Source organism: Aotus nancymaae, unplaced genomic scaffold (genome assembly GCF_030222135.1).
Source record: "Aotus nancymaae isolate 86718 unplaced genomic scaffold, 86718_ANA_hifiasm-v0.15.2.pri h1tg000067l, whole genome shotgun sequence".
NCBI classification, from domain to species: domain Eukaryota; kingdom Metazoa; phylum Chordata; class Mammalia; order Primates; family Aotidae; genus Aotus; species Aotus nancymaae.
The window spans coordinates 18176932-18249020 of NW_026988482.1; positions in this window are offsets into that span (position 1 = coordinate 18176932).

Here is a 72089-nt window from a genome sequence, read left to right on the forward strand (position 1 = left end):
GTCATTGAGAGAAGTCACTTTATAAAAAGATAATGTGAGTTGAGAGATATTGCTGCACACATCTTAGGAAATACAGTCTGCCACAATATTCACTGAATATCTATTATGAGCTTAGCCCTGTTTCAAGGGCTATGAGGTCTTAAGATGGAGCCTTACTGTCTGAATACATGTTGGCCAAAGGGGGCTTCACAAACTCCAGTTAGGGCTGCTTCCTGGCTCACAGTGGCTCTACCTTCTCTGGGAACAGCCTTGAGATTTGTTGAGGATGGACAGCTGGTACAAGCAAGGTCCAAACAGTCCTTCGTGAATTTCTCTAGCTGGTTCTGAGAAAAGTGGGGCAGCTGTTTCTAGCCATGTGTAGGAGGCCAGCCTGCACTAGGCAAGAATTAAGGTGATACTCAGAAAGAAACAGAAATGAGAGAGAGAGAGAGGGTGAGAGAGCCTAACAGCCTTTAGATTTAGGCATCTCTGAGACCCATCAGTGCCCTTGCCTTTCCCATCTGTACACAAAATGTCCTAGATCCTTCCCAAATAGCCTCAAATAAAAAAAAAAAAAAAAAGCTTTTGAAGTTGAATGCCTGTCACTTGCAACCGAAAGTGTTCTGCCAAGCACAGGTATAATAAGATGGAGCATTGTCCACACGGACTGGCCCCAGAGTAAGCAAGAACAATGTCAGCCATCAGATTCAAGGGGCAAGAAAGATGCTGTCATCTAGTTGTGGGGTTAGATGTCAGGAGAGGACACCAAGAGCTGGTCAGGAAAAGAGAGCTCAGGAGGACAAAGGGAAGGTTTTGGAGTCACACAGACACAAATTCATATCCTGTCTCAGAGATTTGTTCTCTAAGCCTCAGTCTCTTAGTCTGTAAAATGGGACTAATGTCCATCTCATGGATTATTCAGAAGACTCAATGGCTACTCAGGATTTTGCACCAGAACAGCGACTTGGGAAACCATGATTCATTCATAGAGAAGTGCAAGATTCTGAATTGTTATTATTCTACTCAACTTCATTTTATCTGAACCTGATTATTCAGCTGGGACATCACGCTCATGTAGAAACTGCTGTGAGTGTCTCATCCCATAACTTCTTGGGCCACTTCTGAGTTTGCCTGCAGATGGGGAAGAGAGATCCCTGCATGCTGCTGGTCTTCCTCCCCAAGCACATATATTCTTTGCACTTCTGTCTTCATCATGGTGGGTGCTTGCTCTATCAAGGAATGCAGGGGAGATTATTCCCTGGGAAACTTCATCCAACAAGGAAGAGAATCAGTGGACAATTGCCGCATCTTCCCTGTCTTCCAGTGGGACAGTTTTGTTCTTCATGGTTTCTCAGGGGTCCACCATAGAACTGAGCCCCAGCTGCTCACAGTGGTTACTCACTCATGAGCATATCGTCTCCTGCTTTTTCTCCTTTTCCTGTCTCACTTCTCTACTTCCAAACTTGGGAGTCTTGTTACTCCCTGGGCTTTACTCAAGAATAGGGGTCCACATGCTCTCTGTCCCCAGATTCTCCCAAACCTGTCTTGTCATTGTCCCAGAACTCAGCCAGGGATGCAGGAGGCCAGATGCAGGACTCTCCAGCTCAAGGACCAAGCAGGTCTATAGAATCTTTTCTGCTCAGTCTGTCTTTCCTGCAGCCAGGGAAATCTCTAGTTTTAGAATCAGGATGATTTGCTCTTACATTATTACTCTTCCATATCTATTATCTTTGTCATATTCCTGCTGAGTTCTATCGGGTGTAAAACATTAAAAGTCAGGGAAAAAAATGTCCTTTTTCTCTAATCTACACTGCTTCCCTAAGGCAAAGAAACACAAAAATATGCAAAATGAAGCCTTGCTGATTAAATAGGAGTAAGGGTTGTGGAAAGGGCTGAGTATAGAAAAATATGATAAGAAAAACTCAATTCATATTTCAAAATATTAACCCACCTCATAGAGACAAGAATGTAAGGTACAAAGAGATTAAATGTCATGGTCAAGGCTCACACAGTTAATAAAAGAGCTGGGACCAGGCCCCAGTGATGTCCTACATATAGTCAAAAGTGTGGCTCTCAGAAAGTGTGTTGAAATCCAAGATCCCACATAGAATTAGGGTCCCCGAAGAGTAAGGTCTTCAGTGCCTGCTGCATTAAATCAAATTCTGTCTTGCAGAGACTAACATTGGCAGGAACCCAAGAAAAGCCTTTGCAGCCCAGGACTATCCATTGTGAAGAACGGCAACCACAGTCAGCAAGGCACTGTTCCTTTAGCCTGGAGACATTTTCCTTGTGGTACCTGGTATTGCACATTCGATCTATGTTCCATGCACAGCAGAGGCACTGAAAGTAACCAGCTCACTTAGAGATTTCACCAACAGGTCCAGAACCACCTCCAGCTGCAGCTTGCCTTGATTTAGCCTGCAGGATCTGTGCTTAGTCACTAAGCTGACCTTGGAAGTTGTGGATTGGGATATAAGGGTCATGGGGTCTGAATGCATACTGTATATTGGATTTTTCTTTGGCTTGCTAATGTATTCAGATCAGAAATGAATAATGATTCTGTGCACTAAGGTTACCAGTCCTTTCTATCTTTTCGAGCATTATGTTTATTCTTCACCTCTGAAGACAGCACAGAGAGGATGGGTTCAGAGGAATAAACATTCCCTACACTCCTGGGTGTGCTCCCGTGTTCAACCTTGTGGCCTACCCCGCTCTCCAGGTGTCAGATGTCCGTATTCACTGCAGCCCTGTGCAGCTGCGTGAAAACACTGGGTGACTTGCAAAAAATCCATGACACAGAATCCATAGACAAATAGCAATGTTAAATTTATGAGCTAGATTTCTTATGCATAGATTATTTCAAGCCACTAGGACCGTAAAATACTGCCTTCCCTGAAACGGCTCTAATACCCACTTGGCATGATCCCTCTGTTACAGCTTTTCTTGTAGGAAGAAAAGAAAGGAACAGTAGATGATGATGCTAACAAGCAGCAAGTGAGTCACTGTGTGACCTTGGGAGCGACTCAAGGTCTGAGCATCTTCAAGTGCTGCAGGATAAGGCCAACTGTGTGGGTGATGTCATGGGTGGGGGAGGTGTCAAGGGAAGCATCTCTTCTGGCTTGGCAGTTTTCTGCTGCATGGAGGCCTGACAAGGCTGTCCCTACAGTAACTCCTGGGCTCTGAGCCACTGCCCCAGATCCCAGCCTCTCTCATGGCCTTGCCAGCTGAGACCTTTTGAACAGGTCTGGACTAGGTTTCACTGTTTTCAGATTTCCATGGGGAGCTAGGAGTGTTTTGCAGCTTCACGAGGAGATCAGCCTCAGAAGGTCCATGAGGGACACATTTACATCTGGGGAAATCACACAAAGGAGGCCCTCTGCTGTCAGGAGACGATGGTTCTGGTAAAGCAGAGTCTCCCAGCTGACTACTCTAATGGATGGTGGTGATTGGGTGCACAAGCATTATAAATAAGCTTGTAAGCTAACGTTATTTACTTTTTACTTTGAAATCTGTGAGATGGAAGCAGGTTTGTTTCCTTAATGGTATTTATTTTAGAGGTAATCAAATGTATTTGAAATCTCTGATCCCATAGCAAAAAAGGTGTGGGGAGGCAGCCCTGAAACCTGATGGAGACCGTGATATCCATCAGCACTATTGTGCACACGGGATGTACTGCCCAGGTCCCCCTTCAGGAATCGAGGACTTTTTCCTGCAGCTGCAAAGAGCACTATCAGCAGCTCTTCCAGGGAAGCACTTCAGCTCAAGAAAACTGCCTTATCCAATGCCACACCTGCTTCCTGGGGCAATTAAGATGGGCCTCCTGGGTCAACCCAGAGGTATAAAGGCCTGGGTCTTCTGCTCCAATGTAGGGTTCTAAAACTTTAAAGCTGAGGTCTTTTTTGGGATTGCATTGCAGTTCAGTTCAACTTCTCTCTCTGCTCAATCCTGCCTGCATCCCCTTCCTTCCACAGGTGTTGGTCCAAAGAGCTCTCCCTAATAAACCTCCTGCAAATGATTCTCTGTCTCTGAATCTGTTGTGTTGCTCTCCGCCCGCCCCCTCAGCATCCATTCCTCCTGCCCACTAGCACTCCGAATTTCTTTGGGAGTTGCCTGTTCCACATTGCGACAGTCTTGGAGGGGCTGTAAACCAGTCCACTGTCAGCCCAGAGCCAACTGCATGGCCTGAGCCAGTCACACTTTCTCTGGGCCTTTGCGGCTTAGCTGAGTGACATAAGACAACGAATGGGGCTTGTCCATTCCAGGGACGCACCTAGACGGGACAGCCAACTTGTTTTCTCCTGTTCTCACATTCAATTATCTTACTTCCTAGGCACACTGAGAGATATCTTATATTCCTACAACAATTTCCCATTTTGCTTGACAGCCAGATTAGGTTTCTGTTGTTTTAACAGAATTAGGATCTGAACACAGACTTGGGTGAGGGCAGGAAGGGGAGAACAGCCAAAAAGAGGAGGCTCTAAAACTGGGCCCTGTGGTGGGAGAAGGAACTGGCAGGGGAAAGAAGGCTGAGGACCCTCCAGTGAGAAGAGCAGCATGTGCAGAGGCCTGGGAGTGACAGGAAGCCTGGCACAGTTTGAAAGTGCAGGCAGAGGATGAACAAAAAGTTTCCTGTGCTTCTGAATATGACCCCAGGGTCTGTTTGCTGAAACACCAGAGCACAAGTGTAGGCAGAGCATGGCATCCGTGGGTTTATCTAGACAGTCCCTTTGAGTTTCCAGAAAGAAGACATTATGAGCCAACAGCTGAGGACCAGCCCTGGCCCACACTCTTTAGAAGCTGTGACTGCAACTGTTCATTCTCAGGGAGGCACAGTCATTTGTGTTCTCATTACCATAGGGTGGAGGTGATGGTGGGGACAAGGGTGGAGAAAGCAAAGCTGAAACCGAGGGTATGAGGTGCTGGGGGGGCGGTATAGATGTGGGAGTAAATGCTGGGGCAGGCAGGAGGGCTGTGAGGCAGCACGTGGTCTTCAGTGCTGAAACAGGGAAAAGGCCTGAAGTCCGGGCAGCCCTGTAGTTAACAAGGATGGTGGGATCTGCAGGGATAGAGGGCCATCAAGTAACAGAGGGCACAGGGATGGGGGGAATGCCCCAGCCTACATTATGACAAGAGAAATGAAGAGGAGTCATGGTGGCCACAGCCCATCTTCTTCTGAAATCTTTCCCTGCCTCTGAGATGCTCCTCCCTGGAATTCCAGCAGCAGCGGCCATTTACTGCCTGCTGCCCTCACCTGGCATCTCAGGAAACTACCACCACTGCAACCACAGGCGTGTTCTTCAAAGGGTGAGTCAGCCATTGGCCAAGGCCGGAATTCAAAGGAAGGGTGTCAGCACTGGACGGAACCTCAGGAATCTTTTTTGTACAGCCACCCCATTATACAGATAAAGAAACTGAGACCCAGGAAGTGGTCTTAGGCCACAGTAGTGGACTTGAGCTTCCTAATCTACAATCACAGATCTCTGTGGCTCAAGTTACTTCCAAACCTAGGAAATAGGGGATACCCCTGAGAGCACACTCTTGTAGTTCAGGTGCAGGCATTACAGAAACATGTTCACAGTCAGTCACTAATGTAGCTGTTTATAATTCCAAACATGCTGAATTCCAAAGAAGAGCCCTTGAAGAAGAATTAAAAGACAAATAAATAGAGACTTGGTTCCTTATCTCTCAGGGCAAACCTCCAATCATTGATACTCCTAGATTCAAGATATGCAGAGAGAAGGGATGGAACAGAAGCTCCTGAATGTCTTGTTGCTGGGTTCCACATGCTTTCGGTAACCAGGCTAATGTCCAGAAGTACAAAGTCTGAAAGCCCACCTGGATCCGAGCAGCTACGGTTCTCTTCTATTCTCAGGCATGAGCCCAGGCTTTCTCTTTTGAAATCCCACCACACAAGGAAGTCTCTGACTCTCAAGAAGTGCCTGGATTGTCTTGCACATAAAATGAAGTATTCATCGTCTATGGGATACTGAAGGGAAACAGATCCTATTTCTAGCTAACCTCTTCTTTTGGAAGAATCAAAGTGCTGGACGTGCATCAGGCCAGTAAGAACATACCTTCTTTCTGAAAAGGTGATTATAAATTAGAGACAATGGCAACCACCCCAAAATGGCAGGTGTTGACAGGATTAAAAGGGGAGGAAATTAGAGCTGTCTGTATTTAGATGCTGAGTTGGGAGCTTTGGGTACTACCTACCATGTTGTAAAAATTCATAAGAGAAACTTTGAAACCACAAATATACCTCATTGCCCCCATTAAGTACCCACTATAGTAAGGTGTGTCCTCCAGGCTGAGATACAGCAGGAATCCAGGAACTGGTCCATGAGCATATGTGGGTAGTGTCAGGGAGCAGGGCAAGGGTGCCCACCAAGAGTGTGACTAGGGCAGGAGGAGGGGGTGACACACAGACAAAACCTGTGAAAGCCAGATGACTGAGGGAGTAGCTTCATGTCTCCACGAGGACAGCTATAAAATGCAGAAGTGACTGCTATAAAATGCAAAGCCTGGTTGCCCATCACTGAACCTTTTTCCTTCTCTTCTGGGGTCCAGGGCTAGACCGCATTTCCCAGCCTCCCTTGCAGATGGATGTGGTCATGTGACTGACTTCTAGCCAATGGAACAGGAGCAGCATCCCCATGAAAGTCTTCCATGGATGACCCTTTCTCTACTCCCCATCTGTCTGCTCAAGGTCAATGCCTAGGATGACCTTGGGTGACCTTGGAAGCAACATGATGAAGGCGGCAGAAATTCTCTCAGCCTGGGTCTCTGACTGACTTGGTTGAGCTAATATCCCCGTCTATTTTGTTCCCTTCCACAAGAACAACCTAGAAACATCTTTTTGTATTGTTACATGAGTAAAAATATATTCCTTTACTGTGTAAAGGCACTGAAATTTGGGGGTTATGTATCAGCACATAGCAACGCACTAATATGAAGAACAAGCCTCACAATCCCTTAAAATTGTTTTGAGAACTAATGGAGAATGATCATGGTAGCCTCATTAGCCATTTGCACAACCATCTGTAGTGAATCAGGGGCATCTTTAGTAAGAGTACAGGTAGAGGAGATGTCATTAGTCCTGGTTTCACAGAAAACCCTGTGAGAGCTCAAAGTTGAGGCTGCGGGATTTGCAGTCAGGCAGGTGTTAGCCCTGCCTCTGTGCTGTGTGCTCTTGGGTTCCTCACAGACCCTCTCTGAATTCGGACCCAAAAGACCATCCCAGGCTGAGGGAACAGCTAGCCAGGGCAAAGCCCCTATGGAAGAAACATGCTCAGGCTTTCAGGGAGCATTTGTGAAGGGGGTAATTACAGCGCTCCCTCCTAGGGCTGCATGACATCCTTGTGACCAACTGTACCTCCTGCTTCCCCTGGAGCCACCCATGGCCCCACACATGCTTGCAGCATCTGGAGGTCATGCGGCAAGCCCAGTGCTTCTCGGGACAGACGCACCTGGCCCTACCCAAGGGGCTGTGTCACCTCCAGGCAAGGCTCCCCACCCCTCTACAAGATGCAATGTTCCCTACTCTACTTTAATTCTCACTGTAACTGGTTTTGTCGGGGGAGAGAGGATGCTTTACAAAATGCTTATCTTTATGCTTTGATTTTACAAGCAGCAAAGAAATTCACCTTTGCACTCATCTTCCAAAGACAATCTTCCAAATTCTTGAGTGTATTTCATTATTGCCTTTTTTTATAATAAATATTTTTCCATGGTTGAGAAATCACATTTTTCCCCTCTTCTTACCAATTCGTTTATTTTCTTGGCCTGCCACTCACTATAAAAGGTACAACATATGGTAGAGGAATTTTCCTCCACCTGGGGTTTTGGAAATAATTCGGAATGGTTCTTTGGCCTTTGCTGGCTAGAATGTGTGTTTTCTTTTATGAAACCTGCTACTTACAATCAAGGGTCATAAAACTGAACATAATCTGGGGAAGACAGATTAATTTTTCTTATAATAAAAGCTGCTTTTCACAGAGGAACGCTGCAAGGTGGACACATGCTCCACCGGAACCCAGAATGTTCACAGTAATTATGCCTTGGTGTTTTTTCTTCCTTTTTTCCTTATTTGTAATTTTTTTCAGTCTTTCTTTCCTTTTTTTTTTTTGAGACAGTCTCACACTGTCGCCCAGGCTGGAGTGCAATGGCGTGATCTCGGCTCACTGCAACTCTGCCTCCCAGATTCAAGCGATTCTCTTGCCTCAGCCTCCTGAGTAGCTGGGATGACAGGTGTGATGGCGCACGCCATCGTGCCTGGCTAATTTTTTGTATTTTTTTTTTTTTAGTAGAGGTGGGGTTTCAGTATGTTGGCCAGGCTGGTCTCGAACCCCTGACCTTGTGATCCACCCACCTTGGCCTCCCAAAGTGCTGGGATTACAGACATGAGCCACCACACCCAGCCCAGTTTTTCTACAAGAAACATGTTATATTTGTAAAATAAAAATAGTTTAAAAATTCACTAAAATAAGGGTGGAAAATAAATAGAAGGCAAATCCTTTAAATGTACTATAATCTGGTATGTTACAGGATGATAATGGATGTTTTGCGAAGAACTAGTCCAGTGATGAAATAAGTTGGGAAACATTGAGCTAAACAAAGTTAATTGGATTTCTTCACTGCAGGACTTCTCAGAGCCTTTAATATGCTGGTGGGTCTTATGATCTTTAAGAGGGGGCTATACCTAGTGATGTTACCAGGCTTACTCATTTCTGAATCTCTATTCTGAGGGATAACTCTTCAGACTGATTATCCGTGGAATGCTTTGGAAAACTCTGTTGCCAAGCTCTGATCATGTGTAGAATCAGGGAAATGCTCAGGTCTCATCAGGCCAAGTTCTAATATGATCTACAGAGTTGAATGAAGCCTTGTTAGGTTGGGAAATCTGAGACCACATTAGCTATTAAACTAGAAACACTGCTGAGATCTCGCTGGCAGATTAAGACACGTGGCCAGGTCAATTAAGGATTTCCAATTAGAAGATTTGGGAAGGTAGAAAGACATTCTAGGGCATTTGGTTAGTAAGTGCACTGAGCTTTTGGTTCAGCACAGATGATAAGACTTGAATAAACAGAGGGAATTCCTTGAACTCCAAGGGAGTGAAACGTTGTATTAGTTCATTTTGGGTTGCTATAAAGGAATATCTGAGGCTGGGTAATTTATAAAGAAAAGAGGTTTATTTGACTCACAGTTCTGCAGGCTGTACAAAAAGCATGGAGCCCACATCTGCTTAGCTTCTGGTGAGGCGTCAAGAAGCTTTTGATCATAGCAGAAGGGAAGGGAAGGGAAGCCAGCATGTCACAGGGCGGGAGAGGGAGCAAGAGAGCGAGGGGGAGGTGCCAGTCTCCTTTAAACATGGAGTTCCAGCTCTCCATGGAACTAAGAGTGAGAACTCACTCATTACACTGGGGAGGGTACAAAGCCATTGATGAGGGATCCACCTCCATGACCCCAACACCTCCCACCAGGCCCCATTTCCAACACTGGGGATTATATTTCAACATGAGGTTTGGAGGACAAACATCCAAACCATATTAAATATACTTGCAAATAAAACAGTCCAAAGGAGCATAAAAGGGACAATGGAGAGTGGGTGCAGCAGACAGATCAGGACTCCCTGTATGCACTCGGGCCTCACCAGCATAAGGGCTGGATCTCCAACTGCCAAATCTGCCTCTCTTTGCCTGAGGGCTCCCTCTGACCTTTGGAGCCTGCAATGACCAGCAGGCCAGAAATGCATAAGAATTGAGGTGTGGCAGCTTGAAACCAACGACTGGTGGGAACTGACGAACAAACACCCCCGAGCTTCCCACCTTGTAGGCAGGATGGCCCTAATGTGCACTGGCTACAATGGCTCCCAGAATCCCTCAAAGGCTAAATCTCCAGGTGCCCACCGTGGCTCTGGTTCGGTAACACACCGTTGGTTGCCTGCCTTCCCGTCTCTGTCTTACTTTCCCTAGGAAACAAGGCAAGTTCTGCAGGAGTCTCTTCTCTGGCTAGAAAGCCTGGTTTCCTGGGTTCCCATGATTCTCCAAAGCAAGACTCGTTCCACTGTAGTGAGTTAAGAACAGTTCCATTTTATTTCTGACAGAGGGCAGCATTTCGTTTTCTTTCACAGAGAGTTGTATTCCTGGGCTTGCAAATGACTCTAGCTCAAAATAAAGAAAAACAAATTGAAATGAGGATTTTAATCACTGTGAAGGGAATGAAAGGCTGTGTCAGCGTTTCCATGGTAAGTGCCATCTTTCAGGGATTTATCATCCCAGCTGTAAAAATATGCTTTATGCTAGGATTTGGCAAAAGCAAGCCTCAGTCACTTAAAACCTATATATTATTAAAGGTTCTACTTTCAATCAAGTCAGAAACGTGACTCTGTAAAAATGGCACAGAATGCTCCTCTGCCCCTCGCTACTGCCAACTGCTGCCTGCCACGTTCCCTGCCAAACCAGCTCATCACTGAGAAGTGGCAGAGGCGCAGCATCTGGACCTCCCCGGAGGCTGCTTTGCGTTCTGGAAATGGTTCCTCCGCTGAAGAAGAGGGCCTGGTTCTTTGTGGAGGCTAAGTGCGGCCCTTGGGGGGGTCCTGCCTGCAGGTCTGAGCACTGGCTCACTTACTCCCTCTCCTGCGTCCCAGGTCCCAGGGCTGCTCAAGGGGAAGGGACGTGTCAGCACAGCCACACGGCATCACTGGCCCCTTGGCTCAGGGTGCCGCAGCCACTGCAGACAGCATAAGTGGAAGAAACTCATTAGACTTATGCTGGTTTTACCTGGCAACCCGAGCTCCCCGTGGTGTGAGGAAAAGGAAGGCAGCTAGGTCAAGTCAGCAGCCAAAAGAGAAAGCAAAACAGGGCTCAGTCTGAGTTTTTATGTCGCATCACATAAAAGCCATCTCTGCTTGGCTTTAAATAAGACCAAATTTGCAGAAACTTTGGTATGTTCTTTATTCCAAATAGGGTCGTGGGAGTGGAGGGGGCTCTTAATGATAAGAGAAAAGGTAAGAGCAGAATGTCACTTTTTATGACCCGAAATGAGTCCTTAGTGTGTGGTGCCAGTGGTGTTTATCAGGTCTCAGGCGTTAGCAATTTAATCTTTTCCCTAACACAGCAAGTGGTGCATACTGTGATTTCCATTTTAAAAATGAACAAATTGACACTCAGAGCATAGGGAATTCACCCTTATGAAGGTCTCATGGAGAGTCCATAAGGAGCAGGCCCTTAAAGGCAGATCTTTCTGACTCCAAGTCACGGGGCTCTGTATATCGCACTTGGGAGCAGGCACACATTTTCCCAGAAAACAGTGCAGGAGCAGAGTTCCAGGGTTCTATCAGCCCATCTCCTCACCCATTCCCGGGTGGTGGGCATCCTGGCACAGTGCTCAGTGTGCCCGAGCCCCAGCAGATTTCCTGCTGTTGAGTTAAACAATGGCTGCAGAGGGCAGGACTAGAAACAGTGGCTAACCTCTAAAGCATTTTGATTGCTAACATTTTTTGAATGCTTATCGTCTACCAGTCACAGTTGGAAGCACTGTGTATCTGTTACCTCTCTTAGAACCACTCCCAGCAACTGCCTGAGGTAGTTAATAGCATTGCCCCCATTTTACGGGTGAGGAAACTGAGGAACAGAGAGATTAAATAACTTGCCCAAAGTCACATACAAGCCAGTAGGAAGTGGAGGTGGGATTCAAGCTCAGGCAGCTTGACTCCCAAGACCAAACTGGTGATTGGTGTCCTGTGTGGGTAGCAGGGAGTGAGAGTTGAGGAGGGTACACTTCCCCAACCTCTGAATATTCACGCAGGGTCTAGGTGTTCATTGGTAACCCAATCATAAGTGGCTGGGCTGGACAGGACTTCAAGCTAGCCAGTCCCACCTCTCATCTTCCTGTTGACCGTGTTGATTCTGTAAGACGCAAGGGCTGCCTGAGGGTATCCTCCCACCTCTAGGATGGGACACTCTGGGCAGAGCCAAAGTAGGATCCTGAGTCTCCTAGGTCTCCTGCTCCTGCATGAAACAATATCTTCTGATGGGGTCTCCCATGAGCAGGGTAAGACAAGGTCCTTCTTGGAGGACTGTACGTTGTCTCCATGGTGACTCAGGTAAGATGACCCCTGAAAAGCTCTGACTGGGAGAGTTGCCTTTAGGATCTGGGCAAGGCTCCTGCAGGCTATCCTGTATCTCTCAGACAAGCCAGGTTTACTCCCCTCCACCATCTCTCAGTATGGAGAAAGAAAGAAAAATCAAATAGCTGGGGGTGAGATGGATATAATTAGTGGTTCTAGAGTGCATCATAAAGCAGAAAAACTGATTGCTGTTAGGATAAGAGTGTCATCCATGCCGCCCCAGGACACTGGGATCACACAAGCAATTGTACAAGGCAATAACAGCCCTGATGCTGAAGCTGTAGCATCTGTTACACCAAGACATTTTGTTTATGACTTCATCATGCATTTCTGGGTTGGTCTAAGATAGTTTTTCATTGGCAGTTAGATATATTGCCTTATAAGGCAATTAGTGGGATTGAACCTTTCAAAGAGTTCAGGCTTTTCATAGGGAATGTGATGGGGAGAATGGGGGAGATGGGAGGAGGAAGGAATAGAGAAAAGTTATAATATAAACAAAAGAAGAGCAAATAGTGGCAAATATTGGGAAAGATATATATTCTCACTAGTAATCAAGGACATGATAATTCAAACAAGAAATGATTCTTTTGCATATCAGACCAGCAAAGATAAAAGAAAATGATCAAATCCAATTCTGGAAAGGGGATGAGTACGTTATTGAAGGGATCACACTGTTATTACCTTGCTGGGATATAAAGGTTTTAAGCATTATCTAATTGATCCAGCATGAGAAATTTGTTTAAGAGTAATCAGACAGATGCTTAAAGGATATGTGTACAAGAATGTCTACAGTGGTACTGTTAGACTATCAAAAAAGTAAAAACTGCTGAATGTAAATTAATAGGGGAGAGTGAAAACCTTCATAAATCTGTTCCTCCATGAAAGTAATGAAAACACTGGCAAAAATTGTTAAAATTAACTTTTTCTAAACTCCAAAAATCAACCAAAGGCATGCAACAATACACATTTACTTAAGAAGTACAGAACCTCCATCAGAGTAGCAATTTATGGCTTTATTTTGTTTTAGTTTTTGAAAGACAGGATCTCACTCTGTCACCCAGGCTGGAGGGCAGTGGCACAATCATGGCTAACTGTAGCCTCAAACTCCTAGGCTCAAGCAATCCTCCCATCTCAGCCTCCCTGGTAGCTGAGACTACAGGCTCATGCCACCACGCTTGGCTAATTTTTTTAATTTAAAATTTTTTTATAGAGATGGGGTCTTGCTATATTGCCCAGGTTGGTCAGTTTATGGCTTTGTGATCTGAACTACTCCCAACAATCACTGCCTGACTCTACTGTAACTACAAAAACTGGCAGCCTTGCAGCTACCAGGTGAGATTTAGAGGATCTAAAAAAGTCCCATCCCTAAAGCATCCACACTAAAGAGAAGGTCAAAAATTTTTAAGAAAGATTTAGGAAATGAGATGTCCATACAAATTTTGAAAATTTTTGGCATATCGCTGGGGATCTAGAAAACCACATGCATATCCAGAACTATGCACATGCCTAGGAAAAAAAATGAAAGGGCCTCATCTCTCACCTCTGGCTCACCTAGAAGTTCTGCACAAGCAAAAAAGGAAAGCTAAGGCTGAGGAGTAAACTGCTTGTGTATTGAAAGCATGCCTCAACACACACAGTTCCCTGAAAGGGTGGAAAACTTATTAGTTCAAGGCATTTAAACTAATCTCCGACCAACTAAGCTACCAAATAGAAACTTTAGTGGCCACACACTACAAGGAATACAGACTTTAGAGAAGTAATCTAGGAAGGTCACTAAAAAAAAAAAAAGTAATAACATCAATAAGCCCTAGGAAGAGAATACATCTGATTTTCAGACCTGTCACATTATATTACCTAAAATGTCTAGTTTTCAACCAAAATTATGAGACATGAAAGGAACAAAAACATACAGTTAATATGCAGGGAAAACAGCAATTGACAGAAACTATTCATAAAGAAGGCCATATATTGGATCACTAAATGAAGATTTTCAATGAGACTGAATGAAGCTATTATAAACATGTTCAAAGGAAACCATGTCTAAAGGATTAAAGAAAAATATTACAATGTTCTGCATCAAATAAATAATTTCAATAAAGAGGCAAAAATTATAAAAAAAGAACCAGCTGGATATTCTGGCATCAAAAATTACAATAGCTGAAATGAAAAATTCACTAGAAATTCTAAACAGTAGGTTTTAGCTAGCAGAAGAATGAGTAAATCTGAAGGTAAGTCCATTGAGATTATCTATTCTGACCAAGAGACAGAAAAAAGAATAAAGAGAAATAAACAGAGTTTCAGAAACCTGTAGGATTCCATCAAGTGTACCAATACATGCATCATAGAATCCCAGAAGGAGAGTAGAGAAAAAGTGCAAAACACTATTTGAAGAAAACTCAGATTTAATAAAAAACATTTAATCTACACATCCAAGAAGCCTAATCAACTCCAAGCAAGACAAATTCAAGCCAATATACACCAAGACATATCACAGTCAAAATCGTGAAAACAGCAAAAAAGAAGAAAAAAGACTCACCACATAAAAGGGGTCCTTAATAAGACAAATAATGGACTTCTCATCAGAAATGAAGGTCAGAAGGCAGTGCAATGATGTATTCAAAATGCTGAAAGTAAAAGACTATCGATTAGGAATTCTATAATCATCAACACTATCTTTCAAAAATGAAGTCAAAATTAAGACATTCCAAATTAACAAAAAGTGGCAGAATTTGTCACTAGCAGACTTGCCCTATAGAAAATGAAATCATTCCTTGTTCATTTATTTCACTATTAATCTTGATATGGTTTGGATTTATGTCCCCATCCAAATCTCATGTCTAATTATAATCCCCAGCGTTGGAGGAGCGGCCTGGTGGGAGGTGATTGGATCATGAGGGTGGACATCCCCCTTGCTGTTCTTGTGATAGTGAGTGAATTCTCACAGGATCTGGTTGTTTAAAAGTGTGTAGCACCTCCCCCTTTGCTCTCTTCCTCCTGCTCTGACCATGTAAGATATGTCTGCTTCCTCTTTGCCTTCTGCCATGACTGTAATTTTCCTGAGGCCCCCCAGCCATGCTTACTGTTCAGTCTGTGGAATTGAGTCTATTAAACTTCTTTTCTTTATATATTACTCAGTCTTAGGTATTTCTTTATAGCAGTGCAAGAACAGACCAATACCAATCTTCTCAAATATGAAGAGAATTTGAGATCTACTGAGGACAATGGAGTGGGAATACATTTCCCAAGGGCTATGCCTTAACTTGCTCACAGCCGTCCTTCCCTGCTTTCCAGTCCAGCCCTGTGTAGGCCTTTCTGCTTTTGACCACTTTACCCATAGTACGTAGATGCTCTGAGAGCCCTCTGGGAATCTTAGGTAATGCTTTCCTATAGCGTCTTGATATATTGTACTTATACCTTGCAGAAACTTTAGCAACTACCTGGTTTGATGCCAACTTCCCCCTTCCTAGCCATGTGACCTTGAGCAAGTTACCTAATCTTTCTGTGCCTGTTTCCTATCTCACCAGCAAGAAGTAAGGAAATACTCAGCTCCCAGGTAGCACTCCTCTGTGCTAGCTGCACAGTCCTTCGGGGAGCAGAGGGAAAGGCCAACTGTGTGCAGATAGGGGCTAAAGGAATGGGGGACTAAAAGGTCTCTTTGGTGGATGAATCACTATTCTCCTTGAGGCATTCACCCACACCCTGCATCCTCCTTGCCTTCTCTTTGTTTAGCCTCTGCAAGGCACTTCCCGATGGCCCCACCTACCTCCATCTGGCCCCCTTCCAGTTCGTTGGCCACCAGCCCCACCGAGTGGAGCCAGGAAAGAGGAAAGAAGGAAGAGATCCCTACGGTGGTGGTTCTTACTGTGCAAAGCCAGGTGCTGGTCAAGTTCAAGCCCTGCACCTTGGTTTTTTGTTTTTAATTTTTACTGCTCACTAAAAATAAAACAAAACAAAAAGATAAAATAAAATATAAAATAAGATTCTTTAGGCCTTGTGGTTGCCCTATAACTTTCCTGTTATTTTTCCAAATGAGCTCTCCTCTTCCCTTCCCCTCCCAGCCTACTTTGCCTCATCCACTCTGCCAGAACCTTGCCTCAATGGCCTTTCATAGTGCTGGCCGTGGCTGACCATTGCACTGCATCTGTCTTAATTTGAGAAGCACACGCTTTCTCTCTGTCTCTCTTCCATTGAGCTGGTTTCTTTAAATATTCTCATCCTTACGCTTCCTGATACCCTGAGGTCATTGCACCCCAGGCCAGTGGCCTCAGAGTTTCCAGCGTGAGCTATATCCAGCCCTTCCTCTGGGCTGGGCATATAAGAAACACTCAGCTCCTGGCATCCTAAACTGGCATGTGGTGAAGGTTCAGACTGCCTCCCTGGGGCAGATTTGCAGGAGATTTCTTTTGAATAAGTTGTCAAATAGGAAAAGGAAGTTGTAAGAACAATACCCCAGCTGAGGAAGAAATTAAATTTCTGGAATTTGGCCAAGAATAAGACCAGACATTTTCTTCCACAGTAGTTTATACCTGACTGATCTCAGAGGGAGATTAGTAGTGACTCTGAGCTAGAGGCAGGGGCTCAGAACCCTTCATTAAAACACCCCCAAGGATGAACAAAGATTTTCTTCTGAGCATCTCTGGGGGCTTTATAAATAATAGTGACTCTTCACAGAGAGGCAGGGAGGAAGGGGGCTTCTTTCCTTGGAAATAGAGAAACCAAGCTGGGAAGTGATTTATCTGAGAGCATGAAATGCCAATGGCCATGAAAGGGAATGGCTTCCCAAGCACCTAATTGAATCCACAATTCTTTGACGCTGGCAAATCACTTATTTGAAAAAAACGCTGACTCACAGCATGTATCAAGCACCTTTATAGGCTGGATCCTGAGGAAGATGCTTGACACAATTTGTCCATACAGTACTCTTAAATGTTGATTCTATTACCATCCCCAATTCACCAATGAGGAGACTGAGGTTCAGAGAGGTTCCCTAACTCACTTAGGTTACACAACTGGCAAATGAAAGAACTAAGAACAAACCCAGCCATCTATCTCCCTGGCAAAGCCACCACCTTCCCTTTGTTTTACTACTCAGACTAGCAACCAGTTTGTAAATATGTATCAGCAACTTGAAGAATGTTCCTGCTTTTTGATCCAATAACCCTACTTCTGGCAACTGATTCTCACGAAGTAATTCTAAATGCAGAATAAGTGTTTTACACTTCAACATAGCTAAGGACACAATGATGTTTGCCTCTTTTCTTCCCCAAATCTCACTGAAATGACAGAATAAATACAGAAATAAAAATTGAGTCATAATTGTTGTGGACAGTCAGGAGGAGTAGGGTCAACGTCCAGGGAATTAAGGAACTTCTGGGAAACAAGAAAGAACAGACAGATGATGAAGTGAGACACAGGCTGTCATGCTGCAGAGCTGAATGCACAATCATCACAGAGTGAATCCTCCCTGCCCAGAATTCCAGACAGAAGCAATAAGCGCTAGGAGAAAGAGCAAGTTAGGGGTGGCCTGTAGGATGGTTGAGCTCTTTCCTTTCCGCTGTCCATAACGGTTCCCCTATACACACCCAGGAACCTCTCCTATATCAGAAGCTACATTCCCTGCCACAGCAATGGTATTCTCTTGTGGAGTAAGGAAATGTCCTCTAGCCACCAACACTCTTCAGTCTGTATGTTCATCTACAAACATCAACAGACAAGCAGGAATTGCCAGACATTTCAGAAAAGCCAGAGCCTGAAAGAAGCACCAAACACAAAAATAGAACTGACTCTAAGAAAATAGAATTTATACCTAAAACATAGAAACCTTTAAGTAACTAAAATGAATATCCCAGAGAGAGTTAAGAGAATAGCACATCCATTTAAAAGTAAATAAAGTCTCTATGAAAAAATACAATCAGAATCTTTGGAAATTTAAAACTAGGGCTACCATTTGAAAAAAAAACTCAAGAAATGAACTGACTAGACAGATGAAAACCAAATTATTAAATTGGAAGATCAAGCTAAAGGATTATTCCCAAATGCATTAGGAAAGAAAATAAAGAGATGCCATCTTGTTTAAAGTTAAGTAATATGAACTATAGAAGCAAATATTGATATATCTTTCTTATAGGATTTCCAGAGGAGAGAACACAGAGAATGAATAGAAGGAAATAAAAAGGATAAAAAGGATATGATCTAACGTGCTGAAGAACGATGTCAGAGAGAAAAGGACCCACTGAGAGCTGAGCAAGAATACAAAGCAAGTTTCTAAAACTAATTTTTTAAAGGCAATAAATCTAATAGAAAAATAGATAAGGAGCACAGAAAATTTACATAAGAGAATATGAGTATGTTTAACAAATAGGTGAAAAGAGCTCAGTCTTACACATTATTAGAGAAATGTAAATTATACTTTTCACCCATCAAATTGGCATGAAAGAAATGTGTCCTAAAATCCAGTGTTGCCTATGATGATAAATCAGCAATTTCACAAATGTCATTTGTTATAGCCTTCCAGTGGGCATCTTGGCAGCAGCTTTGAATAAAAAATTTAAATGCAATTAAGCATTAACATTTCTAGCGTTGGATGCAGTGGCTCACACCTGTAATCCCAGCACTTTGGGTGAATCACTTGAGGTCAGGAGTTCAAGACCAGCCTGGCCAACACGGTGAAACTCCATCTCTACAAAAATACAAAAAAATTAGCCAGGTATTGTGGTGTGTGCCTATGATCCCAGCTACTTGGGATGCTGAGGCAAGATTGTTGCTTGAACCCGGGAGGCAAAGGTTGGAGTGAGCCAAGATTGCACCACTGCACTCCAGCCTGGGCGACAGAGCAAGAGTCTATCTCAAAGGAAAAAAAAAACATTACTAGAAATCCCTTCTGCAGAAATATTCACCCATATCCACAAAGATGTGGCCAGGCACAATGGCTTATGACTATAATCCCAGCACTTTGGGAGGCCAAGACAGGTGCATCACTTGAGCCCAGGAATTCAAGACCAGCCTGGGCAACATGGCAAAACCCCAACTCTACTAAATATACAAAAATTAGCCAGGCGTAGTGGTGCAACACCTATAAACCCAGCTACTCAGGAGGCTGAGGCATGAGAATTGCTTAAGCCCAGGAGGCAGAAGTTACAGTGAGCCAAGATCATACCACTGCACTTCAGCCTGGATAACATAGTAAGACTCTGTCAAAAAAAGAATGTATGCACAAGGGTGTTGATTGGACCATTGTTTGTAACAGTGACAATTGGAAATCACATGAGTGTTCATCAACAGAAAAATAATTAAATACATTATGAGGTATGTGTGTATTTGTATATGCACATATTATGGACTTCTATGCAACCATCAAAAATAATGAGATAGAATGATGTTTATATTCTAGTATGCAAAGATTTTGAAGATAAAGTGAAAAAAATCAGTGTTGAAGTATGGGTCTACTTTGATTTTTCTTGCCAGTGTTTCTTCAGTTCAGGGTAGTTTCCTTTTATTATTTCTTTGAGTTTTTTTTTCCTACTGAAAATTCTATTAGAGGAATGTTCAAACTTCTAGGCCTATGTCTATTAATTATCTTCTCATATCCTTTACATCTTTGTCCATTTGTGTGCCCTTTCTGGTAAAAACCTCAACCATCTTTTACAAGTTATCACTTGCTCTTCAGCAGTTTCATCCTCAACTCCTAAGGTTTTTAAAAGTTTGAACAGTCAAACTTTTATTTCTAATCTCTCTAATTGTTTCTAGTTTCATATCAGCCTACTTTTGTGTTCAATGTCCTCCTCATTTCCTCTCAGGATATTAACTGTTTTTAAAGTCTTCTTCAGTTTGCTCTATTAACCCTGTTTCCCTGAGAGTTGGGTGCAACTTGCCTGTTTGGCCAGGGGCCTGCCTTTTGGGATGCTGCCTCAATATTTTGCTCTCCTACCTCCCTTCATCCTCACTTTTAAACTGCCTTTATAAAAATTGTATCACTGAAAAAATTATGGCAGTAGGGAAGATTTGATCTAGCCAGCCTTTAGTTTTTAAGCTACTGAGCTAACTTTGGAAGACATTTAGTTTATAGTTTGAATGATAACAGCTCTTCTCCAAAACTCAACTGCCTTTGTAAAGCTCGTAATGAAAGGCCACCAGGCTAGGAGGAGAGGAGCCCAAATTCTGGTAAGACAAGCTTGTTGGGTCACATGTGGCCCAGGAAGGCTTTGCATGTGGCCCAACACCAATTATAAACTTTCTTAAAACATTATGAGATTTTTGTGTGTGTGACTTTTTTTTTTTCCTCATCAGCTATTGTTAGTCTTAGTGTATTTTATGTGTGGCCCGAGACAACTCCTCTTCTTCCTATGTGGCCCAGAGAAGCCAAAAGATTGGACACCCCTGGGCTAAGGTGTAGATTGCCAACCATTATTCTGGAGGGCACAAGATATACAACTTCCCTGATTATTCCTGCAAATATTATCACTATTGTAGATTGGTTTTTCTGAGATATCTTTTCAGGTTTTTTGCATATCTGATACTGATGGCTCCTGTGGCCCCATCCAGAAGCAACTTAGCACAAAAGAACAGCTCTAACTCCCAGTTATTTCATCTCCAACCCAACCAAACAGCAGCAAGCACCCATTGCGTAGTCACCCTAACTCCTTCCCCCAAAACACTGTTGAAAAACTTCTAACCGATGAATCTTGAGGAGATTGATTTGAGTAATAATTCCAGCTCCCAGGTAGCAAGACCAGCCTAACATCAATTAATCCTCTTTCTTTACTGCAATGCCATGTTCTCTATTTGTGCAACAGGCAGGAAACTCATCAGGTGGTTACAACTTCACCAAATAATTTGAAGTTTGATGATTCTAAGAGTTGTCCAGGATGTGGTGAAATGGGTTCTCTGTACTGTTCTATGGGAAGGTAAATGGTACAGTCATTTTGGAGGGCAATTTGGCAGTATCTATAAAATTTAAATATGCATTACCTTTGATTTAATTATCCCTGTTTTGGTTCTGAATTCTAGAGTTATGCTCATCTATGTACACAAAGACATTTATTACAAATTTGTAAATATGAAAATTGGAAATACTCTAAATGGTCATCAGTTAGAGAATGATCAAATTAGTATTATGAAATTGCATGGCCCAGTAGAAAACAGAGTTACTGACATGTACTGATATAAAAAGATCTCTAAGACATTACATTTTTAAAAAAGCTGCCAAAAAATACATATCATGTGCTACATTAAAAAACACACAAAACAAAATTCAAATTTTCATAGGTACTTATATTGTGAATAAACGCATAGGAAGCAGTGGAGGTTGAACACCAGAATGATAATAGCTGTTATTTATGGGCAGCCAGTCAGATGTTAGGGAGATTTATTATTTTAAATGCTAATAAGAGTAAGTTAATTTATAAATTTTAAAATGAAAAATATGTTAATGATAAGCTAATGAGAGAGGGAGCTGTATTTAGGGCCTCCAGGACATGTAGCAGCAACAGGTTTTTGCTTACAAAGCAAGTCCCCAGAGTCCAGCTTGAGCTCAGTGTTTGTGGGTTTCAGCTCCCTGCATCAATCAGATATCTGCCTGGGAACTGGTGGGGGCCGGGGCGGGCACACAGTGGCTCTGCAGACACGGAGTACAGAGCTGAGGGTGGAGCAGGATGCCTGGTGTTCAAGGGGTTGAGAACTCTTTCCCAAAACCCCACTTCTACCAGGGATCTCAGGAAGAAGAGAACCTTCTAACTGGATGTAAAAAGAGATTTTCATGTATTTATCAGGACATCAAAAAAAAATTTCTCAAAATTCTCATCCCTCATAATAAGCTACAGAAAAGGGAGTCCCACAGTCAGATAAGTTGAAAGATACTGTGTACTATGGATACTAGAACACACATTATGGTACTAAAGGCTTGGAATCCATAGTTCAGATACGAGCCTAACTTAGCACTTATTTATTTGATAAAGGACCCTCTCTAGTAAAAGAAATGCAACATCTGTGAAAACCACTTTAGGAAACATCGTGTTGCCTCTTCGCATTTATGTCCACATTGTAATGAATGTAAATGGGACAGGGAAAGGAGGTTTGTACAGGTGCTTGAAAAGAGGAGGGGGCAGCGGGCACAAATGTTGCCTGTCTCAAATACTGATTCTTACCTCAGTCCTCCTAAAGGAGCTGTTTCTGCTGTGAGTTTAGATTCAAACAACACCACTGGGGGGCCCTGCTGACTGAGTGTGACAAGGAGTTGGGGAGTGTGGCATCTTCCTCCCGCCTGGAGGTGCACGGAGTGGCTTTGATACAACGAGAACTCACAGGCTCAGGCCACTGGGGCACCTGGAGGAGCACAGGCGATGCTCTGGGGGCAGTGCCAACACTCTCCAGAGGCTCTGGAAACAGCAGCTGAGGTGGGGTTCTGGCCTCGGAGCAGGAGACAAAGACATTAGGAGTCTGGGACAAAGACCATTAAAATCATCTCTAGAAACATCTCAGTGAGCTAGAAGGGGGCATAGAGGTTTCATGGAATGAGAAGCAAGGGCAGTGAAATATACATTGCTCATTGCATGAACTCATTGTACCTGCTGAGTGGTGGAGGATGGGAATCTGCTTATTTAGAACAAGCTAGCTACAGGTCTTTCTGCCTGATATCGTAGCCACTAGCCACATGTGGTTACAGAGCACTGGAAAAGGTCAGTGCGAATGGGAATGTGCTGAAAGTACAAAATATACACCAAATTTAAAATATCTCATGATATGCCAGAATGAAAATATCTTGTTATAATTTTCTATTGCATAAACATCAAAAAGATAACATTTTGGATATATTGGGTTAAGTAGAACATATTAAAATTAATCTCGTCTGTTCCTTTTAATGTCTTAAACATAGCTAGGACATATTTATCATTACTTCTATGGCCCATGTTATGTTTCCAGTGGATAATGTGGATGAGGGTTTAACAAGAATCAGCTGGAAAGAAAACAGCCCTTTGGTTTGAGAGAACAAGTTATTCTCTGGGTGTGGTGGTGTACAACTCTAATCTCAGCTACTCAGGAGGCTGAGGCAGGAAGAATGCTTGAGGCCAGGAGTTTGAGACCAGCCTCGGCAACATAATGAGACCCTATCCCTAAAATATAAACACATAATTTTTTTTTATACTTTAAGTTCTGGGGTACATGTGCAGAACATGCAGGTTTGCTACACAGGTATACATGTGCCATGGTGGTTTGCTGTATCCAACACCTCGTCATCTACATTAGGTACTTATCCTAATGCTATTCCTCCCCTATGCCCCCAGCCCCTCCTATTCCTCCCCTAGCTTCCCAACCCCTGACAGGCCCCAGTGTGTGATGTTCCCCTCCCTGTGTCCTTGTGTTCTCATTGTTCAACATCCACTTATGAGTGAGAACATGTAATGTTTGGTTTTCTGTTCTTATGTCAGTTTGCTGAGAATGATGGTTTCCAGCATTATCCATGTCCCTGCAAAGGACATGAACTCATTCTTTTTTATGGCTGCATAGTATTCCATGGTGTATATGTACCACATTTTCTTTATCCAGTCTATCATTGATGGGCAGTTGGGTTGGTACCAAGTCTTTGCTATTGTGAACAGTGCCGCAATAAACATATGTGTGCAAAACACATAATATTTTTAAAAAGAAGAAAGAGAACAAGTTATTGGACTGAGAGTTGTGGAAGACTGTGGGGAAAATGGATAGGACAGTATAAGACAGTAGGAGAAAGAGGCAGCAACAGAGCTGCAGGAGGACAGGCAGGTGTGGCGTGTGGCTGGGTCTCCGTGGAGAAAGGAAATGGAGGAAGGATGGGAGAGGAGGCCCCAGCAGTGGCAGTAGCAGTAGCCCAGGAAGACAGATGGCCAAGAAAGGACTCCCTGGGGCAGGGCTGGCAATGAATTTTGCCAGCAGTGAGGATTGTCTGTTGATAAATGTTAACAGTGTTCCTGCTCTGTCCCTTAATACCCTCTGCTGTCCCCATTCCCCAAGGGCATAGTGTTTCACATGCTCTGTGGGTTAGAGGCACCATACGGGTGGGGAGAGCTCTGTCCACGCTCAGGCAAAGCCTGTGAGCCTGTGTTGTGCAAAGGAATGGCCCAAGAGCCAGAGGCAAGGAGGGGCAGGGAGGGGCTCAGGCGACTGCGAGGAGACCGTGACACCTTGAAATTTCTTGGAAGTACCCAGAAGAGCACTGGCCTGCTGGCAGGGATGTACAAGGGGGCTGAAAATCTATGTTTGGCTTTTGAAGGGAAGGATTATTCCAGCAGGCTGGTGGACACTAGGACCTAGGCCATGTGATGGCCCAACGGTGTAATACCCTCTGCAGTGGTGGGCAGCCGCTATCCTGGGAGAAGTGTGCTGGCAATGCTGGGGGGAAGGTGAGGAAGTGGAACAGGACCAATGTTAAAATCTACATTCATGAGTAATATGGAAAGAGCTCCAGGATACACTGTCAGGTGATCAAAGGATAGGCTTTCTGGAGGGTATGCTATGCATTCTTCACCGGACCTCTGAGCTGCCTACACCTGCCTCCAGAATGCTCTGTGCCTGGAGGCTGACTTATAAAGACTGCACCCACAGGCCTTCCTGCCCTATGACTTCTGGTACGGATTGGCCAACACGGGCCCTACAGAAGACCCAGAGGGTGGGAAGAGATCGAGGGTGGGGTATTAATTCCTTGGCACCCTCTCTCTCTCTCTGGCCCCCTGCATTTGCTGGCCCTGTTCCTCATTGCCTCCTGCACACTTGGTCTGCACCCTTGTGAACAGTCCTCTTTTTAAACTTCCCTCAGTTACCTAGCTGGAGCCTGCCATTTGCTTCCTATTCAGACTCTGACAGATACACGGGAATACCATATACTAACTTTGGTGTACTTAAGGGAGGTGGCGGAATGAAAATGTATATTTGAATTTGCATAAAGAAATACTAGAAGAATGCATCCGAAGATAATAAAAGTAGCTTCCCATGGGGCATGGCAGGGGGACCGAGTGAAACAGGGCAGAGGTGGGCAAGATTTCTCATCATATCTAGTTTATATAATTTTGATTTTTGAACCACGTGAGTGACTACTTATCAAACGAACTGATGATTTGGAGGGAAGCAGTTTGATGCAGTCCAGACCTTTCACCAAGGAAGCTCCCGATTTTCATCCAGAAAAGCCACAGCACCAAGGGAAGCAGCTCCTCCAAGTTGGCTGCATGAAGCAGGACCACAGCCGACTGCCCCATCTGCTCTCCTGCTCCTGCCCTCCTAGAGCTCTTGCCTCAGCCATGGCATCCTAGAGATGGTGCCATGGGGTTTGTCAACTGAACAGGAGAGAGAGTGAAATTAAATTACATATGAAGGTTGACTGTGGAAAACAAGTGGAGCCAATGCTGAGAAGCAGCATCTTAGTTAGACAGATGATGGCATCGCTTATGGTTACCATCACCTTGAGAGGGGCTGTTTGGTCTGGAGGTGCACCACTGGAAGCTTCTAAAAGGCCCAGCAAGACCCATTTCTGTGGCTGACTTGCCATGTGAAACACCCTGGGCACGTGGCCTGCACCTGGAGAACGCCACCCGCACCTCCCCACCACCATCACCCCATACACATTCTGCAAGTGTGGCCCCTGGGGCCTGGCAACAGAGACACACACAGACGATGAGCACAGAACCATAGCTGGAGAGAACCACTCCTCCTGCGACACAGAAATCCAACCTCACGTACAGAGAACTTTGACCTTTGCTATTTCTCATTGGCTTTGTGGAATAATCAGAGGAGACAGCGTGAGAACAAAGCTGGCGTTCACAAAGCTTAGCTCTCATTTCCTCATTAATCCTCCGAGTCACCATTACGAGGCAGGGAGAGGCCAAACACGATTACTGCCTTTCAGCCAGAACAGCAGGGTAATGGCCTGCCCTGTGTCATGCATGAGTCATGAGCAACGTGGGGTCTAACCGTGATATTTGGCTCCTGCTTGCAATGGGAAGGTAGAGGTCATGGATGCACAGATTGGCAGAACAATTACCTGAGCAGTATGACTTCAAGTTCAAGGCAAAGATCTTCCTCCATGCTGTCTACTGCTGCCCAAGTGGCTACCATTGGTCCTTCTTTGGCATTAAGCATAGTTTACAGCCACTGTTTCCTAAATGGCCAGAATAGTTCACGGCCAATATTTCCCAAATGTCTTGGACCAGGGGCTTGCTTTTGGCACTCCTGATCCAAGACATTTGGGAAATACAGGCCTGGTGGACAGCTGGAGCTGCCTGAAGCATTGCCCCTGGGCCTTGGTAAAACATCACCTCAATCCGTTCAAATGTTCCCCAAGGTCGGTTCATCAGTCTGGCTGAGTCCTGGGAAGACACCTGGAAAAAAATCCATCTTACTTCGATAGGAGGGAGGGGCAGAAGAACTGAGAGCAGGATGAATCCATGTCTGGGGCAGAGGCTGTGGAGAGAGACAAATAGCACGCAGGTCCTCCAAAAGCCAGCCAGGTGGCCCCTCGGATGCATCCTGCCTCCAACTGACACTTAGCCTTGGGTGAAAGGCTTTTCCCAGTCTCTTCCATTTAGTGCTCTTTTACCTTGTGCTAGGCTCTGGGATAAATAATTTTCATGTATTCTCACAATTTTCAGATGAAAATCTGACACTCAGAGAGGGGAGCTGCTCATATTTGCATAGCTGGGAAATGGTTGAAGTGGAATTGGAACTCCTGTCTGGCTGGAGGCTAAATGTTCCTACTTCCCAGAACATTCCTACACATTTACTCACAGATGTAAACAAGTTGTGGGAAGGGAGAGGAAGAGGAATGAAGGGGACCAGCTCGGAGGCAGAGAGGAAACGGTGAGGTGGAGACATGGGAAATCCTGACTGTGTATGTATATCCTGTCAGCACATAAACTGATCTATTTTAAGGTCAAGATCAGGGTGCAGCCCAACAGAATTGCAAAAGCAAAATGTGTTTGCTTTTGCAGTTGGCTTTTTAAATACATTTTTCTTTAATAACTGGAGCACTGGTGAACACCTGGATCATCCTAAATTAGGTCTTTGACATTTGAAAAAATAATCTCAGGTAACAGAGTAAATGGTTCAGGCTCTGTGGCTGGAAGTCTCCTGGTCTCTGACATCCAGGTTGTTCCTGCTCACCTGGTTCCTCTTTTTAATAAACTTGCTGGATGTAATCCCAGCACTTTGGGAGGCCGAGGCGGGTGGATCACGAGGTCAAGAGATCGAGACCATCCTGGTCAACATGGTGAAACCCCGTCTCTACTAAAAATACAAAAAATTAGCTGGGCATGGTGGCGCGTGCCTGTAATCCCAGCTACTCAGGAGACTGAGGCAGGAGAATTGCCTGAACCCAGGAGGCGGAGGTTGCGGTGAGCCGAGATAGTGCCATTGCACTCCAGCCTGGGTAACAAGAGCGAAACTCCGTCTCAAAAAAATAAATAAATAAATAAATAAATAAATAAAATAAATAAACTTGCTGGAAGGAGCTCCAGAGAAAAGGGGACAGTCCTGATAAACTGTGCCCAAGCAAATGGAGCAAAAGACAGGTAGGTCTAGCAGAAGTTGGTGGCCACAAATCCAGCAGCCCCCTGCAGACAAAGTCCTTAGCTAGTCGGCCTGATGTGAGTGTTCTGCATACCTCATGAACAGCCTCTGCAAGAGGATCATGGGAGTTCTGGAGCCCTGTGTCCACTTTAGGGTATAATACTCCCACCCCTCCACCAAAGCTTCCCATGCAAGTTGAGTTCAAATGCCTACCAATTGCAGCCACTGTCACTCCCAGCTCTGGCATGCTAAGTGGCCTTGAGTAAGTTATTTAACTTCTCCATTTGTCTGTTTTCTTATCTGTAAGATGAGCATGATAATAACACAAGTGACCTTATGGGGTTGTGATAGGATACAATGAGACAATACATGCAAGGAGCTTGAAGAGTACAAGGCACACTGAGCGCCATGCAAGTGTGTGCGGTTCTTCCTTGTCCTGGGTGTGGAGATAATGGGGGAGGGAGAACTGATTGCACACATTCTGTACATCAGGGATCTTCCACGGATGATCTCCAATGCTTCCTATAATCCCTTAAGAAAGGGATCATCACCAAAGTTTACAGATAGGACACTAAGTCTGAGAGAGGATCAATAATTTTGCCTGAGGTCACAGGGTTTGGAGACAAGTGTCAGGGTTTGAACTCACATAACCCTGACTTCAAAATCTATTATCTGAGTCATTCCACACCTCCTCCCTAAACCATAGCTGGCCTGAATTACGTGTAACACCTGCTCTGGTGACTAAACAGCAGCTATGGAGGCAGGAGCTGGGAAGCTGGACTGTGCTCACTCATGACTCCTGGGATGGGTCTTTTCTAGTATTCACAGTTCCAGTTGGTGGCCCAGTGTGGAGTGACCAGGGACGTCACATTAAAGGAACTGGAAAGTGAGAACAAAACTAGAAGAGGAGATGGGATCTTTAGGGCCTGGCAGGGAGGGACACATTCCAGCAGAAACATTCCTGTGTTTGTGGCCTGGCCTTTCACCTGTCTTCCAGGAAAACAGGGCCCAGGCACAGTGACACGTGTGAGGAGGCTCCTGGTAAAGTCATTCCCTGTGACTGAGCCACCTCTCTGGGCTGGCCCTCGTACCTGTCATCTTGTGTACTCGCTACAGGAACTAATGACGATGATTATGCATTTTATAGAGCAGTCACTGAAGCCTATTAAAGTGAAACAAGTTGCTCCAAGCCACACAGCAGAGGAAGATTCAACCCGAGTCTGGTTCAAAGTCTCTCATTTTCTGTGACAGCTCCTTTCATGATAGCAAGCATTGATGCTGCTCGTATAATAGATAATACGTGATGCGGCACTTGCCAAGGCTGGGCTTCTCCCAGGGACAAACCCAGGGACAATAACCCATGGGCTATTTCATTTTCTTTCTTTATTTTTTTGAGATGGAGTTTTGCCCTGTCACCCAGGCTGGAGTACAGTGGCACAATCTCGGCTCACTGCAACCTCTGCCTCCCAGGTTCAAGCAATTCTCCTATCTCAGCCTCCCAAGTAGCTGGAACTACAGGTGCATGACACCACACCTGGCTAATTTTTGTATTTTTAGTAGAGACAGGGTTTCACCATATTGGTCAGCCTGGTCTCGAACTCCTGACCTTAGGTGATCTACCTGCCTTGGCCTCCCAAACTGCTGGGATTACAGGCTTGAGCCAGCATACCTGGTCATACTGTCCCTGAGAGGAACAAGAGGAAACTGAGGGTGCTGGGCTTCCAGGAGGAAAGAGGATATGAAAGCACAGGAGAGAGGGAGACAGATAAGTTGAGGAAGAGGAGAAAGGCAAGGAGAAAGAAGGAAATTAGGGAAACAGAAGGAATACATAGACCATGGGAATGAGTGAGAGATAACTAGAGCCCAACACAGCCTACTTGCAAACAACAATATGGGCCTCCGTACCTGACACCTACTCTGTTCCTGCACCCAATGCTTCAGGAGCTGCATGGTCATCCCTGGAGAGAAGGTAACTTCCCGTCCTGGGAAGGCACTGGGCTGGCTCCAGGGGCTCACAGGAACATTAACAGCCACAGATAAGCACACACACTTGACCTAGGATTCCCAGTATATTACTTCAGTCTCTGGCAGCTGGAGTGCAAAACCTGCTTGCAATCCCTGAGATTATGCGAGAGAAGGAAATGTGTCAGCTTGTGAGATGCATATTAGGAAACATGTGGAATAACTTTTCAGAGTGCAAGGTTACCATTTCCTTTTTTTTTTTTTTTGAGATGGAGTCTCTCTCTGTCACCCAGGCTGGAGTGCAGTGGTGTGATCTTGGCTCACTGCAACCTCTGCCTCCCAGGTTCAAGTGATTCTACAGCCTCAGCCTCCTAAGTAGCTGGGATTACAGGTGGGTGCCACCAAGCCTGGCTAATTTTTGTATTTTTAGTACAGACAGGATTTGGCCACGTTTGCCAGGCTGGTCTCAAACTCCTGACCTCAGGTGATCCACCCTCCTCAGCCTCCCGAAGTGCTGGGATTACAGGCGTGAGCCACCCCACCTGGCCGCCACTGGCCAGGGAGGTCCTCTGACATCATCATCTTCATTGTGGAGACCAAGGAGCCAAAAGGTGAAGGAGCCAGAAGGTCACTGGGCTGGGCCTCTGGTCTCATTGAGAGTTTAAGAAACAGGGGAGAGGAGTAACCACAGGGTTGTCCTTTATGTTCTTGCCACTCATGTCTAGGCCTTGTTTTCCCCATTTGCCAAATGGAAATAATAATGCTTTGCTTCCCTTTTTTACAGGGAGTTGTGAAAAAATAAGTCAATGAGTGTGCAACACTCTGAATTTATTAACAAAGGCATTATCATTGTCAATATGCTGACAAGTTAAACATCCATCTAAAGGCCAAGTCAGATTCCCAAAACAGAATTTTCTTTATTTGCAGTTTCAAAGACCAGAAATAGCAAGACCTTTCTCCCTCTATCATAAAGTGTTTCCAGAATGTTCTAACGAGCATGAGCCAATGATGAGCATCAGTTGTTTTTGTCTGCTCAACATATGCTCTCCTTGTTTTCTACAATAGCAGTTCATTTTACATTAGAAAATGCTTTCAACATAGGTAGAAATGTTAGTTCAGTCCCACCCCAACCCATAAGGCCAAGTGGATCCTCTCTTCCCAGAAATTTCAATCTCGGTGGAGCCACACAAGGATATAAATCAATTGTCCCTAATACATGCCTTCCTCTGGGGCTGCTTGTGTGTGCTTTCATGCATTTCTGTTTTGCTCAAGTCAGCTGAGATCTGGTTAATTTCTGTTGCTTGCTTGAGGAAGAGCAATTGACATTTGAAAGTCAAGACAATTGCAGTCAAGAGATCCCAACCTGAGGGCCCTACTTTGTCCTTCCCCTAAGGACTCAGAGATGGGGAAGCTCAGCAGAGAAACAGGAACTGTGGGAAAATTTCCCAGATGATGGGGAGACTTGGGGTCAGGGAGATGGAGCAGCCCAGTGCAGAAGTAGGTCAAATCAGATCAGAACCCAGGAAAGAACCTGCAAACACTGGCTGATGTGGTGAGGATATAATATACTTAAACAGGCCATTGGGATTGGGGTCTTCCTCCTAGCCCCTACCTTGAGCCCTCCTCTCTGTGACACCACGCTAGGCCCTATCATGCCTAGCTTTGATAGGGCTCCTGTTCTGGCTCACATTTCTATGATCTTGATTAGGGCAATGAAAGCCTCTGGGATTGGCTTGTCCAACTCCCTCATTGTCTTCAGATAGAGACAATGAGGACCAAAGACGATAGGAATCTTTTGGTCATTTGTAAGTTGCTTTTTGTTTCTATCTGAGCTTATCCCACAAATAGCTTAAGAACCTGAAGAGCTCTTTCTAGGGAGGGTAAGGCACTGGCAGGACCTCACCACTACCGCTCATACCCAGATGGTGATCAGGAATGGTTTCTACAGTGGCCTAGCTTGAGAGTGAAGTCACTGAGGGGCCTGCAGGGTTGGCAAGGTCACCGGTCATTCCCACTAGCTGTACTTTTGGCAGATCTGCTTTTTGCTGGCAAGGGTCAGACTTCTCAAAGTGTTTCTCAAGATAAGGCCCAGAGAGGCAGCATAAATCATGAAAGGGCTAGTTGTGAGCTCTTCACACAATTCCTACCATCTTGCTGAAAGTTGAAGGGCAGCACAGCCATACCTCATACATGGTAGCTTATTTTTGGCTCATGAAAGGCCCCAGATACGCAGGCTCCTGAGCAGAGACTTGGGACTTGGGGAGGAAGAATTGTTCACTGGCAATGATGGGCCACAAGTGGTCCCTTTATGGCCTGGAGAGGTCCTTTGAACACTCATATAGTGCACCAAGGAAATGGAACTCAGCCACCCAACCTGCCCACTTCTGGACTCCTCTCACCTGCCCCAGCCAGGATCAGGGATAGAAAAGGGAAGCGGGAGGAAAGGCCTTCAACCCAGAATGCTCTAGGAGGAGACACTGTGCAACCCAGGCATGGTGAGTCCTCTCTGTGAAATAGGGAAAGTCAGAGAATCAGATCCAGAGTCAAGCACTGTCAAAAGTCTATGATTCCAATTTTCTAGGGAGCCACAGCCCCTCTCAACTTTGGGGCCTTGCAGTTTCTGCTGCTCCTAGTGGGCCAATCCTCCCTCTCCTGGGTGCCTGGGCCACATCTTAGAGGGAGCAGATGTGATTGGCTCAGCTCCGACGACCTTCACATCTCATGGGTCAAGTATCAACAATGGACGAGCCTTCTTGGGCCACCCTTCACCCAGCTAGTGTCATCCCTGAGGATGGTCAGCACAGGCTGGCAGGTGTCACAGCTGACAAGTCTGATCACATCCCAGGAGCTGGCTAAGGCTCAGGTTTGGCACTCACAGCCACAGTCCAAGCAAATTGGGGAGCAAGTGACCTCACTCACATGGCATGGGGCTTGGTGACCCCTGCCAGGCCCCCCAGTAGCTCCCCATTCAGTCACCTTTGGCCCTGTTGAGAGGTATTTGTTAGTTCTGATATTTTTCTTGCTTGTCCTTTGCTAGGAGTGATAAAAATGCCCTAAGAAACTTCACATTAACAAAGTTGTGTTTTAAGGCTTAAACAAACTAACAAAAAGGATAAACAGGTTTGTGGGCTGGAGGAGCTTCAGATTTATAATAGCAATGTCATTTGTTTGCAGTAGGAATGTCGATGATAAAGATCTTTTAAATAGCTGTGTGTTGTTTGTTATTCTAGGTAAAATTACTCAGCTGGATGATGAAAATGGTGAAAACACACTGAAACATGACTGAGCAGACTTTGAAGTGTCCAATACAGCAGGGCGTTTTGGGATCATCTAATAAATGGCAGTGCAGTTCCCAACCCCAAACAGAAGAGTATGTGAAGCCTCAGCACCCTCATCAGGCCATGTAGGAGCCAACTGTGATGGCACCATGCATGTAACTGGCTTCAACCAAGTGACAACCCTGTATCCTTTCGTCATTGAGGAAATGTCTCCCTCTGCCTTCAGCACTAAGCTGAGTTCAGCTTCCTTGCCCACTGTAACTTTAACCAAGTTGGAGGAGGCACTGCTCTGGCACCCTCCTGCCCCAAGATCCAGACCCAGACGCTGCTCCACCCTCTCTAACTGCATGACATAGGGTAGGTTCTGGGACTCTCTGCTTCAGTTTCCTCCTAGGTAAAATGGAGGTGAAGCATCACCTTATAAGGGTGTTGTGAAGTTTATCATCAGGCATGGAGTAAGTGTTCTTAATTGTTTGCTGCTTTATAAATAGTATAATCATCACGGCGATTTTCTTAGCTCTTCCAGAGATGAGCTCTTCACCTTTATTGCTACCTGCATGTCTGAGATGGTGTAGGACATATTGACTGAATCATTCATTCATTGAATTTATCATTTACCAAGTGCTAACTGTGTGCTATGCTCTGCAGTCATAGTGATGTTGAATGTCTGAGAGATGTTCAGTGGTCTTTTTATCCATTTCTTTGGCATTCTAGTGTGGCTTCCTGATTGTCTACACCTAGTGGTACTGATGCAGACTAACCGCTATCACCAATTGGGCACCTACCATAAACCAAGTAATTTATATACACATTATCCAATTAGTTTCTTATACCACCCTAAGTGCTATGTATTGCTACCTTCATTTTCAGCCAAGAAAACTGAGGCACAGAGAGGTTAAGTAACTCATTCACATTCCTACAGTGAGAAAGTGTCAGCCCCAGGAGTTGAACAGACATCTGTTTGAGTCCTAACTTCTCCACCGTGCTCTGAGAGGCCAAGGGAAGGTGGGAGACCTTCCTGCTCTGAAGGGCCATCTTCCCTGGGCACAGCAAGACACTCCCTTAATTTTATCTCTGAGAAGCTCAAAACCCTTCAGCAGCTTCTATTCCCAGCTACCACACAAACCATCCTGTGACCAGGGGTGTCAGCAGCCAAGTCTTTTCATGGGGCTGTGTGTATTTGTGCTTTCTTTGGAGGTGCTTCAAGGAAAATATTAGCCCATGAATTAAACAACTGTTCAGAGACACAATCCAAAGAGGCACAAGCATTCCAGGAATCATGGAGAGTGAAAATGGCTCATGAGAGTCCAGGCGTCATCTCAGACCTGGGGACAAAGCAAATACCATGCCCATCCTTGAGCTCACAAATAGCTGTTCTGGTAGCAGGACATCTAGGGGAGTCTTATGACAAAGGAAGTCTGAGGCTGTTCTTTTTTTTTTCCTCCCAGCATTATTAAGGTATAATTAACAAGTAAAAATTGTATATATTACAGTATACAGTGTGATGCCTTGATGTATGTATACATTTGTGAACTGATTAAATCATTCTGATTAACTTAACCATCACTTCACATACCTATCATTTTTTGTGGCGAGAACATTTAAGATCTAATCTCTTAGCTATTTTTAAGTACACAATACATTATTATTAGCTATAATCACAATGCTGTACAACAGATCTCCAGAACTTGTTCATCCTGTCTAATTGAAACTTTGTACCCATTACCCAACCTCTCTCCAATCCTCTCAGTCCGTGACAACCACCATTCCACTCTCTACTTCTGTAAGTTCAACTGTGTTAGATTTCACATATAAGTGAGATCATGCAGTGTATGTCCTTCTGGCTTATTTCACTTAGCATAATGTCCTCCAGGTTCATCCATGTTGTTGCAAATGACACGATTTCCTTCTTTTTAGAGCCTGTCTTGGCTGTTCCAAATGATGCTGCAATGAACACGGGAGTACAGATATCTTTTCAACATCCTGGTTTTATTTTCTTTGGATACACACCCAGAAGTGATATTGCTGCATCATATGGTAGTCCTATCTTTTATTTTTCAAATATTGTTTTCCATTATAGCAATTTACATTCCCACTGATAGTCTACAAGAATTTCCTTCTCTCTACATCCTTACCAACACTTTCATTTTATCTTTTTGATCATAGCCATCCTAACAGGTGTGAGGTGATGTCTCATTGTGGTTTTAATTTGCATATCTCTGATGATGAATGATGTTAAGCATGTTTTCCATATACCTGTTGGCCATTTATATGTATTTTAAGAAATATCTATTCAGGTCCTTTGCTTGTTTTTTAATTGGGTTATTACATTTTTTGCTATTGAGTTGTTTGAATTCCTTGTATATTTTGGATATTAATTCCTTATCAAATGTATGGTTTGCAAACATTTTTCTCCCATTCCCTTTGCTGTCTCTTTACTCTATTGATTGTTTGCTGTGTAGAATTTTTTAGTGTGTTGCAGTCCTTTTTGTCTATTTTTTGCTTTTGTTGTCTGTGCTTTTGAAGAATCATATCTTACAAATTCCTTGCCCGGACCAATGTCGAGAAGCTTTTTCCCTATTCTTCCTTCTAGTAGTTTCATAGTTTCAGGTCTTGTGTTTAAGTCCTTAATCCATTTTGAATGGATTTTTGTAGATGGTGTGAGATACGGGTCCAATTTCATTCTTCTGCATGGGGATATCCCACATGCAAAAGTTTGCCCAACACCGGTCATTGAAGGAACTGTCCTTTACTCATTACAGGTTCTTGGCACCTTTGTTGAAGATCAATTGACTACAAATGTATGAATTTGTTTCTGGGCTCTGTGTTTTGTTCAACTGCTCTGCAGGTCTGTTTTTATGCCTCTGCCATGAACGTTTGACTACTACAGCTTGGTAGCGGATTTTGAAATTGCTTCATGCGATGACTTCAACTCTGTTCTTTTTGCTCAAGATTGTTTTGGCTATTCAGGGTGTTTTGTGATCTCATATGGATTTTAAGAATTTTTTAATTTTTGTGAAAAATGTCATTGGAATTTTGATAGAGATTGCATAAATTTTTAGTTGCTTTGGGTAAGCATGAACATCTTAATAATATTAATCCTTCCAATCCATGAACATGAGACATATTTCCATTTATTTGTGTTTTCTTCAATTTTTTTCATCACTGTCTTACAGTTTTCAGTGTATATGTCTTTCACCCCTTGGTTGAATTTATTTCTAAGTTTTATATGTCTATAATATGTTTTTTTATGTATATGAATATGCTATTGTAATTATAAATGGGATTTTTTAAATTTCTTTTTTGGCTAGTTCGTTGTTAGTGTATAGAAACATTACTGATTTTTGGCCAAGCACAGTGGCTCATGCTAATAATCCCAGCACTTTGGGAGGCAGGCAGATCACTTGAGGTCAGGAGTTTGAGAACATCCTAGGCAATATAGTGAAATCCCCTCTCTACTAAAAATACAAAAATGAGCTAGGTATTGGCCCACCCCTGTAATCCCAGCTACTTGAGAGGCTGAGACATGAGAATCTCTTGAGCCTGGAAGGTGGAGGGTGCAGTGAACTGAGATCACGCCACTGCACTCCAGCTTGGGCAACAGAAGGAGACTCTGGAAAAAGAAGAAGGAAGGAAGGAAGGAAGGAAGAGGGAAAGAAAGGATGACTGAGTTCTATATGTTGATTTTGTATACTGCAACTTTACTGAATTTATTAGTTCTAATAATTTTTGTGAAGTCTTCAGGGTTTTTAAATAGAAGACCTCACCTTCAAACACAGACAGTTTTGCTTCTTCCTTTCCAATTTGGATGCCTTTTATTTTTTTTCTTTCCCAATTGCTCTGACTAGGACTTCCAGTACTTTACTAAATGGAAGTGATAAGAGTGGACATCCTTATCTTATTTCCAGTCTTAGAGGAAAAGCCTTCAACTTTTTACTATTGAGTATAATATTAGCCACGGGCTTGTCACATAGAGCATTTACTATGTTGAGGTACATTTTTTCTATGTATACTTCGTTGAGAGTTTTAATCATGAAAAGATGTTAAATTTTGTCAAATTCTTTTTCCGCATCTACTGACATGCAGAAAATCATATTACTTTTATCCTTCATTCTGTTAATGTGGTGTATTGTATTTATTAATTTGTGTATGTTAATCCATCCTTACATTCCAAGGATAAATAAATACCACTTGATTATGGTGTATGATTCTTTAACATGCTGTTGAATTTCATTTGCTGGTATTTTATTGAGGATTTTTGTTTCTATGTTCAGCAGAGATATTGGCCTGTAATTTTCTTTTCCTGTAGTATCCTTGTCTGGCTTGGTATTAGAGTACCAAACCAAATCAGCTCAGGCATAGACAAAGAGCATGGAATTCTGGCCCAGGAACCACAATGTTTGCCTCTACCCAGCTGGTAGAGGCCTCTACTCACTCTTGAAAATGCACTTGACTTTGTCATACACAGAAGGACCATATGTAACATCCCTTCCCATTAGTTCTCTTTAGTCCATCAGCTCACATGCAATGAGCTGAAGTTCTAAGGAACCCAGCACAGTCCAAGTGTTTCTGGGGGACACTGTGGGAGCTCATAACCTGCAAGGTGAACTAACTTATTTGTCTATTCTCTTTGTCCTTTGCACATTGGACTATGTCAATGACATCTGTCACATAATTCTCAAAATGTAACCAGTGTTGAAAAACTGCCTGTCCTTTAAACTAGCAAATTTAATTTCAGTAATTTAGCTTAAGGAAATCATTAAAAAAAAAATGAGCCAATTTAGCTAAAAGAAGGTTCAGATATTTTTTGTTTTTATTTTGTAGTAGTAGCAAAGGATTGGAAACAAACCAGATAACCAATGATAAGAGACAAGTTATTAAAAGATGGATATACCACACAATGGAATGACATTTGGCCATTAAGGCAATTTTGTAAAAGTATATATATTAGAAGGAAAATATTGATTTATTAGGTGAAAGGAACAGTTATAAGATATGCTATAAGCATACTGTGTAATCCGTCTGTGTGTGCCCACATGTGTGTACACATCTCTTTGCATATGTCTACATGTGACATAGTGTTTTGTTTTTCATTGTCTTTGTAAGAGCTGTGCCAGGGTCCCCTTGTTCACCACTGGAAGAGTGAATCACCACTTCCAAGGATGCTAGAGGAGTCTTTCGTCTTTTAGAAGTTGTGTTGATGGAGGTTTGAAGGAGAGGATAGCTTATCCCCACAAGGTGTTTCCATCTAAGTGGAGCCAGCACCCCTGACATGACACTTCTGGACTCTCTCTATTGTCTTCAGTGCCCCTGCCCTGGAGGGAGAGGTTATTCTGATTGCGAGTTTGGGAGGAGAAGCTGGACAGCCATATCTATCTGACTGCAAAGGTTTGTCTTTCATCTGTGATGTGGGGTGGTCACTAAAGGCAAGAGAAGCTTGCTGTAGTTAAACATCAAGGGTCAGAGCTCTCCCCACTTAAGAATGGAAATTGGACCATTTCTGCACAAACTCAGGGTCAGTTCCTGGGCCATCCAGGGATCTGCGGTTGCCCCAAGAAGGAGATGTCGTTCTTCCTTTTAATTTAGGACCCACTCCTTGAAACTTTTCACTGTCTACATGTACTTCCTTAATAATCTTATGGCTTTAAATACCTATATTTTGCTTCTGAAACTCAAATTTGTATCTCTAGCCTCAGCCTCTTCCCAAACCTCAGACTGCCTTCTGACATCCAATTTGCCTATGTATCATCTCAAACTTAACATTTTAAAACCAACTTCTAATCTGTCTGATCAAGCCCCCCACCCCCCGCCCACCGGCTCCCACAGTCTTTCCTATCTCAGAAAATGACAGCTCCATTCCCTGGATGCCTCGGGGTAATCTTGGAGTCACCCCGACCTTTCTTTCCTGTCTCACATTTCTGCTACAAAATCCCATCAGTTCTACCTTCAAATATATCAAGACTCCACCTCATCTCAGCACCTGTAATGTCTTCCTGGTCCAAGTAACCATTGTCCCTCACCTGGATTATTGCAATAGCCTCATAAGGGGTCCCCCCGTTCCTGCCTTTTCCTGCCTGTAGTTTATTCTTAGGGTTAAGTCATGTTACTGCTCTGCTCTAATCCTCCAATAGTTTCCCATCTTGATCAGAGAATAGTCAAATCCTTCTACTAGCCCTCAGTGCCCTACACAGTCAGACTTGGTGATCTCCCTATCTCAACTCCAACTCTCTCCTACCACTGACATGCTCTCTTCAGCAACCCTCATCTCCCTGTGCTTCTGCATGTGCTGTCCGCTCCACTGGGACCCTCTTCCCTCCATCTCCAGATGGTTCGATCCTTTCTCTCCTTCAGGTCATTGCTTTCAGAGTTTTGCTGACCACTCATCTTAAACTGAAGCCTGCCTGACACTCCCAAAGCCCTTCTCCTGCTGTGATATTTCCATTGTGCTTATTCCCAGCTGTTTTACTATATTTCTTACTCATTTGTTTATTGTCTGTCTCCCTCAACTAAAATAAAATGTCAGCTGGGCAAGGACAGGACTTTTTATTCACTTACCCTGCTATATTCTCTGCAGCTGGAAAAGTACCTGACGCAAAATAAGCGCTCGATAGATACCTGTGGAGTGAGTGAATGAATCTAAAAAGTGGATGACTGAGATAGTTTCAATTTGGCTTGAAAAAATAAAAAAGCATGACTACCATGCACACAAATATCATAAAGGAGTTCACACCAAGTACACAGAAAAAAGTATGGCTGCATTAACATTAAAATATTACAGTGGTTTTCACTTGGGGAGGAGCTACAATTGATTCTCTCTTTGTTTCTATCCATCTACTGTTTCTAATTAATATACAATAAATATATTGTTTGTGTAATGAAGCCAAAGTAGAGAAATTTTTTTTTAAACTGCTGCTTGCTGCAAACAAGGGGTTCCCCAATCCCCAGGCCACAGACTAAGGGCAGTCCATGGCCTGTTAGGAACCGGGCCACACAGCAGGAGGTGAGTGGTGGGTATGGGAGCATTACTTTCTGAGCTCCGCCTCCTGTCAGATCAGCAGTGGCATTAGATTCTCATAGCAGCACGAACCCTGTGGTGAACTGCACATGCAAGGGATCCAGCTTGTGCACTCCTCATGAGACTCTAATGCCTGATGATCTGAGGTGGAAGTTTCAGCCCCAAACCATCCCCCCACCTCTCCCAACGCTCAGTCCATGGAAAAATTGTCTTCCATGAAACCAGTCCCTGGTGCCAAAAAGGTTGGGCACTGCTGCTGTAAACTACAAGGCTGTGAGAGGCAAGGACTGCGTGTAGGCATAGGGACACTTTTAAATCCGCGAAACTGAAAATTTCCATAGCCTAAGATGTTTTATCTCTGGCAGGGTGCTAGTTCTCTACTCACAGAGTTGTTCTTTATATACCAACTGGAATAGCCTTGGATTGCACATGAGAAGGAAGCACCAGAGCATGTGGACCAGTGCATCAGTAAGGCCGCTGTCATCAAGAAAGGAAGACACACGAAGACGCAGGCAATCGATGCCACCTTGCTTGGTATCCTGGCCAGCATAGCCCCATGCATAAACAATCATCACTTTCATGGAGCTTTGTGGCTGACAGAGGATATTTACATGCATCAGTCCTTGCAACAGCTTTGTATATTGCCTTTTATTCCCTTCCTCAAGGAGGCTTATAGAGGTCACATACTTTGTCCAAGATCTCATAGCCAACTTCCTTCTGCCTGCGTTCCTACTGCAACACCACCTGCTTCCGTGGTAAACACATTTCCAGAGACAGCCAGGAAGAAACAAGGAGTTGGGTCAGTAACCTTCCGTAAAAGGAATAGCATTTGGGGTGGGTCAAATAGCTAAACTTTTGGGGTGCTTAGGGGAGACTGAGGTGGAAAATTGCAGTAAGGGTTTGGCTAGGAAATGTGATGCAATGACTCTGGTATCTTAGTGGCACAGGAGTTCCTCTTAGGGAGGGAACGATCTTTGTTTGGAAAAAAAGACTTTAGCATTAATAAATGCTTGGGTAGAAAATGAGGCCTTGAATTTGAAGCTACTTTGCCATAAAGAATAGGGGACTATTTTTGAACTTCAAAGGGAGTCTAGAGAGAGGCGAAAGGTGAGAAGAGGAAGGGGCAGGGAGAGGCAAAGGTGGAGAGAGGCTAGAAGAAAGGTGGGGAGACGCTAGTGGGGGGCATTTTGTGGATATAAATCCTTTTCCCTCTAATCCAGTATTTTTGCTTGAGTTAGAAAGCTAGAGTTACTGAGGGCAAAGAACAACAAATTTGTTCCCTCCCTGATTTCCTGCCTTTCTTGGGGAAAAGACTTAATGGACTTAATGGACCCTTTTTCTTTTGTTTTATAGACAGTGCCACATGACTAGTCACACGGAGCCTCTGATCTTTTTTGCACTCAGGGCAGATTTTTCAGACATCAAAGAACCTGAAGAATTCAGTTCACATGTTTCAGGTAGCATTGGGTTTATCTATCAGCCTCCTGTGAGTTTGGTCAGCATGGATTAGCTTCCTTTTGTGCTCCCTGTTTGTTCTCATAGACTGGTATCTGCCAGCACTAGACATAAGCCAAGATTTTCCACTGTAAATGTTTTTCTCTTCCTAGGGCTGGGTGTGGGCATGAGGTGACACAGATCTCTGACCATAAGAGAAGGAACACAAGGTCCAGCTTTTCATATGGGGCATCCCCAGGAAGCAAGACCAGAGGCATCCTCCCCTCCCATTCTCATTTCACTCTCTCCTTGTCACCACCCACCGAAAGGAGCCCGCAAGAAAGGCCTGTGCCCAGAACAGTAAGAAGCCCCACTCCAAAAGGAACCCTGGGACCATACCGGGGGAAATTACAGCATAGCTTTACAACCTACCTGATGCTGTCACGGTCATTATATGGCTCCATCCTGCAGTAACCCTTAATTAACCAAGGAAGTTCTCATCATGCCCATGTGAAGTGAAGACTGGAGGATCACAGAGGTTCATAAACTTGGTCAAGAGCATCAACTACAAGGCAGAGTCAGGAGTTGAACCCAGGTTTTGTGGGTAGAATAGGGGCTTTCCAAGCTTTGGCATTTTCTTTTTTCCTTTTTTAGCACCATCTTTTCTCTGTGGATGCTCCAAGTGCTGGTTACTCTCCCTTTGTCCCTGACTCCTGAGCTCTGATCTTTGCTTCTTTGCCCTGCTCAGTGTCCAGCTGGCTGCTTTCCTGGTGGCCTTGGGGCTGGTGGCCTCTGCAGGGCTGGGGTTCTGACAGTGTGAGATCTGTGGCTTCTTAGACTCCTTTTTTTGTGGAGATTGCGGGGGGTGGTTGAGACAGGATTTCACTCTGTTTCCCAGGCTGGAGTGCAGTGGCATGATCTCAGCTCACTGCAACCTCTGCCTTCCAGGTTCAAGTGATTCTCTGACCTCAGCCTCCTGAGTAGCTGGGAATATAGACGCCTGCTACCACATCAGGCTAATTTTTGTATTTTTAATAGAGATGGGGTTTCACCATGTTAGCCAGGCTGGTCTCCAACTCCTGACCTCAGGTGATCTGCCCACCTTGGCCTCCCAAAGTGCTGGGATTACAAGTGTGAGCCACCACACCTAGCTTCCTTAGACTCCTTAGCACTGGTCCCTCCTTTCTCCTTTCGGGTGGTTACTGCTTCCTGCCATTTCTAGTCCCTGGCCGACTCTGTCCTCAAGGTTGGTTTCCTTCACCCTGCCCACCCCCTGTATAAGTCCCTTTCCTAAATTTTCCTTCAGTCTACCACTCTGAATGTATCCTCTGCTTCTGCAGGGCCCTTGGCTGATATAAACCCAGCATGACACATGGGCAAAAACGCAGCTGTCCTGGGATCCACTGCCTTCTCTGGTAGCCCCTGGGACTGCTGAGAAATTTAAGTCCCAGAAGCACAGTTTGCAGCCACTGACCTGCCTGCCGGGCAGTAGAACCACTGTGCCACTGTCAGGGTGTCTACCAGCTCGGAGGTGCTGCCCTTCAGTGGGGCCCAAAGGGCTTGAGACCTGTGTACCTCCCTTTCCTCCTCCCTGTCTATTCTAAAGGTTTTAACACCACCAGCTTCCCAGAACTTTAGGAGTACATCCTACACATTCCCTAAGACAACTGTTCTTCCAGGGTTTCATTTTCCTCTCACCCTCACACTTTTTCAACCTGAATAAGATCTAGGAGGAGCCAAGTTGTGAGAAAAGAAGAGAGGTTTCAAGAAGTGAGCCTTGCCTTGCTGTAAGTAGCTTGCCCTGCAGCTGCCCTGCGATGTTCGCTCCCCAGGCATAGGCAGGTGTGGGGGCTGCTGGGTGGTCCCCATGTGTCAGTCAGCACCCCAGGAGCAAATGCCTACCATCCTGTTCCTCCCTCCAAGAAGTCTAAACACTTGCTCTGCTGAGTAGACGCCACTGATTCAGCCACTTGTACCCTGTTCTTTGCAGGAAGGCTCTGGATGTGTTTGCACACAAGTGTGCATGCTCTCAAACCCACAGACACACCCTAAGCAGAGGAGCCAAAGGGTGGCCCTCAGAAAATAAGAAGCCACTTTCTCAAAGTCTCATTCCTTCTCCTGCAGGCCAGGAGCCTGAAGCATCTCAAGCTGAGGGTGCCTAGAAGCTGAAAACACCAGGGAGGCTGGCCCACCACCCTGGCCAAGGACACCAGCTTCACTTCCACGATAATCAGTGCATCTGAGGGACAGCCTCACAGCAGGTGCCCCAGAATTGGGGGAAATTCCCTCAAAGAGGAGACGCCACCAACCAGCCAGTACACGTCCCCCGCTGTTCTGCAAAGCCGCATTTCCCAGAACAAATCCACAAACTGGCATGTGAATTTGACCATCTGTCTCTAGTGATTTTGATTCCCATCAATCAGTCCCTCAAAGTCTTATTCAATAATAATAACTTCTTAAGAAGTGTTTAAATGTGTATCCATGCATGCATTCATTCTGCATTGAATTGCTTGCTATTATGAGGCACATGGCACAGCCTGAGAGGCAGAGACTGAGAAGCAAAAACAGCCCTAGCTCACCAGAAGCTGATTGTCTCGGGGATGGCACAGGACACTGCACAGGCCTCTCAAACAAGCCTGGTGCAGGGAGGTGCTGAGAGGGGCCCCGATCCTTGTTGTGTGTCTGCACATGTGAACATGGAGCTTCCTGAGGAGTCTGCCTGCCCCTCCACGTGCCCATCTCCAGCTCTGTCTCCCATGACAGCTTGTCCCCACATTCCAATCTCCCCCAGTACACACACATTTTGTTCTTCTCTCTCCTCTCACCCCGCCCATCTTTCCCTACGTTATCCCATCCCTCCAAACCAACAGGAATTCTCCTCTGTTGGAGGCAAGAAGGAGACAGCCATCCCGTAAGACAAGGAACCGAACTAGAATGAAACCAGAATCATGTCAAATAATTCCCAGGGGAGGGAGAAAGGCCACAGATGATAATGAAATGTTGCTCGCTGCCATGACAACTGCAATAATTCAGCCACAGTACCAAGGCTTTGGAGGCAACAATAACAATTGAATGTTTATTTCCCCAGCACAATGAGCATCTCCAAGGAGGTGGAAGCCAAAAAGGAGATATCTTGGGGACTCCACCTGTCACCTGCCAGGCAACTGGAGTGCCTGGCAAGGATTGGTTCTTCTTTTTCCAATCTGCCATTAACTAGGACATCACTTTCAACTTTTTCTGTGTCTATCTCTTCATCTGTATCAACCAGTTTGGTTATGGGCATGGGGAGTCCTCCCAGATGAGGAGGCTGGGCCACAGGCTGGGGTGAGTGGCCTCTGCCTCAAGGCAGAGGCAGAGCCACAGCCAGCATTAGGGTGACTTCAGGGCCCATGAATGCTCCATGCAAACAAATTATCCAAATTATGTCTGGGGAGGAGAAGATGGGAGATTGAAACCTACTTAACAAAACAGGAAGCAACCGCAATGTTAAGAAGAAAGCCTAAAACCAACAATGGGGAACAGAATAATTAGCAGGGACCCTGTAGCTGCTGTAGCTGAAGATTTACCAGAATGGCAAGCTAAGCAAAGGTGATGGGGGGGTAGAGGGGTGGAATCATTAGCATTTCCGTCATAGGCGCTTTATAAATACGAACACTAATGCTCTATCACGGCTTTCCTCAAGTTGTGTTGTAAGCTAAGCCAGCCGACCTCAGAGTCTCAGGACTGCGCTGTTTCTGAGGGAGGCAACTGCCATCTCCAGGGAAGCTGCCACCTCCTCCAAGGCCATCGGCAGGGGGTGGGCGCACAGCAGGAAAACCAGGTGATGGAGGCATCTGACAGACTGCCTGATCTTCCATTTCTTCTGCATAGAGTGACGGTGAGGCTGAAGAGTGAATCAGCACTCTCTTCAACCCTACTCCCTCTTCCCTTGCCATTATGCAGCCTTCAAGGGTCTTTGCACTTCAATAATAGTATTGCCAAGTGCCAGAAATCTCAAACTGTGTGAGATATTAGTGGAAGTATGAAAATATTGCCTGGTGTGTGTGGCTGTCGTAAGCAAACTCCTTTAAGAGCGTCCATCTGCGCTGGGGCATTTCGGTGCGGAAGGAGCTTGTTAGAAATAGATTGTGCTGCCGCTGCCCATTCTATAAAATACGTGCATGGTTCAGAGCCAGACGGGCATTTGTGAATCTTGCTCCTCTATTGGTTAAAAGAAACTCCATGCTTGATTTGTGTATGGATCAAAGCAATGCTACTTATCTCTACTGGATATTTCCTTCACACTTACTGGCATTGTTCAGCAGGGAAAGGTGAAACAAAGGCTGAATTTATTCACAGACAGGAGCTTCAAAGTCACAACATCAAGGAAACAGATCAAAACTTCAAAAACAGCTCTGATCTAAGTTCTCAAACATTTCATATTTTCAAAAAATCATAAAAAAGGATGAACTATCCAAAAGGAATAAATCTACTTTTATTTCCATTTAAATGCCTCAAAGCAAAAGGTCCAAGGGTTCTGACTCTTTTCTCACTGCTATCAGGCAGACTGAGAGCCCCTCATATTCTCCCTCTCTGATTCCTCCGTTTTGGGGTAAAAGTCTGCTTGCCAAGCTGGTGGGGGCTGGCACTGCCTTTATCAATGTGACAGTTACCACAGCATGGTTATCGCTTCAGAATAAAAGAGGTTGAACATTTACGTCCAAATGTCTCACAGATTTGCCACACCACCACATGGATCTAAAAACAAACAAATATTATAAAAACTGTCTTTAAAACAAATGTCATTGGAAAAGTGTGGCAGCCTCTTTAAAAGTTACGCATATATGCCAACCATATGGTTCAGCCATTCCATTCCTAGGTATTTACCCAAGAAAAAGAAAGCATATGTCCTTACTAAAACTTCTACATGAATATATATAGCAGCTTTATTCGTAGTAGCCAAAAGCTGGAAAAATTCAAATGTCCATCAGTAATGAATAAATAAATATGGTATAAACAAAAAGACCAAACAAATGGAGGTACATTCATGCAGTGGAATACAGCTCAGCCACAAAAGAGGGAGAAACTACGGATATAAAAAACGTGGATAGATTAGAATAATTATGCTGAGTGAAAAAAAGCCAGACAAAAAGGAGTAATACTGCATGATGCCATTTATAGAAAACTTAAGAAAATGCAAACTGACCTGTATGGCTACAAGCATATCAGTGGTTGCCCCGGGAGGTGGGGCAAGGGAGCCAGGAAGACAGACTGCAAAGGGGCATGAGGAAACCTTTGGAGATGATGAATATGTTCATTCTTTTGAATTTGGTGATGGTTTCATGTATATATATATACACACACATATATATGGTTTCATGTATATATATACACACACATATATATATACATGTGGTATATATATATGGTGATGGTTTCATGTATATATATATATACACACACACACACACACACGTCAAAAGTTGTCAATTGTACACTTTAAATAGATGCAATTATATCAATTAACCTCAATAAAGCTGTTTTAAATAATTAAAGGAAAAAGCATGCCATGACGCAGTTACAGCGATTAGATTGCAACCCCTGCCTTAAACAACTAGAAAACTAGACAAGGTATATGAAACAACAAATTTCAACCTTATTTAAGAGTCAAGGCAAGATTGTGATCCCTGAGAGAAGGGAAATAAGTAAGGTGGGCCCTACAATAACACTAGCTCATTGCTTAGAGAGAACCCAAATGAAGCCCAGTGGTCTTACAGAGTTGAGGAGACAGGGTTCAGAGTTCTGCGGAGCCAAGGCAGCTCAAATTTGCAGGGCAGGGAACCAGAGAGGATGGAGTTCTACATGCAGAGAGAAAACTCCAGAGATTGTCAGGTAAAAAACCTCAAGTCTTTGATATCTGATCGGTGCATGCATGTGAAAAAATTCTTCAAGGCAGGAAAAAGAACCACCTAAAAAGTGCAGATAGAACAATTCCTGGAGTCTTTACAGGGCCAGGAATGGTTGTTATTCTCACCAGCCAAAAAAGAAAGACCTTGTCATACATGGATAGCATCTTGAGAAGGGTATTGCCTTAATAATAAGGCTAACTTAGTCCTAGACTGGAGGTTTCCTGGACCTATGACAGTGTGCCCCAAAGAGTTAAAGAAACCAATGAGTGACAGAAATTCTTGAGTTTGCAGGATGATGGATGAGGAAAGAAACAACTTGCTGAAATGCCGAAACTCTCTGCTTTTGCAAGATAACAAAACTGCCTGAAATTGGCTGGAACCACTATGGTCAACTGGGGTCTGGGCAAAACAAGGTTACTGATGTCACAGTATAAATTTCCACCACATGTTTCACACTCACTTCCCCCAAATTTACACATACAATCCATAAAATAACATTTTAAAAAACTACACATATCCAAAGGCTTTCCAGACCTCCCCTTTCCTCCTACCGATTATGTACTAATCCCAAAATTTACCCCCTAAACCTTTTCTAACAAAAATATTGCCCTAAAGCCAGCACAGGAAGACAGCTTTGAGCTATATCCTTGTTGACTGACTCATAGGAAAGGCTTTTCTTTTGTCAAAAAACCTGGTGACCTGGTATTGGCTTCTAGTGCACGAGGTAGTGAGCCCTTTTGCTTGATATCACTATCACAACAAAATTTAAAACCACGTCCTGAAAGGATCAAACTGTTTCCAAGTAACTGTGTGCCAGAACAAAGCCCAACACTCTTCTGAGGAATGAAACAAAATCCAACGCCCAACACTGTAAAATTCCCATTATCTGGCATCCAGTAGAAAATGACCAGGCATATAAAAAAGCAGGAATATATGACTCATAACCAGGAGGAAAAACAGAAGAAGTCCCAACAATGGCAGAGGTGATGGAACTAGCAAACAAGGACATTAAAATGGCTATTATAAATCTCATAAATATATGAAGGGATATTCAAGGAAAACATGAACTCAATTTTGAGAGAAATAGAAGATAGAAAACTCAAATGGAACTTTTGGAGGTGGAGAATATAACATATTGAAAAAAAAACAAATCTTGAACAAAAATCATTATCTCATTGATACTAGAACTCATTTTCAGGCTGTCAAGTGATAACTGAATCATCACTTTCTTGGAGAAGCCTCGCTGGCTGGAACAAACCTAATATTCTGTGCTGTCACAGTACTTCAACCTCCTCTTCAAAGCACATGTCATACGTAGTACTTCTATTATCTGTGGAACTATATAACTCATGTCTGTTTTCCCCACTACACCATAAGGTCTAGGAGACCAAGAGCATGTTTTTGCCTACCTCTGTACCAGTGCCCAGCCAATGCCAAGTATGAAGTAAGCACTCCATAAATATATTTTGAATACATGAATGGACTTCTATAATCAGCTTTGCAGTGGATTCATTTGGCAACTCTTGTTTAATGCATCACTCCTGACTTCTTCCTTCCTTCTTCATCAGCAGAGTGATACTGGTTGATCATGAGGTCCAGTTCTCATATGGCCTCATAAAATGGGCTTCCTTCAGGCCCTGTTGAATCCTGAATTAAGTGTGAACAGGTGATTCACTAAGCTACTTGGAGCAGGTTGTTCTGACCTTTGGGTTTTTCAGCTACTAAATAAGAATGTTGATACAGATTACCTCTAAGAAAATCTCCCAGGTCTCATATTCCAGGATGCTGATTGTGGCCCAGTCTCCAAAAATGCTGCTCCTCCCGGTAGGATCCTCACTTACCTCCTGGTAGCCATACTCTTCCTGAATTGAATTGGGGCTTTCTGTGTGACCAGTAGAGCATGGTGAAGAGAATGGTGAGTGGCTTCTGAAGGTAAGCCATAAAAGGCACTGTGGCTTCTGCTTTGGTCTCTTGGATTACTTGCTCTAGGGGATGCCAGCTACTATGTCATGAGAACACTCAAGTCACCACAGGGAGAGGCTCTCGAAGAAAGTAATTAAGGTCTCCTGCTAATAGTGAGTGATCTTGGAATTGGATCCTCCTGCTTCAGTCAGCCTTCAGTTGACAGCAATCCCAGCCAACATTTGGCCTTAACTGCATGAGAGACCCGAGTCACAACTACTCAGTTACACCACCCCTGAATTCCTGACCCACAGACATTCTGAGAGACGATAATTGATTACTGTTCTTTTATTTATCTATTTTTATTTTTACTTTTTGGGACAGTCTCACACTATCACCCAGGCTGGAGTGCAGTGGCGTGACCTTGGCTCACTGTAACCTCCCCATCCTGGGTTCAAGCGATTCTTGTGCCTCAACATCCCAAGTAGAGTAGCTGGGATTACAGATGTGCACCACAACACTCAGCTAATTTTTGTATTTTTGGTAGAGACAGGGTTTTGTCACGTTGGCCAGGCTGGTCTCGAACTCCTGGCCTCCAGTGATCTGCCCTCCTTGACCTTCCAAAGTGCTGGGATTACAGGCATAAGCCACCATGTCTATTTGATTACTGTTATTTTAAACCACTGAGTTATGGAATAATTGTCAGGCAGTAATAGATAATATACTGATACTGAAAGCTTGCCCTTCCTCATTCTTTAGTAACTTCTGCAACAAAGAAAACACAAAAGCACTCTATAAGCTAAATCTCCAAAATGGAAATCTTCCCTGACTTGGTCACCAACTTGGATCCCTGGGATTTAAGCTGAAAGTCTCAATACAAAAGCCCCCCTTTGTTCATTTGGCCCCCAAAGGCCTGATGACACCCCATCTCCATTCTGCTCCTCCCTCTTTTCCTTCTTTTTCTCATCAGCCATGTTTCAGTCTAGTTTTAACAATTTCATTCCCATTCTGCCGCTGATTTCCTAGGTGCCCTTGAGACATGTTTCTTGAGCTTCTGAATGAGCTTTCCAAGTTCCATAATCAGTTTGAATATATCACAAGCACCTGTGGGCACTTGGCAGGTGCTGAACAAATATTATTTACTGCCTTGGTCTAGGTCCTCCGGAAAGCAGGATCTGAGCAAGGACTGAGGTTCTAATTTGCTTAGAAGGTGCAAGCCCAGAGCAATGAAGATGAGGGGGCAGAAAATGAGACAGGACAAGTCATGAGAAGTAATGCAGTGCACTACTGTGATGACACGTTTCACCGTAAGCCGGGAAGGGACACCAGGTTACATGTTTACTTGGCATAAAGAGTTTTCTGAAAAGGCTGCAGGAAGGATTAATGACCCAGAGGCATCCATAAGACAGAGTAAGATGGGGGAAGTTATCTGCCCTACTCCCCCATCTGTCTTCTGTCTCCTAGGTCAATGTCCACTCCCTGGGGAATTAGTAATCTTGCATTATCCAGCCCCTGATGACTGCCCAAGAAGCCAGAGCCCGTGTCCCATAGTGAGGTGTTTCACCCAGTCCAAAAGTGGAGAGCATCCAGGAGTGAATGGGGCACCTTCCGTAAGAGGGAACGAAGCCATAGTGGGAACCTAAGAAGACATATAAAATGTGTCCCCTTATAGTTATCCTCTTGGTACTTTTTCCAAATTCTCAGACACTAATTTGCTAGCAAGCACAACTATAGAAAGACCTGGATTCTTGTTGCCTTGACTGTACTTGTTCCTCAAATGTGTAACGTGGGTGGAAGATAAAGTGAGGCTGCATATTTTTGTAAGCTGACCCTTGCAGGCTCCAAGACAGATGGACACATTCAAATCTTGGCATGTAAAATGCAAGACTCTCTCTTCAGGTGGCTGGAAGGGAGATCTTATTTATCAGCTGAGGGGGTCACCGAGACAGTAACGTTCACCCAGCAGTCCCAAAGAAAAATGTAATTTAATACAGTAAAACCAAAGCTTTTGAGCAGTCACTGGACTGATTTTGACAAAAATTCCCCAAAGCTCTTGTTTTTTGCTAGGAAGAGATATGTTTCCTCCCGAGAGTTTTTCAAACTTCTGCTTAGACTCAACTATGGCAAAGTGGCTGTGCTCAACAGATGGTGGATGCAGGAGTCCCTCAGAATTCCAATGTACTGGCCAGGCATGGTGGGTCATGCCTGCAATCACAGCATTTTGGGAGGCCAAGGTGGCTGGATCACTTGAGGCCAGGAGTTCAAGACCAACCTGGGAAACATGGTGAACCCCCATCTCTACCAAAAAATACAAAAATTGACCAGGCGTGGTGGCACACACCTATAGTCCCAGCTACTTGGGAGGCTGAGGCATGAGAATTGCTTGAACTTGGGAGGCAGAGGTTGCAGTGAGCTGAGATTGTGCCACTGCACTCCAACCTGGGCGACAGAGCAAGACTCTGTCTCAAAAAAAAAAAAAAACTTCAGTCTACCAAGAGGCCCAGTCCAGCCCTCATTTACAGAGGAGGATGGATGGGTGGGTGGATGCTGGGGTGGATGAATAGATGAGGTAGCTGATTAGTTTTGGATATTCAAGAGGTATTGTCTTGGCATCCAACCTCCTTAAACAGGCAATCAAGAAAAAGCATCAGTGTAGGTTTTTACTGTTTTGAATCATTCTCTCTGACACAGCTACCCCCTCCGATCCCCCACCCTTCTGGCTTGTTATCAGCTCCATGCTGTCTCTTTGCATTAAAGTGACAAGAAGCAGCACAAAGCTGACGACAGGAGGCCAGAGCTGTAATTTGCACTGACATTCACTGGCGTTATCCACTTATTGCCTTGTAAGCCAAATAGGAGATTTGTCTGATTTTGATCCCAGGAAGAGAAATGACAACCCTGCTCCACTCCTGTCATTCTAAACAAGGCACCAAGCTGGTCCTCAGGCCTGAGTTCTGGCTGGCAATGCCCCCCTGCAAAATGTGGGTCTTAACTATCATTCCTCCTTTCTTCTTCTGGCTGAAATTTCCTTTCAGGCCTGACATCTGGCAAACACTGGACTAGAGATTTTGGTTGCCAGAGAGTGAGTACTGTAATTTTTCCGGCTAGGGACAGTGCAGTTTGCAGGTCATCATGAGGCCTCAAAAAACTCTTTGTGGGAAGAGTCCTGACTTCCCTTTGGAAGTCAAACCCCAGCTGAAAATACCTCAACAGTTCTCCTTCTGCCTCCCTGGCCCTGCCTGAGCTGTAAGAGAAACAAGGCTGAACAAGAGACTCAAGAGAAGTGGCCTCAAGGGAGTTAGCCTGCAAGCAGGCCTTGCTACATAATCGACAAGACCCAGTACAAAATGAAAAAGTAGGACCCTTGTTCAAAAACGGCAGGAAAAGGTGTCATTAAAAGTGCTAAAATGTAAAGCTTTTGTCTTTCTTCTGTGATCTCTTTCTGACTTGTCATGATATTTTTAAAAATTTGTTATTTAATGTTGTTCTTAGATAAATGATTTAAATTATTTGCATGAATTCTACCATTAGTCTGTATTATGCAATGCCAGTTTTAAACGCACATGAGTATCTAACTCAGATGCACCAAAGTGGCATAATTTGTATCTTATAGCTCATATTTGCTTATATATCTCCTTCCTAAAAGGAAAATGAAAATGCTACATAAAACTAACTGTTCTTTTGTTTTTGAGATGGAGTTTTGCTCTTATTGCCCAGGCTGGAGTGCAATGGCATGATCTTGGCTCACTGCAACCTCCGCCTCCCAGGTTCAAGCGATTCTCCTGCCTCAGCCTCTGAAGTAGCTGGGACTACAAGCATGGGCTATGATGTCCAGCTAATTTTTGTATTTTTAATAGAGATGGGGTTTCTCTATGTTGGTCAGGCTGGTCTCCAACTCCTGACCTCAGGTGATCCGCCTGCCTTGGCCTCCCAAAGTGCTGGGATTACAAGTGTGAGCCACCACGCCGGGACAAAACTAACTGTTCTTATTTCATTTCCTGACACATATAAATTCTACCAACTCTCTCTACCTTTATCTTACTGGTGAGTAAGGAAAGACTGAAAGGAAAAGGAATTGTGTTTGCCCTATTTTTTGCTTTTCTTTTGTCATCATTTTCAGCGTCAGTGGTTGGTTAATACAGGGAAGTAACAAGAATAAGAATATGATAGGGCTCCGTGGCTGTTCTTAGAACACCACTGTCCTCTTTCCACATTCGAGGCAAGCTCTGGTTGGGTGGAAAGCATGGCCTGTCTGGGCTACCTGCAGCTGTCAGTTATAGGGCAACACGGTTCCCTTGTACTCATTTTGAGTCTCACTGAACTCCCTTGCATTCCCCTGGAATTCTGTGATCATGTGGCATCAAAAATGCTATACATGAATAAAGCTTGCATATCCCTGTTCATGTGCATGCTTCATTGCCTTATTGACTTCACTTATAAAACACAAGTTCAAAGACAAAATTATTAAGAATTTCAAGATGATGACAGCAAAGCAGTAAGCCAAGTGCGGAGCCCTTTTGAGTCCGGGGCCCTGTGTTCATGAAGCTGGCCCTGTCTGGGTGGTAGAATATGAGAGCTAATACTTAAGAAGTGTTTACAATTATCAAGCACTAGTTTAAGTACTTTGTATGTATTATTCATTGAATCCTCCTGACAACCCAACACAGCAGGTAAGTTACTACCCCATTTTTCAGATATGAAACTTGAGGTACTGGGAGATTAAATGGCTTGCCTGGGGTCACAGAACATGCCACTGTCAGGGCCAAGACAAAGATCCAAGTAGTCTGGCCTCAAAGGCTATGGCCCTAACCACTATGCAAACTGCCTCTCAGGAAAAATCCAAGAAAGACTTGGCAGGGAGGGGGGTCTCACACATTTCTCTTTCCCCTTTTGCCTGTAGTTAGATCTACACATCAGATTCTGGGATACCTTTTCCTTATTTTGGGGATCGATAACTTTACTTCTTTATAGTGTTGACTTTGCTCAAGCCTAAGTCAACAGGCTTAGAGACACCTTTAAAGACAATGATGGCCAAGGCGGGAGGATCACAAGGTCAAGAGATCGAGACCATGGTGAAACCCCGTCTCTATTAAAAAATACAAAAATTAGCTGGGCATGGTGGTGCGTGCCTGTAGTCCCAGATACTTGGCAAGCTGAGGCAGGAGAATTGCTTGAACCCGGGAAGTGGAGGTTGCAGTAAGCCGAGATCGCGCCACTGCACTCCAGCCTGGTGCCTGGCAACAGTGCCAGACTCTGTCTCAAAAAAAAAAAGACAACGATGGAGGACCAGGAGTGGTGGCTCACACCAGTAATCCCAGCACTTTGGGAGGCTGAGGCAGGTGGATTGCTTGGGCTCTGGAGTTCAAGACCTGCCTGAGCAATATGATGAAACCCCGTTTCCACAAAAAAATTAGCCAGGTGTGGTGGGTGCCTGTAGTTCCAGCTACTCAGGATGCTGAAGTGGGAGGATTGCTTGGGAGGCAGAGGTTGCAGTGAGCCAAGGTTGTGCCACTGCACTCCAGCCTGGGTAACAGAGTGAGACCCCCATCTCAAAATAATAAAAAATAGTAAAGACATTGATGAGGGATGAATCTCACACTAGGAGGCCTTGGAGTGGTTGGGTCCAAATTAGATGAGGGAGGGAAAGCTAGGGTCTGACAAAGCCCCTTCCTCCCATCTTTCTCTGCCAGCATGACTCAAAAGTGTTCCCCATCCACTGGCCTGCAGAGACATTGCCCATCAGGTTCACCGGGTCAAAGGAAAAGCCCTTTTCATCCTGGACACCAGCCTGCCTACATCAGCAGGGAGAAAGGACAGCCGGGGTGGAAGGAAGTGAAGACTCTGTATTGGCACTTGTGCAGGCAGGAGAGGGAAAGGGAAGCAGGGAGGGAGGAGGGCCATGGAAGAAAATGGAGGGTTTGGGGAGGGCACAGAGGAGGAGACTACGAGAGCAGATAAGCACTTGAAGCAAGGCTCCCAGAAGAGGAATGGATCCAGGCATTTTACATCAGCCCCAAACAGTTTATTATCAGTCACCAAACAATCCAGTCCTATTCGGTCACCTTTATGATCAACTCACCTGCAGTGCATGCCCTCTGATTAGTCATGCAAACACAGGTAATGTTAAATAGGACCTGTGTCTTCCTCCACTTGAAGGTTATGGGCAGATACCCCCGTCTCACCTACCAGAAAGTCTTCTGTGCCATGGTGGATCAAAACTACAGTTTCAAGGGGTTTTATTGTTGCTCTTAAATCCACACACACACATACAACTGAGACAGAAGATGGAAATGTCTCATCGTTTAGGATTTAAAAACAAAAAATATGACATAAGTTGGTAGTGACTACTCCAAATTGGATGCCTGGACACGAGGAAAGGACAGCCATGGCGGCAGGCGATGGCTTCAGGCAGTTGTTTTTATCCTTCCAGGAGCGGCAGTTGCAGCCTCTCCCCACAGTTGCTTTTCTTTTTCCCAGAGCACAGAAGGCTTTTTCTGCTTCTCTCCAGCTTCTGTGGCACAGTGCCTTTAGGGGAGCTTTATTGATCAGCAACAGCAGGGGGCAGAGCTCCTTCTCCTCGCCTGCCTTTTTTGGGTCGTAATGCTCTATTTCTCTCTGGACAAATCATTTGGAAACCAACAGACATGTACTTGATGCATGATGCAACTGTCATATGGTGTTGTTAATGTCACACCGTTGACAAAAGAAGACAAGGAAAAGGATTCCAGCAGATGGATGGGTTTTACATTTCATCTAACACACTGTTGATTACTGACAGCCCAGAGCAAACAGCAGCCGCATCGTAGTGGAAAAGATGAAAGGTTTCATGTCATCTCCAGCAAGAATTGCCCCAATGACTGTTTTGTGGTCCTTATCCTCTTCTCAGAGAATTTTCTTTGTCATGGTTCTTTTTTCTTTTCCTTCTCAAAAGTATTACTGGTCCCAGGGCATGGAGACAAAAACCTGGTTATTCCATTTCAACATAAAGGGTTGGGGTCCTTTGTTACAAAGTAGGTTTTGTGGCCCAGATAAAGTTCTGCAGACATGATTGGCTAAAGAGCAGTGGAAAATAAGGCAATCGCCAGATGTCACATTTCATCACTTTGAGGGAAGGAGGCTCATGGGCGCAAGAGTATCCAAAATCACATAATATTGTCTCTTGCTTGTCTTTTTATTGACAGCAAAAGAGATTCCAAACTGTCAGCCGACCCTGGACCAAGAGGGGAAGTTCACTCAACTTAGACATTTTTCTTCCTTGGGTCATAGTTTTCTGATAATATAATCTTTTAAGTCTCCAGCAAAACTTCATACACTATGGTGATATGGTTTATGTTGGAGACAGAGAACCTACTTTAGTCCTGGATCTCTTAGTTCCAGATTTCTTCTGGATTTAACACAGAAGGGCTGGGGTGTTGAATGCCAAGCAGTTGGAGGGTGACCCTTGGCTGGCTGATCCCAGCTCTGAGTTCATCATTGCCAGCCACCAATCAGATAGGAAACATCACTTTGCTGTGTGGCCACCGAGAAGCATTTCAGATTGTTGTGGGTTGCCACGGAAACAAGAACATGTTAATGTTAAGAATAATTTGCTCTGTAAGGAAAATGGTCTCTCTCTAAAGGAAAGTTAACTTGGAAACCTTTTGAGTTAGTTGCTGTCCCCACCCCACCCCCGCCCTACTTTCTTCTGCTTGCCTAGAGGTCTTAATTTTGATGATCTATGAGGTGTCAGCCAGAAGGTCTTGTGCTCTGCTGCAAAGCACTATAAAAAGGCAGATGTATGACTGTGTCATCCACAAATACCCTAGAAAGTTAAGTGTTAAGCCAGTGTTAATAATAAATGTTTTCCTCTGAAGTAGGTTACAGAAGGATCACCAGGGCCCCTTAAAGTATTACAAACCAATAAAATCTCAGGGAGCTCAGGGACACATAGGCCTGCCATCACCCTTATAGTATTGTCAGAAAAGTTATTAAATGCCATACCATCTTGTCTTCCTAAAACCCTTGTATGGAGAGAGGGGAGCAGCCCCTCCAAACACCTGAACTTGATCTCTACAAATGGGAAGTCTGGGGACCTAGGGAATGCAGAAATCACTCTTTAAAATTTTGAGGTGGTGGATACACTAATTACCCTGATGTGATCATCACATGTTGTGTACATGTATTGAAATACCATTCTGTATCCCATAAATATGTACAATTATTAGGTGTCAGCTAAAAACAAAAGGAAAAATGTGGAATGGAATTTTAAAAAATATTTAAAGTCTTCCCAGGAAACATGGCGACTCAGCTGTCACCACTGACTCAGTGTCCCGCCCCCACCAGTTTGCTACCAAGCCCCCTATCTGAATAGGAAGAGGCAAAAAAACACACTGATCCAGGTCCTGCCTGGCCTCCCACGCAAGAGCCCTCCCTCCATCACTCAGTCATCCCCACTGACTGCTGGTCCTTGCAGGGGGGTTTCTCAAGGCTGCCCACGCCTTTGAGGGGAGCCTGTAAGAAGGGCAACTGGCTTGTGTGCATAAGAATTTGGAGCTTACTTGACAGCAATCCATGGCTATGCTGTCTTTACTCAAGAAAAGTCCGATTTGAAATTCTATAGACTTGTCCTGATATATAAAGTCCTGATTGTTCCTTGTCTTCTCTTGCTTATCACCCAATAGTAAGATTGGTTGTTGTTGTTTTCCATTAGAAGGTCCTTCCTGTTGCAGGAGAAAGAGTCACCACGATTGGAAACATGAGCCATGGTCAAGAAATCGAAATGCTCCCATTTTGACCAGGCACAGTGGCTCACACCTGTAATCCCAGCACTTTGAGAGACTGAGGCAGGTGGAGATCACTTGAGGCCAGGAGTTCAAGACCAGCCTGGATGACATGGTGAAACCCCATCTCTACGAAAAATATGAAAATTAGCTGGGCATGGTGGTGGGTGCCTGTAAGCCCAGCTACTCAGGAGGCTGAAGCAGGAGAATCACTTGAACCTGGGAGCGGGAGACAGAGGTTGCAGTGAGCCAAGATCGCACTACTGCACTCCAGCCTGGGCAACAGAATGAAACTTCCTCTAAAAATAAAAAGACATACAAATGCCCTCATTTCTGTCAAGCTAGGTTCTGAGAAGCAAATCCAGAGAGAAGATTCTGGTGCAAGTGACTCACTAGGATATATTCTCAAGGAAATCCTAAGTAGAGTGGGGAAAGGGAACTGAGAAGGAAAGGAGAACAAACAAGGGTTATGATGCCAAGCAGAGTCCCCTGGAGGGTGATGTTGGCACAGTGTCTCAGAGGGCACACCCAAGCATCCCCATCAGGGATGAGGAAGTTGGAGAATTTCTGTCCCTGCATCCCCCAGCCATTGGTTCAGGTCTGCAGCCCATGGTGCATGGAGGCAAAGGGGTTCTGGTAGCCGCTGGCCATCCTCCAGCAAAGAAAGGCAGGTGCAGCTGGGGAGGAGGCACAGGGGAGCTGACGTGCCCAGAGGGGTGAAAGGATCTGAGGATACACCGACATGGGGCTGACAATATTGGCCTCACACTCCACCCACAAGAAAATAAAGCAGAGAAGAAACCCACAGTTTTCTTCCAGGTTCATCTATTTGTTCATCACTCATCCATTGATGTAAGCAAACATATACTGAGCACTGGCCCTGTTACAGTTATTGTGCTAAACGCTGAGGGTTTCTAAAAAAAAAAAGGTTGAGGGGTGGGAAAGCAGTACTAATATTATATTTGAGAGGCTAACAGTCCAAAAAGGTGGGGTGGGGAATATGTACCCAAATGTCCATCACCCAGGTCAGGTTTGAACTTAACAATTCCTAACTTCTCTGTAGGTCTCTTCCATGAAGGACCAAGACTTCTGTCTCAAAAAAAAAAATAAATAAATAAATAAAAACCTCTCTGTACCATTATGTAATCCAAGGGTTCTAAGGCTATGCTGCTTAATGTTAATAAAGCACCTAAAGATCGCTGGATGAAAAGCACAACATGAGTGCAAGGTATTATTAGTAATCAAAGTGGTATTTAGTAATACCAAAATAAATAAGCTGACCCAGAAGTTTTGCTCCGCATTCAAGGGAGTGTTCCCGGTATCCTAGGCCCTTTATCTAAGAATCAAATGCTCCCCACAGCTATAAAACATTCCTGCCCTGGTTTGTCTTACGAACTGAGCATTTTGCTGGCATCATGCTTTGGTAAGTACCCTGCTGATTCCAAGGGCGGCATTTCAGCAGCAGCCCTGGTAGGCGGGTTACTTAAGATCACATCCATCTATTGCCCATGACCCACAGGCCAGGACCAGGAGAGAGTGAAAAGGGGCTGGAGTGAGTGGAGACTAATAGCAAAACATTCTCATTTGTAGAGTAAAACAGGTTAGGAAAAGTGCAGGCAGTCTTCCTGTTCCTCCTACGACCAAAACTGGCAGATAGGAGGGGGTCCCCAAGATTAGGACTGCCGGATAAAACAGAGGTCACACAGTTCAATCCAGAATGCAGATACATAACACATACTCTCTTTTTTTAGTATAAGTATGTCCCAAATATCTCATGGGACATACTTATACTGAAACATTTTTTGTTGCTTATCTGAAATTCAAATGTAACTGGTCATCCTATATTTTTATTTGTGAGCTCTGGCAACCCTACCCCAAAGGACTTCACCACAAGGACTTTTCTCCTTTAATTCCCTGCTCAGGTCAGAAGTGAGAGTCCAGATAACTAAGGAGGACTTCATTTTAGGTTGGATAGGGAGTTCAGATCTCCCTAAGCAAGCTATTAATCTGAAGTCAAATAAAATTGCTTTTTAAGGTCTTCCCCTAACTGTTCCTGGGAAGCATGTTCATGGGTCGGGAAACGAAGACAAAAAAAAAAAAAAAAAAGACCAAGGAAAGAATCCCTTGGCAGAGCCTCAAACTCCAGAATTCCTTTTTCCAATGTAACTCTGTAGATTTTCAATCTGTCATGAGCTTGCCTTAAGCTTATGAAGAAGTTAAACAATGCTCTGTTTTTTAAACAACAACAAGAATGGAGAATTTATCTAAAATTAAATGCCACATGCAGATTTTAAAGTCATGGAGATGTATAACCAGCCCAAAACTCAGATTTGCCCCAAACCTTTTTCCTAGCAGAGCACTTTCCCAGCAGCTACTACCTTTGAGCCTTGACACAGTCTTGGGGACGGGCAACACAAATGCTATCCAACCCGCTGGCAGGTGAAGCAGGTCAGGCCAACACAAGTCGAGGGCCTCGTCCAGAGCAACAAGGGTGGGGACAGAAGCCTCATCTATGACCCTGGCTCTTCCCATCTGAACAAGCTGTTAGGAAATTAACCTGGTGCCTGATTCTGGATTTCTGAGCCAAGGTCTTGGGTGTGTTATTTAAGCATTTCTGACCATGCCTTCCATAGTGTATCTGGCAGAGTCTAAAAATGTATTCTATAAATCCTAATGAAACATGTGCAATGTGCCAGGCATATTCTAGGTGCTGGGGACACAGCTAGGAAAGGCAGACAAGGTTCTTACCATCGTGGGGCTCATGTTCTGGAGGTGACGGGCAGGCAGATCGTAAACAATTAAACAGATTAGTAAGCATGTAGCAGATGGTGACAAGTACTGGGAACCTAGGGACAGAAGGTACAGGTGGAATGTGGGGCTGCTTTATGGAGGGTGAACTGAAGCTCTTTCTGGAGAGGAGATGCCTGAACAGTCAGCCTAGTGTCCCATGTGGGGTCCCAGGTTTTAGGTGGAGCAACTGCGGTGCTCCAAAATGGGACAAGCCTGGTGTTTGAGGGACAGCAGTGAAGGTGACCAGTTGGAGGGCGGCGAGATGAGGTCCGAGCACCAGACGCCCACAGGCCACGGTAAGGAGTTCAGATTTTATTTAAAGTGTGATGATGATACTGGTGGAAAGCAAGTCTTAGCCCAGGTTCTCAGCTTCTTCTATAAAGATCAAGGTCAAAGACTGGGCAGAACGGAGAGGACACAGAGGCCCTCATGGACGACCATGAGCTGCACAATCTCTTGAACGAGCTCTGGAAGGGGGCAGGTGAGACACCTGGCCACTGCCTCAAGTACCAAGTTGGGCTCCTAGAGCTTGGGGTTTTCCCAGGACATAAAATCTATCTTCCCTGAACTTTATGTTCTTCTACTGAAAGCTACCGACTACTCTGATGAGTTTTCAGACCCTGCAACAGTGATTTGTAGGCCCTGAAGGCCTTCTAACTCAGGCTTGAATGGCTTAGTCTGCTTATGCCTTCCTGCCAAGAAAAGATAGCAGCAGAGCTGGGCCTGGAACTGGCCGAATATTCTATATACCTGTTTTCTTTGACTTGGGAGGTCAATCTGGCATCTTGTCCGGGGCCAGATGATAACATTTGGACCAGTGGTTCTCAAACTGTGGTCCCAGACTAACAGCCACAGCACCAAGTGGGAACTTGTTAGAAATGCTAAAATCAGAAACTTAGGGGGTTGAACTCAGCTTTCTGTGTTTTAACAAGCCCTCCAGGTGATTCTGATTCTCAACAAAGTTTGAGAACGACTGCGTTAGAAGAGAGTGAGGCAGGTAGTTAAAACAAAATCCTCCTTTTGCTGCGACTTGGCTCTCAGTGCAAAGTCAAACCAGAGCAAAAACAGAAAACTTCAGGATACCAGGATGTGTGATATACTGTCTGCCAAATACCTGACCAACCACAGAACCTTATATCTGAGGTGTGACTTTTCTATCCACCAAAACTCTGTGGTGAAACACACTGATGAAGAATAAACTTTGGCTGTTTCTCCCAACTAGATTCTGAGGCCCTAATTTATTCTTGGTGTACTCTAGATGCTACTGGGTCATTCATTCATTCTCACACTCATATCTGCTGAAGACACAGAGATCATAAAATCCTATCTTCACTCTCAAGTAGCTTGTATCAAGAGAAGAAGTATAATTTGTGAATGAAGAAAAGTGACAACGGGGGTAATAAGCACTTGCAAAAGAACTCTGGTTTGGGGTTGGGAAGTCCTAGGAAAGGAGAGAGGAGGTGTCAGCCATGCCTAGAGGAACAGAAACACAGGAGTGTGGCAGGGGCTGGTCTGGTTCAACCAGGCTGGTGGCTGAGTCATTTCACAACACCGTCAGATGGGAAAACTTGAGTTCACATTCCCACATCCTCCCTGAGAACAGACTTGCCTGTAGGTCCAAATACACCTGATGATTCCCCATGGACCCCCATGTGCACTGGAGGTGCTGAAGGGAGCCTGGAGGAGTGAGAGCACCACTGGCAGCCCCGGTCCCCACAGAGCTGACCAGGGGCTTTTTACCCAGCTCCTTTGTCTGACTGGGGCTCTCACTGACTGATCGGCCAACTCCAAAGTCCAGCATGCCCTTCTCAGTCCTGTCTCCTTTCCACATCAGAATTGTGTCCATTTGGAAGTACTTTCCATTGAGCAAGTCCAGACTGGGAATAAACCCCTACCCATAAAGTTAACACGTTAACCACTCCAGTCCCTAGCATCTAGCCTTAGCAATTCTACTCAAACCCACAGCGTGGCCACCTTTGATTCATTCAAAACTATTTATTAACCAGGGCCTGACCCAAATATACCTCTGAGTCATCCTGTTACTGATGGTTAATAATTACGCAGGAATTTTTAGCCGTACTAGTAATCAACAATGCAACAAAGAGCTACTCTTTTTCACCTGTCAAATTAGCAGTGCTTTGTTTTCCAGAGAATACTCAATGCCAGCCAGGAGGCTGTGAGGTGGGCTCCTTCAACACTATCATTAGTAATATAAATGGGACATTCTTTCTGGAAAGCAATTCAACAATATGTATCAAAAACTGCTTAAATATTAGAACACATTAACTCTGCAAATTCATCTAAAAGTTTACTCTAAAGGACATAATTAGGGATTTAGGCAAATATTTATACTAGCTACCATTTATTATACTGAAGGGAGAATGCCATGTGCCACGCACTTAATACATAAATTATCTCCCATAACAACAAAGACGTTCACAAAAGGATTGTTTTTAATAGTAAAAAACTGTAAACAAGCTACATTTACAAAAATAGAGAATGCTTACACAACTTAGAATTAGTCCATAGAACGTAACACTACACATTAGAAAGCAGGTCTTTAAAGAATTTTAAATGCCATGGGGAAAGTGTTTTTATATATAACATAATTCTAACTCATGAAAAATATTTAACAAATATACATGCATTAAAATAAAGAGAAATAAATAAACACACTAGTAGATAGTACAGGAACTCTTTCAATGCTTTCTACATTTTCCTATTTTTCTACAATTGACATACCTCCCTTTTATGATGAAAAAGTCATAAAAATGAAAACACGCACACACAAATGGACTTCCACCTGGGTATAAGGAACTCCTTTATCTCATTCTCCTTTCAGATGGCTGCCTCCTTGTCCCATCCTGATGAATCACTCACTTTGTCTGAATGTTTTATTTTCTCTTTGCATAATGGGTGCAATGATCCTGGCCTCTCCGCCTAAGACAGTTGTATGTCACAGTGACCTTCTGCTAATAAAACCCCAGGTGAACGCTAATTACAATTGCTACTAACACACTAATGCTTTCTGGGAGTGGTGAGTCACACTAGGCTCACATAAGGAAGGAATGGTCTCCAGGAACAGGATTTGACATGAAGACTCTTCTTCCCAGAAACCCTCTGCCTGTCTAGATTTCCAAGACAGACTGGAAGGTAGAGTGGTGTCTCTATTAGCTATTACTGGTACCAACAACCCAAAACCTCCGTAGTGTACCTCTGAGCATTTGTTTCTTGCTCACACATCACAGGTCAGTGGGTATTTGGCGGATCTTGGCGTGGATCAATGGGGTTGGGCCCCAGGCTGCAGTTTGGTCCAGGTCTGTTCCACATGCCTCTCTTCCTCCCAGGACCAGCAAGCTAGCTGGGACATGCTTTTCTCATGGCAATGGCAGAGGCATGAGAGGATACACACAGTCTTACAAGCACATTTCAATCCCTCTCTGTGCGTCACATCTGCTAATATCCCTCAGCCAAGCCCAAAGTTAAGGGGTGGGGAAGTATTCTTCCAAAGTTGTGAAAGGATCAGCAAAGTTCCGTGGCAAAGGGTGTGGATGCAGCAAAAGGTGAAGAATTGAGGTCAAGAAATGAACACAACACAAGGAGGGTAGAGAAGGTAAAATGATCCACAAACCTGTTATCTGACTGACTTTCCCATTTTTTCCATGAGAAAAAAATCATTAGACACATCCCCAGATACCTGAGCAAAGGAAAAGAGGAAAAGGGATGGAGAAGAGATGGGCTATGACCTGCTGGAAGCAGCTGGGAAATACCTTCTGCAGGTTCATTCACTCATGCAGACAACAGACATGGATTGGGGTTTGGGCTTAGAGCTTGGTGAGGCTGTGAGCTGGGAGGTGATACAGGTGAGAATGAAGGCAGGACTCTATTCCTTCTAATTGTTTTTCTAAAAAACTATATTTCCAAACCTGTAGCCTACAGCCATATTTTAAATACACTTTAGTTTTCAGCCTTCTTGTCTCTTGTGTTGCTATGGTTTTAAAAGGTTGAGTGTATTTTTATAATCTCAAGACCATATCTAAGCACTTCTCTCATATGTAAATATCTTTATGATCTGAGTTTTCCTTGAGAAGAAAAAAATGGATGTGTCCCCAGTCTGGACTATAAGGAGGCATCTGACAGTGTTGTGGTCTACAGCCTGGGACAGTGGGTTTGATGGGTGCCTGGGTCCACTTACCAGGGCAGCCCCTAAGGAAGGTGGGGGGTGGCAATCCTACAGATGTACACATGCCAGGGTAACCTCAGAGATGCCTCTGCAGAGACAGCAGTAAAACACAAAAGATTACAGAGACAGCATCAAGCGTCCAGAGCTTGGAGGCAGCTACCCATGTGCATGCTGCAGGCTGTTGCTCTGGGTTAAGTGGGGTAAGACAAAGGCATGAGGAAGAGTGGCTTACCAGGAAGCGAGTAGCACCAGATGACAGATGAGCGGGTAGGGCAGAGCCCTCCAGGGCTAAGCCCCCAACACTGTTCCTTTTGCCTTTTTCTGAGCCAGTGTCCCAGTCTTAACAGGGATGAATGAGCAGGGCCAGCCTTGAGGGCTGAAGGAGCTGAATGCAACCTGCAATCCCAAAATATGGAGGCTAATAGAGACCGAGGGCCCTTTTGCTTCGCAGCGGCTGGAGTGTCTGTGTTTATTATTTTTAAATGGAACCAGATGACCCCAAACAACTACAAAACAGGAGTCTCTTTCTTCTTCCAAAAGGAAACAAATATGTAAAACAACAACAAAAAACAAAAGTAGTGTGGAATTCTGCCATTGGTTCTGGCTCTTGCAAGAGCTTATTATACCTACCAAGAGTCAAGGATTGAAACCCAGTCTAATCATGAGAAAAAATCATCTGACACATCCCCAGACACCTGACCATCACTCCTCAAAATCATCAAGGTCAAAAACAAGAAAGTTGGAGAAATTGTCATAGCCAAGAGGAGCTGAAGGACAAATGGTGATTAAATGCAATGTTGAATCCTGGATAGAATGCTAAAATAGAAAAAAAAATTAGGTAAAAATTAAGGAAATCCAAATGAACTATGGACTTTCGTTAATAATCGTGTATCAATAGTGCTTCATTAATTATAATGAATGTACTATACTAATGTCAGGTGCTTATAAGAGCATAAACTAGGTAGGGAATATATTGGAACTCTCAGTACTATCATCTAAATTTTCTATAAATTTTCTTAATTTTCTATAAATCTGTTCTAAAAAGTAAAGTCTATTTTAAAAAATCTAAGTCAAAGGTCAAGAGCACAGATTTGGAAGCCAGGCTGCCTGCCAGTCTCAGCTGCTCCTCACCAGTTGTATTACTGTGGGGACCAGTCACTCAATGGTTCTGTGCCTCAGTTTCCTCACAGTGCAATAAGAATAACCATACTAACTACTTCCAATGTCATGGGGACTAAATGAGTTGAAACTTGAAGAGTGCCTGGCACCAAATAAATACATGTGTTTATTTCATACATAAATGAACCTAAAGGTACAGGTTCACTTCAAATATTCTGTAACACAGGAGGAAGTAAACATAGTTGAATTTTTTTTCTCTCTTCTTTAAAAAAGAGGAGCATGCTTAGAGCTCGGCATGGTCTCCACTCTCCTAGAACTACCCCAGCTTTGCCCTCCTCCCTCCAGCTTATCCTGAGTTCCTCTTTTCCTGCGCTTTCTACACTTCCTTCTTAAGGATTCCCATTCTCTGATAGGGACATAGGAGACGATCCAGCCTGGAATCCTCTTGCCAGAGGCCATATTAGCACAATCACATCTACTGCCTTCTCCCCCAGAGCATCTTTCCAAATCTAGGGTCCAGCACACCTCCAATCCCAACATCATCCTCCAGATGTCTGGCCCCAGGCCTCAGACCATTCATCTGCCTCTCCTGCCTGCACTGACACCCTTTCAGCTGGAAGCACCTTGGTAAGGAAAGGAATGTCACCACCCAACAGGATGCTTGGGAAACGCACATGTTCCTCATTGCGCAGGAAGAGGTCTCCCTAAAGAACAATCCTGAACCTTGTCCAAGTGGCCGAAAGTTTGACATGGGTCATCTTCCTGTGAACATCTGGAACAAAAGCCTCCACGCAGAATCTAAGGCATCTGCAGTTTCCTTCAGGCAAGACCTTGAATTCCTGGAGCATTTCCTTTTGCCACTCCTGCCACACCCCCTTTCTGGGGCTGCCAGGTAAAATAAAACCCAGACACTACAACAATGTGTCAGCAACTGAAAACCTAAAGCTACCAACAATCAAGTCTGCCAACACTATTCTTCACCAGCTGCCCTGCTTCTTCTAAAGAAGTATATTGTCAAAAATCCTAGAACAGTAGTAAAGGAGGTCATTCTTATGACCCTTATTTTATAGGTGGGGAAACCAAGTCCTTGGTATCAAGACAAAAAAGAAAAGAGATTTCAGGTGTGTTTCTTGTTTGGAAATGGGGTTGCAGCTCCTCATCCATGCTTATTGTGGGCTTATTGTGTTTGCTTTGTTTTTCTTTACTTTTCATCATGCCAGTACTTGGCAATAACCTACATAGACTGCATGCTTAATAGTAATTCAAGCTTTATTAGCACCCAACCTTCAATGGCCTCTGGGGATTTGGCAAAGAGCAATATTTATGAAATCATCTCCTTGTTGCAAACAAACATTCATGCCTCTGGGGTGGCCTTTGAAGAGAAGAAATTGCAGGCTGAGAATATTTGACATGGCAGGCTTTTTTTCTTTTTCATTTTTTATAAGGAAATGTCTCAGACTACAGCACACTTACACAGGGTTGATATTTAAGATTTACAATGGCTAGATGGCTCAGGTATCAACCAATTAGAAAGAATATTGGTCAGGGTACCCAATCAAAGCCCCACTGGCATCGTCCCACTCCCTGTTGGCCAGGCATTGCCTCTTAAGTTGCAGGATTAAAGGAAGGTCCAGAGAGTTCTGGGGAAGGGTCTAGGTGGTCATGGCAGTGGGAAGATGGCTATACCAAGTGATATGGAAATAACTGAGTATCTACCTAGCTATCAACCCCAAACTCATACATATTCTCAATTCCTACAAAGTACAGATCTACAGCACATGGCTGAACCCAGACTTGTCCCTAGGTGTACATGATGGTTAACTGTGGCAGGTGTGTTTGGATTCCAGAGACTTTAGGGTGTTGTTTTGCTGTATCTCACCTCCCTTCTGGGCAGCTGGAACTGGAAATGAAACTGCAAGTGGGTCAGGTGTAGGAAGAACAAGACAATAGGTGCAAGTCACTAATGACAGCCTGAAATGGTCCAAGCTAGGGAAGCCCAAGAGGGTCCCCAAGCCCAAAGGTTGGGTGAGGAATCAGATTTTAGAGATAGGAAAACAAAAAACCAGGGCAGTTTCTGGTGAGATCCTAAGACAAGAGAGTTGAGAAGACCAGAGCACAGTGAAACAAGCGGGTCTAAAGCCACTGCTTTAAAAGCTCTACCATGGCATTGGCATGGGAAGTTTGGTTATGATTTAAAGGTTAGAGTAGGGCTGGAGCTCCTCAATACTTATTCAGCTCTTAGAACCTCCTTGTGAAAAGATTTCCCCGAGTGTTTTCAGTTCACACAGCAAGTTCTTTCTAGAAAAAGTGTCCCAGATACTAACACTGATGCTTCAGAAGGACCTTCATCATTTGAAGGGTTGCTCCTCACTGGGAACAAGCATGATTCAGGTGAGCAGCCTTTTTCATCACAGAGTCCCAATTCTCTAGGACTCTGGCTATCTCAGCACAGGGTAGCTTATAAATTTTTGCCAATGCAATAATTTTAACAGTCACTTTCAAAGTAGGCTTCAAAGCACTGGTGGGATACAAGAATTCTCCAGATGGGTGCAAACTGCTCTCCAAACAGGGAAATCCCCTCTGCTCTTCTGAGTGAATGCCACACAATCCTTCCACTGTTGTTTTTATGGCAAATTTGTTGCTTCTTACTAGTAAGCTATTAAGAGAATCAGTAACTGAATTTGGAATTTGTGAACTGAAAGTAGTGTATGACCTGAATACTTTAATTCAGCTTTCTACTCCAAATTCTGTCATCCATGCAGCAAGCGGCAACCAACAAAATTTCTGCTGTGCATCCATACCTGTAGATGACTGGAAGGCCCACACTTAGAAGGAAGACAAGTTAAAGGGTGGAGGTAAACTCTCAGGTTTAGGAATTCCAGTGATTTTGAAGGTGAGTTTACAGTCAGTTGTAGCTGGGTCTAGGGAGGCTAGAATTCCAGGGCTAGAAGTGACCTTCACAAGTTCAACCATCCATTTATCCCATACACGTTTGGGCATCCACTATGTTCTAGGCATTGTGCTAAGAACAGGGATACAGAAGGAAGTAAAAGCAGACATCATAGAGAACGTAGAGCCTGGCAGAGACAGGCATTAACCAAATAATCACACAATAGGGGACTAGATGCATAAGTTATAGTAGATCTACATATTGAAGTAAGGTTAAGTAAAAACTACAATTTGAAATTTGAATTGGAAATAGTATACGAAATTAAAATATTTTTCCTCTAAAAATATTTATTTGTAGTGTTACCCACTGTGGTTCTCCATGTAGAAAACAATTAGTGTTCCTCTCCCTTTTCATTCTAGGAGGCCTTAATGCCATAGCCAATATGTTGGCTTTGTGTTTCTCTGTTCCTACTAGTTGGCACACTTTTATAAGTTCCCCAACTGTGGCTCCCTTTTCTCTGATTGCCTGCATTGCTTGCTGGCAATCTACATTAGCGTTTTCATAAGCCAATTGCAACAATAAAATATCTGTAGCCTGGTCATGACTAATTTGTCTTTTAATTACCTGGATTAACCAATCAATAAATTCAACAAATGGCTTCTGAGGCCCTTGCCAAACATTTACAAAAGATCCCTGTTGAATTCTACTCTGGGGAATTCGGTCCCAAGCCCTAAGGGAACATGAAGATACTTGATTATAGGTGTAGGGATCAAAATCTAGTTGTTATTGTACCTTGGCATGGGGACCCTTTCCCTGGAGCACAGCAGCTGTTATGTCTTGCCCTGTCACCAGATTCTTTTTGGCTTGTTGTTCACGCAACTCATCATATTCTGCCCTCCAGAAGAGGTATTGTCTGGGCTCCAAAGTGGTATTAGCTAGCATTGACCAGTCCCATGGAGTCATCTGGAAATTGTCTGCTAAAACCTTACATGGGGCACCAGCTGTGGTGTTAATCACATTGGGGTCACCACCAGAGATGTTGATCACCACCTGCAGGGTATCTGTCCTGGAGACCCTGACTTAGCAAAGGATGAATAAAATACACTCACACACCAGAGTACAGTGATCAAGTCGGCTTGGGAGGTCCTTAGCTGCTCTCAGAGGGTGATTGCAGCTACCTGACCCCTTACTAGCTGTTCTTCTTCACATTTGTTCAGTATAGATTTAATAACAGAGATTCTAAGTCAACACATTTGTGGATAACTAACATCATTAAAAGGGTGGTTTTATGAATGATAAAAGGTTTTGGTTCCAGGGCCCAGAACAAACACCATTAATGAGTAATCCCCCTTCGACCCTCCCCTGAGAGGACCATCCGGTACAGAATTTACATGAGTAAACAAGTAGAATAGAGACAAGGGAATGTGGGGTAAACAGACTTAACTGGGGAAGATTCTATTAGTCCTAATCTTCGCCCTATGACCTAATGCTTTAAGGTAAGGACCAGCTGCCTTCAGCCTGTCCCATTAAAACCTTTCAACCTTCCAAAAGGTTTTAGACCATAATCTTTCCCTAATATTTCCCTTAACATTTTGCTGACCACCTTGAGTGAATCCCAACATTCCACTGAAAAAGTATGATGATGACAAGCACCCCTAGTGCCCAGATTGTGGTCTCTAAATACCACTTCTCAATATGAGAGACAGAGCTCCTTGGAGAGATGACTGATTCCAAGGGTGAGTACGAAATGTACAAGATGATCCTGGGACATCTTATGCCAGAAAAAACTATGAAAAACTATGAAGACTATGTCAAAGAGACCCAGAGGTCAACTTGAAGGTTTTCTGCTCCAGAAGATTGGAAATTCTTCAAATAAAAAAAAAAATAATGGAACAGTAGATTAAAACAGCAGTAAAAAAATCCATGAGTTCAAAATAATACTTATAAAAAAGAAAAGAAAGGAAAAAATCAGGGTTCTCCACTAGAGGTTGCTAGGGCTTCAGCCCATTACTTCAAAAATTGGTAAATAGACTGAAAGAAAAATATTTATTTTACCTTTCTAGTTCATATAAGTGTATTTCTGGATAACTGAATTGTTTCTGGAGAAACTTATTTATAGAAAATTTTCCACTATTAAATGCAGAAGGAATGATATAGTTCCATTTGTGACTTTAATGGAATAATTAACTTAGGAAACAATCATTAGTGGATGCTGAAGACCTCAGGGGAAATGTTGATGGGGAACTTCATAACAGAGCAGTGAGGCTGACACCATCTAAACCCACTGATCTATCACTACTAGCAAGATAACCATGCCTTATATGTCTACTGAGGTGATGCAACATGAAATAGACAACACCAACTATGACATATTCTTGCCTTCAAAAAATTAATCCTGAATTTTAAAAAACCTCTACATCTCGTACCAGTTTATAGGAAATAGAGGGGACTGAAGAACAAATAAAGCAACACTGCAAATAAGCAATCGGCCCAATCTAGATTGTGAGACATTCTACAAGATAAATGACCTAGTTTCTTCAATAAATCAATAACATGGAAAATAAACAAAAAGGAATGAAAACTGTTTTTGTTTTTAATAAAAATTGTATATATTTAAGGTGTGCAATGTGATGTTTTGACATACATATATGTATACTAAAATGATTACAACAGTCAAGCTAATTAACATATCCATACTCCACATAGTTGCCTGTGTGTGTGTGTGTGTGTGTGTGTGTGTGTGTGTGTATGTATGTAAAGTTCTACTCTCTTAGCAAATATCAATATACAATACAGTATTACTAACTACAGCTACCCTGCTGTACATTAGGTCTCCAGAACTTATTCATTCTACTTTCATCTCCCCATTTCCTTTGCTGTACTATCCCTGGTGTTAAAAGGTAAATTTAGGCACATTAAAATTTTAAAGAGTTTTTTTGAGCAGACAGCGATTCATTAATCAGGCAGCTCCAGACCACAAATGGTTTGGGGACTCCCCTGCAAGGGCACAGGAGGAAGACTTTTATAGGATGAACACAAAAGAAAGGCACATAAAATATTTGATTGGTTAAAGTAGAGCAGTAGCCTTATTTCAGTGGAAAATCCCTAATTATAGATTTGTTGGCAGTTTCTGTTTGGTTAAGCTTAGGTAAGACCCAAGGCCTTTCCTCCTCAGTCTAATAGCCTCCCAATTAACTATTTTAGCTATTTTAACACTGGTTACCACATTCTT